Genomic DNA, 59,340 nt, shown 5'->3' with positions numbered 1-59,340 from the left:
ACGGCGCGAAGCCGTGAACGTAAGTGTGGCGTCGACATCGCAGATTGTTCACGCGTTTGGTTCACGCCTTCGCGCCTATAGTTGGTCAAACCAAATTGTCAGTAAATAAGAACAAAGAAAACTATGCTCATCTTTTTCTCTTGGGTGCTAGTACTAGTGTGAGACAAAGATAGTATGATTCTCTCTGTCTATGTTTGAAATTCTAGTCAGTCGTTTGATAAACTATAGTTCTCCGTTTTTGGTCGGTTTATCGGCCCGCATCAAAGGTGGCGCGAAGCACGAACTGTGACAAGATATATAGTTGGTCAAGCAAATCTTGTCAGTAGCAATGTAAAGCAAACTAAAGTAGGGCAACACTCAAAGAGCAGTATTCATGCAGTATTGCGCTAAGAAAAGCAGCAATGTACATCGAAATCATCGAACCTAAAAATGTTTTTTTTAATACAGTTGCTCAAAAAGTGCTACTTTACGTAGCTGTTTAGCGTGCGGAAAGTTGGTTTTCGCGCACTAGTGCTTTTTACTTTTCCATTTTTTTTAAATTTATACTTGTTCCAATCTTTGATGAGACAATACCAGAAAAACCAGATTATGACAAATATACAAAGTATGTACTGGACACGAGTGACAAGACAGAAAAGGATATGAGTAAAGATGAACAAGAAATTGAAAAGGAAACCGAATAGGAAAATGTACTAACAAATTATGAGGAAAAGAAAATAGAACAGATAAAGAATAAAGAAAATGAAGAAGGTAAAAATAAAGATGACAGAAACCAGATGAAGACTGTAACAGAGAAGACAGAAAGCTCAGAAAGAGGGAGAGCAAAGAGAGAAGTTAGAAAACCAGTATGGCAACGGGACTATGCAATGGACCTTGACAAGGATGATTCAGCATTATATGCATTACTAACAGGTTATCAAGATGCTCCTAAAAATTATGATGACATTAAAGGAAGAAAAGATGAAAATGAATGGAATAAGGCAATTAATGACTTTAAATGAGAATGAAACATGGAAATTTGTACCCGTACCAAAGAATGAAAAATTACTGGATAGCAGATGGGTCCTTACAATGAAGAATGTAGGAGAAGGAGAAATATACAAAGCTAGATTAGTCGTGAAAGGTTACCAACAAAAAGAAAAATTAGAAAATATATACTCATCGGTTCTGAAGTTACAAACATTAAGAGTTCTTTTATCAGTTGCAGTTTAGAAGGATTATGAAATACACCAAATGGATGTCAAAGGTGCTTTCTTGTATGGAAGAATTGATGAAGCAGTATACTTAAAACCCCCACAAGGTCTGACTGTTCCCGATGGTCATGTTTTAAAATTACAAAAATACTTATATGGTTTTAAAAAGAGTTCTAAGTATTGGTATGAGAAATTTACAGAAGTTATCACCGAATATGGATTTACCCGTTCGCAAAATGACTACTGTCTTTACAGTAAAGGGGAATTATACTTGATTTTGTGTGTTGATGACATGTTGATTGTAGGACCTAGTGTGACTGAAATAGAGAGTGTTAAGAAATTTCTAAATTCAAAATTTCATATGAAAGACTTAGGTAATAAAAAGCTAATGTATTTAGGCATTAATATTCAAAGGAAACATGACTGTATTTATCTTAACCAGACAAACTATTTGCAGAAGGTAGTTCAATCTTATAATATGGAGAATTGCAGAGGTGTCAATTCACCTATGGACCCTAATTATAAACTAGACTTTGACTTGAGTGAAATTGACTTGACATTAGAACACAAGTGTAGATCACTTATTGGCTCTTTAATGTATGTTATGGTAAGCACCGGACCAGACTTGGCAACAGCTGTGTCATATTTGAGTAGATTTCAAACACAACCAACTTTAAAGTTATGGCAAGCCTTAAAGCGTGTATTGAGATATGTTAAACAAACTCTTAATTATAATCTAATATATTGTAAATGTAAAAATAAAAGCCTAATAGGTTTTGCAGATGCAGATTTTGCACGTGATAGTGACAGAAAATCCACAAGTGGATATAGGTGAAGTCCGCGCGGTTTTGAGGAAACTCGCGTCTAAATTCACTCAGGGACCAGACGGTGTCCCGCAGGTTGTTGTTAAGGATTGCCACGAGATCTTTGCAGCACCTCTTCATTATATTTTTAATCTCTCAATCAAACAGAGACAATACCCTTCTCTTTGGAAAACCTCAAAAGTAATACCCGTTCATAAGAGTGGTTCTAAATCGGAAATAAAAAACTATAGACCAGTGGCAGTCTTGTGTGTATTTGGAAAAGTATTTGAAGCGGTAATATATGCAAGGCTATCCAATCAGCTAAAAGGAGACTTTTGTGATGAACAACACGGTTTTCTACCACAGAAGTCAACCACGACCAACCTAATGAATATCACTACGTTTATAGCGAATAGTCTGGAAGTTCACAGGCAAGTCGACGTAGCATACATTGATTTTCAAAAGGCGTTTGATCGGGTTGATAATGGAATACTATTGCACAAACTGGCCCAATGTGGTCTGTCGTTGAAGCTTCTGGAGTTCATGGCTGACTACATGTCAAAACGAATGCAATTTGTGCAATATCAAGGGTGCAAGTCTAAACATTATCAAGTAACATCCGGCATAGGTCAAGGAAGCAATCTTGGGCCTTTGTTATTTTTAATATTAATAAATGATTTTCCGGCACAAATATCTCATTCCTTTTGTCTAATCTTTGCCGATGATGTAAAGCTGGCTTACCCTGTTGACGACTTGCGGGATGCCGCTAAACTTCAAGTTGATATAAATCAAGTACACCAATGGGGCATAAAAAAAGTCTCTCGCTTAACATTTCAAAGTGTTCAATAATCTCATATACACGGTCAAAATTTCCATACCACCATGATTATCATATAGCGGATGAAAATATAACGAGAGCTACCTTAGTGAAGGACTTAGGCACTTGGTTTGATCCCCAGATGACATTTCATCACCAAGTTCTTCAAACCTGCAAAGAGGCCCAAAAACGTATGGGTTTTGTTAAGCGGCAGACCAAGCACTTTTCAAATAGACCAGCTCTCGATCTGTTATACTATTCATATGTCAGAAACAAACCGGACACCATTGTGTGGAACCCTTACGAGGACAAATATGTTCTAACGGTTGAAAAAGTCCAAAAAGCCTTCGCAAGATACTTGTTTAAGAAAATGTTTTTCTACTATCCGTATCTGTATCCAACCCCTTACGTATTGGGTATGGTGGGATACCAGACACTCGAAGCTCGAAGAAATGTAGCTTTGGTACGGTTCTTTCTTCGTTTATTACGAGGCCAGACATATAACAGCTACCTTTTAACGCAGATCTTTCAACGTTCCACCTGTTTCAAGGCACAATCTCCGCCCTCGTAAACTACCCTTATTCAACCTCCCAAACACCAGTACCAAGTCGAATTCCCACTCACCTCTCTACCGAGCTCTAAAGCTTATTAACGTCATATTGACCCAGGACGATACATTGGACCTTGTTCTCGACTCCTGAACCGAGATTTTTAGCCACAGCCGGGCGCTACCTCGAGGCTATAGTTGCCCCGAGCACCATTAGTACCGATTTGATAATAATAATTTAATTTAAGTTGTTACTTAACTGTTGTTGTTGTTAATTTATTATAGTTATGTATAATTCAATTCGTATATTCCTAAGTGTCATGTTTGGTGTATACTGTAAGTGACATTATAATAATAATAAAATAAAATAAAAATTTATTTCAATTGTTTGGTAATACTGTGACATGGAAGTCAAAGAAGCAGAGTACAGTCGCTTTGAGTACTACGGAGGCCGAACTAGTTGCCTTATGTGAAGCATCTGTAGAAGCTTGCTGGCTAATTAAGTTGATGTCAGATTTTAAAATTCAAATTAATAATGTTGTTATTTTTGAAGATAATCAGAGTACTATAAAAGTTGTTCAAAATCCTGACCAGAAACGCTTGAAACATGTTGATGTAAAGTGTAATTTTATAAAGGAAAAGGTTGAAGAAGGCTTAATTACCATTTAATATGTAACTACTACAGATCAGATAGCTGATATACTAACTAAGCCTTTATCAGGTGAAAAATTTATAAACATGTGCAACTTACTTAATCTATTCAAATGTTAAAATGATGTACAAACATTGAGGGAGAGTGTTGAAGTACAATGTCTGTACATCCCCTTAAGTATCAAACTTTTTAATTGTCTTTGATTCGCTCTAGATACTCTATGGCCGTTGCGATGGTTCATAAGCTGTGTGAAATAGATTTGGTAAAAATATAAGAATGTAAAACTGTATTAATAAAGAAGATAGAAATAAAACTAAGATAATAAGAAGATGGTATTTTATTCGATGAATAATCAACAAATGGAGCCTTCGCCCACGGCCTTGCAGTTAGGGGGGCCTCGCAAAGCTAACCTTTTTATTACCATGGGAAAACACATTGAAAAAGGGCCTCGCAGATGTGGTTGTCGCCCACGGCTAGATTGGGTCACGCTACGTCACTGAGGATTTCCAAAAAACAAAACGGGCTACCGCGAAAACCGAAATTCGCAAATTGCAGGGATCTTTCTCTTTTACTCCAATGGAGGTGTAATTAGAATGACAGGGAAAAATGCCCGCAATTTGCGAACTTGATTTTCGCGGTTATGCCCAGGCACGAAGGTTGCCGGGTGATGACTAAAAAATAGTAATACTATATAGTAATGTTTAAGTGTTTCAAGATTAAAATTGATCATTTGCTGCACACTTCCACGTTAGTTCACTGCATAATAAGCTATCAATATCATAACATTAATGAGCTAAAAACAAAATATATTCTCGACATTACTTCGCCATTTTTAGTTCAACCGGAAATCCAGTGCCCCATTTAAAAATCCACCTGTATAAAATAACGTACTTGTGAATCCAAGCGTAGAATAAAATAAACATGACGCATTTTTCACCTACGCAAATTTACTATTTACCCATTATTCACTGTAATATTCAGGCTAGCAACCTTATGTGTTTCGTTATGCGCAGTCAACGTTCCGTCGTTTATTGCGTTGCGGGTTTGTTGATGTTGCGGGCCATAAATTTAGTTAAGGCCTTGGAGGATTTGTCAAGGTACATAAAAACCATGTAAATAAAAACATGGTTAAAACTATATAATTTATTTAAAAACTAAATTTACTCATCATGTTTAATTGAGTTACATATAAAATTTATTCATTCAGTTTTTATACGTACTCATTCTTATTTGTATTCCATCCATCCTTATTTACTTTATAATCTAAAAGTGAATAGTACATTGTGATACAAGTGTGCTAAGTTGGTCATCACACACGAGGCGATATTGTGCGCGCGAGCTGTAAAGGGGCCCACTGACTATCAGTCCGCCGGACGATATCGGCCTGTCAGTTGTTCGGAACTGTCAAATTTTTGTTCTAACTGACAGGCCGATATCGTCCGGCGGACTGATAGTCAGTGGGCCCCGTTAGCAAGCGCGCAATAATAAAGCCGATGTGTCTAATGACCAATGCACACGCGTTTCATACGACGTTTTTCAAAACACTTGAAAAAAAAGAGACTTTCATATTAATTAAATTTTAATTGTTAAAACAGTTAAGGGGCCCACTGACTATCAGTCCGCCGGACGATATCGGCCTGTCAGTTGTTCGGAACTGTCAAATTTTTGTTCTAACTGACAGGCCTATATCGTCCGGCGGACTGATAGTCAGTGGGCCACTTAAGTAAAAGTCTTAAATCTGTCATACTGCCGGCCGCCCCTCGCCCCGCGCGGCCGCGGGTGGGCCGGCCGGGCCGCGGCAGGCGGTCGGGGGGCGCCGGTGCCCGCCAGTCCGACCAATTAAGAAGGCTCTGTTTCCATGCATATTATTAGCAATCAGTTACCTTCTTAACTCAGTCGGATAATATAATGAAAAAGCACGAGTGTTATAATATACCTACTGAAAAAGCACGCGTGTTTAATATCTAGGATTATGTTATGAGCCAAAAATCGGTGGAATAAAAACGTCGTTTTGAGCAAGTGTGTTGAAAAATGTTTTACAGTATATACGGCCCTTAATTTTTTTTTTACATAGTTACGTAATGTGCTAATTATCGCACTAGCGCGGTAAAGTAGCACCATATGTACTGTAAAATATATGAAAACGTTTAGTTGTCAAAATTGGTCCAAGTTCTTGGAAAGTATAAAAGCAAAAACAAATTACAAATGTTTGCGATATGTTGGCCCAACAGAGGGAGATGGAGCGATAGCTAGTAAAGTTAAACCAATACAAATCTGCAACGATTTTGATAGCAAACTTCTATGAAATTTTGACGAAATAATAATATTTGCACTGCGAATGCTATCAAAATCGTTGCAGACTTTTCTTGGTCTAACTCTATTAGACAAGTTAGACCACGGATCGCAGCCGACCTGTTAGAAGCATTGTGTCCAGAAATACAAATTAAATATACCCGTTCACAAAGAACTCATCTGACATATAGTGATAGTACTAATAAATAACGTACCGTACCGCGAAATTGGTCTAATCCGCATATCTCGTTCTCGTTCTTATTCATAGCTGTATCGATTAGGGTAGGCACGCACGAGCATATTTTGCGTGCCTAGCCTAATGCCAGCACTATGGATGGTATAGAAAGGATGTTAATCTCTTATGGCAGAATTGTTGCAAAAGTGACCGCTTTCAGCTTTAAATAATAGTTCCTAATCTCTCCGGTGGCGCTAGTTAGGCTCTGGGACATGAGTATAACATGAACCATATAAGGCAACAAATAACCCGACCAAATTACGTAGGTTGTTTTTGGTAGTATTTCGGTGTATGGTGGCGCCGCGCCTAATTACTGTTTTTGATGGACACCTTTTATACATAGAGATTTGGCTCCTTTATATAATCTCCATGGCCAGCACCACACTGCGCTGTATTTGCCCTTTTGTTTTGTATGTCAAAGGAAAGAGATGCAACACGGATATTTGCCAAATAAGGCGAAGTGTGGTGCCAGCATAACTTAACTTGGCTTTTTCTCTTCCGAGCAGTTAGCTGTGATGTGTAGATTGCGCATTGGTCATGCTCGTTTTCCTGCACATCTTTTCAGATTAAAGCTAAGATGTTTGTGCACATTGTAATTTTAATGTATGTGATCTCGAACATATATTTTTCCATTGTCCTTTATTTGATTTACAAAGGCTATTGTTGGTTGCCATGTGTCTGGATACAGGTTTGCGAGTTCTGCCAAGCTCCGTTCAAGGCCTTTTGAAATAATATTAACAATTATATCATGTAATCTATGAATTTGTTATTTACACTATTGGCAGTCTGTAAATGATTGAAATAACCATAAAATGTATGTAAAATGTAATAACTTTTACATTCATATCACATTGTATTGTGTATTAGTTAGATTTTAGGTATAAGCTGTATAATTACTTTTGTGTTTTATGTTTGAGCTGATGGCCAAGTTGCCAATGCTCGTAATAAAAAAAAAAGCAGTTAGCTTTGAAATGTCTGATTTGGACCAATCAGGACAGACCACGAAAAGTGCCGTAAGAAAGATGGATTGTGGCTCTGTCAACTAATTAGTTTGTATTGAAATTAAATGTAACAATACGCTTTAAACACAGCCACTAAAAATTAAAAATTATCATGGACTATTTAGTGAATATTAATTGGAACAAAATAATACCATGTCTTGTTTTATTAGTGCTAGAAATAGTGTTAGAATGTAAGTTTAGAATTGACCGAACTGCTATTGGCCTGATTTTTTCGGTGCTTTTGCATTAGAGTTTATAAATATTGTTTGTGTGATACAGTTTCAGATTGTGCGACGCCTGCAGAAGTGAACAAGCACCTGGAGCTGGGCCGGGACTTCCTGGCGCGAGGGCAGCTCTCGGACGCGCTGACGCACTATCATGCAGCAGTCGGTCAGTGATCCTTCCTACATCGTCTGCTGCCTTACATTGGGCCCATATCTGGTGATACTCATCTTATTTTCAGTCAACAGTTATCTTTGTTTAGTTCACTTTGTAAATTGGTGAGGTGGAGGTTGCTTATCATAATTATGGAATACATTGCTGTACTATGTGGCATGATAAATTAACTAATAAACTTAATTATCTTTTTAGAGGGTGACCCACACAACTACCTCACATATTTCAAGCGTGGTACAGTTTACTATGCTCTGGGTAAAGCAAAGTTTGCACTGCAAGACTTCACTAAGGTAAGATTGAGGATTCTCTGGGCACACTAGATTTCATCTTATATTATTTTCTGTTATAGTCCTGTAAGGAGTTTTTTTGAGAGATATGCCCTAAAGTTGGCTACCCCTTATATATCTGTTATATATCAATCACTTAAGATTCACAAATTTTACGGTGGCAATATTAGAAATTGATGGCTGATTTTAGGGCACTTAGACTTTGTGTTTTATATTTCTACTTTCATAATGTTTTTAGGTTTTGGAGTTGAAAGCTGACTTTAGTTCAGCGCAAGTGCAGCGTGCTAATGTCTACCTCAAACTAGCTCAATACAGAGAGGCTAAAGAAGACTTCTTGCAAGTTGTAAGTATTACAGATAAAACTTGCCTTAAATTAAATCTAATAACTCCTTAAGTCCTTATCTAAACTGTAGCCCTTCACTTGCGGATGATAAGTAAGCCATTTTAAATTTTGATTCTATATTAGATTTGTGTTAGGTGAGCTTTTGTGAGATAATTAAAGAGCATATGTCTCATAAGTAGCTGGAAATTATATTTTAGACCGCAGCATATTATACCTACAGTTGATATTCATTCTAGAATTAATGCCGTGTTATAACATTACAAACTTTCACGTTTTGAACACACATTAAAACATATTCAAAATCGGGTATATGGCGAATTCACTTTGCTACCTTTATTTCCGACGGGTTGACACAAGTTTCACTATTTGTTGGTGGTGAGTTAACTTTCAAACAATTGTATTAATAATGGGCGTTAGTTAAGAGTGGTCCATGTAGATTGTAGATGAACAGGTAATACGAGCACATGCCTACTGCTGGGAGCGTTTCTGGTCTGGTTCAAGTAATATAATCAGGATTAAGTCAGCAGAGGCCCTACCGCCGACGTCGATAAATAAATATGAAAACGCTATCCGCCTCTTTATCGCTTGAATATGCAAGAGTGATAAAGAAGCAGATAACCATTTTGGCGGTAGGCCGTCAAGGGGTCTACCGCGAACACCGAAGCTCGCAAATTGCGGGCATCTTTCTCTTTTACTCCAGTTAATTAGTGTGACAATTCATCAGAGTTCGGTGTTCGCGGTACGCCCTTAGAAATCGGCTCTGCTTCATTTTTGAGTAAAAGTAGTGCAATAATTATTAATAAACTCGTCGTGTGGCCGGTTTAAGCAGAGCTCGGTCGCACGTGCCGTGCCTGTACCACTTTATGGCGAAATCTACTAAAATGCAACTGGTAAACCAATTTTGTCAGTTACAGTAGATTTAAAAAAATCGGCCAAGTGCGAGTCGGACTCGCGCACCGAGGGTTCCTTACTTTTTAGTATTTGTTGTTATAGCGGCAACAGAAATACATCATCTGTGAAAATTTCAACTGTCTAGGTATCACGGTTCGTGAGATACAGCCTGGTGACAGACAGACGGACAGCGGAGTCTTAGTAATAGGGTCCCGTTTTTACCCTTTGGGTACGGAACCCTAAAAACTATACTCACAAGAACATTGAAGTGTAGCTACTATTAAAGTGAACTTTAAAATATAATTTTCATCATCAAGAAGAACTGATTTACTGTTACTGTCTCCATACATGCTGGTGATGTAGGTAATTATTAATACTAATTGTGTGTGTTTGTCGACAGACATACGCAGACCCATATAACAGCGAAGCTGTAGCGCAGTACCACAAGATCGACGAGTACATGGAGGACTTCAGGCTGGTGGAGGCGTACTACCGCGGCGGCGACCACCGCGCCGCGGTCGAGCTCGCCACGCGCCTGCTCGAGGTGTCGCCGTGGTCCGCGCAGCTGCGCCAACTGCGCGCCGAGAGCTACATAGCCCTGGTTAGTGCGCTTGGTTGGGTGTACCTACGCTTATTGTATGTCCTTAGTTTAGGTTCGCCAACTACACTTCTACTACCTACATATATTACGTGGAACTAGTGATTATGGTTACCACCCGATCAATCGTTATGAAGATGAAGAGAGAGAAGAGCAGGCTTTATCCAACAGTGGATCTCTGAATTCTGCATGGTAATTACGATTACAAATAGTTTAGTCTTAATTGTCTAATGAATCAAAAATTTGATACGAATAATACGTGTCAGGGCTTTTCTCTACCCGTGTCATAACTTGTGCTCCTCCATGTACTAAGTCTAGCAACATATTAGCCTATTGGCTTACCCACCTACCCATATTATTACTTTCACTACTTTGGTCCAATATTCTCATACAGTACTGCGGTACTAAAGATTCACACCAATGCCATTGTTAAATGGTAATATAGTTACAGCATTTTTACAGACACACATACTTACCTCATATGATTAAAAGCGATAACTGTTAAGTTGATGAGGCTTATTGTAAATATGCCACTTTAGTTAACTATTGAATTTTATCTTCCAGAATGATCTATTCTCCGCTGTGTCTGACATTCGGTCTGTCAATCGGCTCCAACAAGACTCCACGGATGGCTACTACCGGCTTGCGACTTTGTTGTATCAACTGGGTCATGTCAGTGATGCCCTAAAGGTAAATACATAATATGTTATCACTAACAGTGTACGAAAAGCTGAAAGGTTAACCTTTCTTTAATTACGAGTAGGCCTGTGACATATGTTTTAGTCTCCATGCACTCTTTGTTTTTACTTACACGAACATTACATTTGCATATCTCAAATATACTTCTTTACATTGTATTTGTATTTCTTAATGTAGTTTGAATTAATAATGTAGTTGGAAAATAAATAATTTTCCAAAAAGTACTGCTTGAAAATACACATTCATTTAAAAGATCTACCATATCATTCATGGCCAGATTTTATTGTGTACAGTCTAGTCTGTATAGTATGATCATAGACACATTCACTAAAACTGTCGCATGCATGTGAACAACAGAACTGTTGCCATATGCATATACTTATAGGTAGTTTTCGTTAATTTGATGCATTCATTCAGTTTGGCTAATAATAGGGGACTATTGCAAATCACTTTCAAATCATACTAAATAAACGCAGAAAATGATAATGCAACTGACTCAACTTGGCAAGTCAACCTGCAGAGATATATACCTATCACATTTTGTTGTATGTATCGTAACAGGAAGTCCGCGAGTGCCTTAAACTAGATCCCGAACACAAGAAGTGCTTCCCGTTGTACAAGAAGATCAAGAAGGTGGACAAGCTGCTGCTGGACTGCGAGGAGCTGAGCGAGGCCCGCGACTACGTCAAGTGCATGAGCAGCGCCGAGAAAGTGCTTAAGATCGAGGACGAGGTCTCCTTAGTCGTGTTCGAGGCCAAGCGGTGGCTTTGCAGCTGCGCGACCAAGGTTAGCTATCTGCATTATTCTTCTTTACGAAAATGGGATGCTATTGATGACATGATGTGTGGGTTTGTTTACAGCCTTTTAGGTACAGAGCGTTTTAAACGATTGGTAAAAATAAATCACTTTCGACGTTCCTTTTTGATTTTATTAGTTATTTTCTAATAAACAACTTACTTGCATATGCTTCGTATAGACAATTAGACATCCTAATCAAAAATAAAACTATGAAAACGGATTATATCGCGTATATTGAATTTATAATACATCCCGACGTTTCGAACTCTTTACAGCGTTCGTGGTCAACGGGTGACAAACGTCGAAACGTCGGGATGTATTATAAATTCAATATACGCGATATAATCCGTTTTCATAGTTTTATTTCATGAGTAACTATCGCGGTAACCGAAGACAATATTATCCTAATCAAAAGTTAAATTGATATAAAAATTAAATATATTTTAATTAGAAGTGACAAGATACATAGGAATAATAAGTTAAATAGTTAGTCATAATCTGAGGGCCTATCGCAAACATCTTCGAACGATCGACAATTTGCCTCTATTGCTCTTGCATATTCGAGAGTTATAAAATATTGAGGGTAGGCCCTCCGGTTTGTTTAGGTCGGCGCTGACGTGCCTGGCCAGAGCTCGTATATCTGAAACGTTGCAGGAGGAGCAGTACACGGAGGCGCTGGGGCACTGCGCCGCGGCGCTGGCCATCAAGCCCGACGCGCGCGTGCTGTGCGACCGCGCCGACGCCATGCTCGGCCTCGACATGTTCGACGACGGTGAGCTCACACCTTACACTACACTACACTACACTACACTAAAAAACCGGCCAAGTGCGATTCGGACTCGGGCACTGAGGGTTCCGTACATTACACAATTTAAACAATATATTTTTATGTGAAACGTGAGTAAAAGGTAAATTGCGGTTTACGATTTATAATAATAATAATAATAGGAGGACTATTGTAGCCAATAAGCCTGACATTGTGATAATAGATCGATCGCAGCGCCGGGCCGTGCTCGTCGACATCACCATCCCCCATGATGAGAATCTCGTGAAAGCCGAGAAGGACAAGTCCAGTAAGTACCTAGACTTGGCTCACGAGATAACCGCCATGTGGGATGTTGATTCGACGATCATTGTCCCGATAGTCGTTTCAGCGAACGGTCTTATAGCGAAGAGTCTCAACCAACATCTTGAGACTCGCTAGGTGGTTGGATCAAGGGTCAGATGCAGAAGGCGGTGATCTTGGACACGGCGCGGATAGTCCGCTGGTTCCTCTCTCTACAGCCCTAACCACCGGCAGCTTGGGCCCTTTGGGCTGTTTTATAATGTGTTGTACGCGCGTGGATATGGCTAGGTTCAGCTCGTAGCCTCTTGGAGCGGGTTCAGCAGCAATAATGTAGACGACGCCTTTCGTTTTAAATGCTTTAATTACAAACTAGTACAATTTGTACAGAAATCAGAAAAAGTATAAGTATATATAAAAAGGCACGTATGCGTGCATCTGGTAATGCGGTGAATAGCGAATGCCTTGAGTGGGTGGGGATCGGCTCCTCCGTAGCAACGTCCTGGACCAATCACAGGGGCTGTAGATGTCGTGATATCGGCGCTGATTGGCTGCCGATGATGCGATCTCGTACGGTAGGCTGCGTAAGTTGCATTGGGTACGGTCTCCCACATAAGTTGCATTAACATGTGTTTATATTTTTTTTTGTAATGTTTTGTAAGTGTTTTTATATTTTACTTTTATACTCATATTGTAAAAAACCTAACTTAAGAAGAAAGATAAATAAAGAGATAATAATAATAATAAAAGACGTTTATTCAAGAAGTTGGTATTTATGACGTATTCAAAAAAAACTTACTAGATCTGGTTCAAACCAATTTTCGGTGGAAGTTTGCATGGTAATGTACATCATATATTTTTTTTAGTTTTATCGTTCTCTTAATTTAGAAGTTAGAGGGGGGGGGGGGCACACATTTTACCACTTTGGAAGTGTCTCTCGCGCAAACTATTCAGTTTAGAAAAAAATGATATAAGCAGCTGCCCTCCTAAGAAAGAGTGCAGTAACTCGTGTTTTTGACAAAATAGAGTTACATACATATTCGGAATCAGCAAGACGAGCTCTACAACTTCGTCTTTGACGTGCAATATAAAATATGTCAGGAACTTGACTTTCCATTAACGATAACTGCAGTAACTTAGAATTATATATATAGTTTACCAAGCATAAGTGCAATAAGTTTAGATACTGCACAAGTTTTTGGAATATATTTGTTAAACTGTTAGTATTTTTTTTGTTAAAAGTGCAGTAGCTATAGTTACTGCCTTTAACAGTGGAAGAATCTATTTTTGACTTTATTGAGCACGCTATCCATAAGGGCAGTAACTATACTTACTGCACTTTTAATTGTGAGAACCGTTATTAAATATTATTGCTTATTGGTCATTACTGCAGTAAACGGTATTACTGCGGTTATGCTTAGAAAATAGTTTTTAAGTTTCTTAATATTTTTAATTATATGTGCAGTATGTCGAAGTTACTGCACTTTTATCTAGGAGAAAGGATATGTTTTGCGGATCAGTTTGGTGGCAGGGGGTGGTGCGGCGGCTACGGTAATAGAGGCGGGGACTGCGGGGAGTCAGTTCGACGTAGATTATTACAAACATAGTTTGAAAGACATGATTTTCCCAACATCGGAGTGAGTTAAAGTAAATAATTAGTTACTATGTTTATACTTAAGCAAACCTAATACTTTATTAACTTATTATGTAGCGATAACTGCAGTAAGTACTTTTTGTAATCATAAGTGCAGCAAAAGTGTTACTTACTGCAGTTATGGTTAGAAATAGTTTTGTCAAATCCTACGGTATAAGTAATAATTAACGCGTTTTCGTAATTTTTGTCCGATTTGAATGCGTTTTTATATTTTCAGTAAGAAATACAAATTCTGTAAACAGTAACAATTATTTTGACATATGATTAATGTCTGTTACTATAATAGTCTATGAGATACAGCTAAAAAAAGAAAATAATTTTCAAACCGCTTTTTCTCGAAAACTGGTTTGAACGAGTTACTGCACTTATCATTAGGAGGGCAGAATATCATTTTTTAAGACCTATACACACATATATACCCCACACGTATGGGTTTGATGAAAAAATTTTATTTTTATTTTCAGTTCTAAGTTTTATTTTAACCCCCAAATTTTATTGTTTTTTTTTTTCTATTTTTGACTGAAAATCTTAATGCGGTTCACAGAATATTTTTTTTCTACTCTTCGAGTATAATCTGTGTATTACAACTTCAATGCTGCACTACAACCTTACTCTTTTCAACGTTGGATAGTCTATGGCACTTCCGACTCAAGCATAAGAATTTTATCGATACGGTTTAGTCAAGTATAAAAATTTTGAAAATAGAACTTCATACATTTCGATAAAATATTTCTTGTTTAAGGAGACTCGATTCAATGCAAATTAGCCTACTTAAACACGCTGCGTCGCATCTGCTTTGTGATTGGTTGGCCAACAAAAACATTTTATTTTATGTTGGAGTAGAAACAATTGCTTCATAAGTCAGAAACGCGCATGTGACACCCTTCATATAGCAACATTCATACCCTACGAAAACCGCTTAGCGTTGCTTGTTAGTCTCCGTAGGCTACGGTGGCCAAAATCGAGAAAAAAACTGAATAAAATAAAATTGAATTTAGCAAGGAGCAGGTACCAGGCCCTCATGAGTTACGAGGAGGTGTCGTTGACCAACCCGCCGGGGGCGCTAGGCCCGGCGGCCGGGGCGCGTTCGAGTATGAAGGTATCGCGGGCTGCGGCAGCTCGCGTATAGCTGTATACTTTTGGTTTGTTTACCTATATGATTCTACTAGTTGAAAGTATAATTTTTTTGTCTCGTAGAAAAAGTATTGTATACAATAGTGATATAATCAAGCTTTTCAATCTCGTACCTTAACTTAAGCAACTCAGCAAGCTTCGTTGCTTAAACACGGTACTCGACTGAAAAGCTCTCTATTATATGACGATTGTATAAAATACTATTTTTTTATTGGTGCAAAAAATTACATAGCATTACAGCGAACTAATACACTGTGAAATTTAAAACAGACAGTATCATACAGACTAGGTACATTATACGGTCTTAAGTAGAGGACAAAGAGTAGGTACAAATGCAAAAATGAAAAACGAATACAAAACAGAAGATTCACGTTTATCCATCCTCTCACAGAACTTCATGCACTCTTTACACAAATCCATCCAACTACTTGCAAATACATCACATTCCGGTGCTGATGCGAGGAGCACGTTAATATATTGAAGAGCGCGGACTAGTGGTAATTTGCCGTGGGACATAGTGCGTGTTTTAGGCACAGCTATAATAAGTGACGACTTTGTGGTCGGAAATTAAATTGGGCGTTAGCCATAGAAGGGACGAACACGCGTACAACTTGTGCAACCAGTTCAAGGCAGTCCGAGTTTCCTCGCAGAATATTACAGGCAGAGGTCAAGAGCCCGTAATTGCGTCTTACTTCTAAGGAATTAAACCCTAAAACGCCAAGGAGGAACTGATCTACTTACCAAGTTACAACAGTATAGTTCTTATAGTTCCGAAAAAAGTGGCTGTGACATACGGACAGACAGACAGACAGACAGACATGACGAATCCATAAGGGTTCCGTTTTTTGCTATTTGGCTACGGAACCCTAAAAACGACTTACATATTTGTTCTTTCACCTAAGTATATACATCGATCGATGTAAAAAGTAACTCGGTCTTTATGTATACGAATGCAAGCCTCATTGCTTTACCCGAACAAGAACTTATAAAAACCTCCGTGTTAATTATCTGACACGATTTTTCTACATTTACCGTGAGCTTCCCGTCACCGAGCTTCCACTGTAGTTTGGTCCAATTGATTCAAACAAATATTTATTTATTTGCAGCCATACATATGTACAAAGAAGCGCTAGAATTAGATGAAGGGTTCCAGAGAGCAAAGGATGGCCTCAGCCGCGCGCAGAAGCTGCAGAAACAGTCGGAACAAAGAGATTATTATAAAATTCTAGGCGTTAAGAGGTAAGTTCTGAACCACTGCTTGTTTAATTTAAATTTTTTGTATCTGAAAACTAATCTTGTGGTCTGTTGTGTATTGAGAAAATATTTATAATATTTATAAGGTGTTGTGTACTACAGGACAGCAAATAAGCAGGAAATTACTAAGGCGTATCGCAAGGCGGCGCAGAAGTGGCACCCCGACAACTACCAGGGCGACGAGAAGAAGGTTGCCGAAAAGAAATTCATCGACATCGCCGCAGCTAAGGAGGTACTATCTCTGATAATATAGTGTAGTCTAGCTAATGCATAAAGGATTTCTTTATCGCACTTGCTCATAGCCCTAACCGGAAAATTGGTATTTGCTAATTTAATAATGAATTCTAGTGACATGTGTTAAAATTGTCGTTAAGAGCCCATCAACGTGCTCGCTAGCGCCACTGCTGAACAATTGTGATTATTTAAATTTAACGATAGATATTCAAAAAAAGGGGGCCGCTACATACTGTATTTTGTATTTAAGTACCTTTTCAACACATCAAACTAGTTTTTATGTTGGTGGATTTGTCGATCTATGAACTCAAAATAAAAACGGCCGTTTTAACTTTGGACGCATAGATTGACGAATCCAGCAACGTAAAAACTATTACAATGTATTCAAAAGGTACTTAAATACATTGTACGTAGCGGGCCCCTTTTTGAAATATCTATCGTTAAATTTAAATAATCACAATTATTCAGCAGTGGCGCTAGTTTAGTGAGCACGTTGATGGGCTCTTAAACTGTAACCGGGATGGTTACATTGTGATGGCACGATTATATCAGCCCGGGTGGAAAGGGATAAGCGGCGTACTGAAACGTGCAGGCATATTGAGCTAACTTAAGGCAATTAAAACCATCGGTCTAATTTTTGGGTAATAAAAAGGGCGTGAAAGATGTTTTAAGCCTCTAAAACTCTAAATCAACCTGTATATGAAGTATCATAATGACTCAACAAGATGGTAATGTTTTAAATGTGATAGTTATGTTCGGTTAGTCGTAACGTGTCGTGTCGGTGGTGGCAGGTGCTCACGGACCCCGAGAAGCGCGCGCAGTTCGACGCGGGCGTGGACCCGCTGGACCCGGAGTCGCAGCGCGGCGGCGGCGGCGGCGGCGGCGGCCCCTTCAACAACCCCTTCCACCACTTCCAGCAGGGCGGCTCCCCCTTCCAGTTTAAGTTCCACTTCAACTAAACATATTAGTAGGAGATACGTTATATATGGTCGACCTTCACCGATACGTCTGACGGATGAAACTTATATTTTATAAAATACTAATGTTCCTGAACATAAATAAATAGGGTTGCCTAAAGAAATATGGTCAAAGCTATTTTTAATACATTTTTGAAAATATTTTTTCTTCAAATTTCACCGATTTGTCTGACGAACGAAATAAGTTCCAATGGAAAGTATACAACCATAGTATAACCAGCGCAAAAGTATGTTATCTTCATACAACCAAAGATAGATATAACTCCGTAATAGATGTATACAGTCTAAGGAAAAAACGTGCCTCGAAAATCAAGAAAATTTGATTCTCGTTCAGAGGGCGCTACTAGCTTTGGCCTACTGTCGTATAGATGGCGTTGACGGTTTCGTTTGTTATTTAACAATTTTAACGCATATCAGTGAATGAACACGACATGTGATCGACAGCCCGCCTGCTTCCGGCCGGGCGTCCCTACACTACATCTACATCAACGCATATCAGTGAAAGAACATGGGTCAAAATCATAAAAATAATTAATGCAAAGAAATAAATCATTTATCCATATTTAAATACATTTTATCGTATTTTTATAAATATTTATTTTCAGTTTTAAAGTGTGTCGACAGATGGCAGTGAATTTACTGGGGTTACAAAATTTACTATGACAGTACCGCTCTAGTATAAGTTACTCTATGATACAACGCACCGCGCGCAACTTGTATGTGTGCGCCATAGTATCTATGCGTCGCCGCACGCACACTCAAACAAAATCTCGACCCGTTTCTCAGTGCGCCAGTAGAGAAACACGGCAACCTCATAATAGTGACCGGAAAAAGATAGGCAACCTAATTTTATTCATTTTGTACAAGTCAGACAAATCGGTGAAATTATAAAAAAATATTAAAAATATCCTTGACCATATTTCTTTAAGCAACCCTATTTATTTATGTTCAGGAACATATTTTCTTTCATAAAATATAAGTTTCATCCGTCAGAGGTATCGATGAAGGTCGACCATATATAACGTATCTTAGACTATATCGCTCGGCGCGCCCTTGCGTGACACCGAACAGAGAAGATACCACCTACAACCTACACTACATACGCCAATACGACTGACTTTTACGGCTTCACTCATTATTAACAGTGGCGTACCTAAATTAAAAATATCAATTTTTAATTTGTCTAAAATGTAAATAAATTGATCTTTTTAAATGTTATTTAGTTGGTTTTACGCAATGTTAACGCGATAACATGAATTACCTAACCCCGAGGCTCCCGGTCGCACCCTAGCATTATATATTATGTTTGTATATAATCAGTGTCAATGTCAACAGCATACATGTAGTAGGTAGGCATTCTCCTCAAAATCTTCCTATAATTGTAACAGTCTGGATCCGGGGGTGCTTGCTGGATTACATGCCGTAAATAAGTGTTATTTATCGGCAAAACTAGTCTTATTTCTGTAGAATTATGTACAAATTAAAAAGCACTAAGTATATTTATTTCAAGTACATACATGAATTACTTATTAAATTACGAGAACAATGTTTCGCCAATAAGATTGCTCGTGATTGCATTTGAATAACCACTTGCCTTAACGGAAAACTATTCACTTATTTTAAGCACTATGGTGATTCATTGCTCGCCAAAACCCTTATTCATCATTTTTGTCGGCATTTATAAAAATTGTACATTAGTTAATTGCGTATATTCTTTGCAGATTTTTGTTAGTTCTCAGAAAGCTTTCTATCCTAGTAGAAGTGTCGTAGACATTTTTATTTTGCCTGCCATTACGTTACCGTCATACAACAATAAAAAAATAGGAAAATAATCTTTGGATGATCTTCGCAGACGTATCTGCATGTTAAAAAATTAATCTTTGGATGTACAAACTTCTTTGAAAATGTTTTCGTATGATCATCAAGAGCTTGCTATTTATCAAAGAGTTTTTAATAGTAGAAGAGACGTAAAGTCCAAGAAAAAATCGTGACGCCCATAGTTAGACAGGTGACTTAGATAGCGCTGTACTGCGTCATGTTATGTGGTCACAGGATTGTCAAACGTCAAGTTTGGTCATAATCGAAACAATGATTAGACAACACATCTTATACAATCAATAAATTTGCTATTTATATATAATTTTGTTGATTGTGAAGCGGAGTTAGTACTTCTCTATAATAATATATTATTAGCGCGGTTTTACTTCAATATAGGAAAGTCCTACTACTCCTACTTTAAAGGCGCCATACATCGTTACAAGTTTGAATTTGATTGATTCGTTTTATTTATTTATTTTATTTTAAAAAGTACAAAATCGCATTTAGACCTAGCATTACCAATCACGCGTTATTTACAAATATATGGTAACAAATATGATGACTACAGCAATAATAAAAGTAACTAATAGCACAATCGGATTAGGTCTAACCTCGAAATCTCTTCCAAAGTTATGCAATTTGGTAGGTGTTGTAACGAAACGCAAGGCTTCACCGGAGACTGCGGCGAGACGGGGGCGACCTCTGTTGATGATATTCTCTCTAGCTAACGTTGTGACATTGCAACTTTGAACTTGAAACAAGCAACATAATTTTCTAATTTTTATATATGTACTTGTGTGGCAGAATACAGTACATTTCTATTTTTAAACAATTTTTTATTCTGCCTGGTCCTTCTACAATCCTCAACATGGTCTTCGATGCCAGATAATTATTTGAATCAGCGAGCTACGAGATATTAAGGTCCAAGGACCGCCATTACGGCTGAGACAAAGAAGAAACGCATCGTGTGGAATATTTCCTGCGCATCCAACATACCGGCTTTCCAGTGAGGAGTGCAGCTTGAAACATCCCGAGGCGGCTATATCTTCATCCATCAGCTACGAAGTGCTCAACTGTTCTACCGTTATTCCGGAAAACTACAATCCGACGACGTCGATAAGGAGTGAACAGGTTAAGAAGAGCTAAAAGTGAGTCCGTTCCTTTAATATATGTCAATCATTTTACGTAAGAAGCATTAATAACAATTTTCTATAATATTCCTCTATTTGACACAATTTACAAAGAAACTTATGCTTAAAAACCCTATATTAGGCCTTTAAACAATAACCGTAACCTATTTAAAAAACCACGATACAAATAAATCATACTTTAAAACTCAAATAAATCTCAATTACATAATTGCATAATAAGTGCATCGGTCGAGCGCCGATAAACGTTTTTTTGCCATAGGTATCTAACGGTGCGCCCGGCCGACATAGGTACTTATCGCCATAACTTAGCCGGCCTGCTTATAGTAAACAACATCGGAGTAATTAGCATTAAATTCGTAAGAAAGTGTTTGTTTATGTTCCCGGTTCATTGTGCTGGTGTTTTTGGTGAAACAGAGTGTTGATAGTGCTAAGAAGGTAAATACTAAGTGCAATTTAAGATGGATGAAGCCTTGTTTAAAGAGTTAACTAAGAAGAGGGGTCATATTAAGTCGCGATTAACTAAATTTTCAGGTTATATACGCGAGTTAGCCGAAAAAGTATGGTGTGCGGCTCAGGTGACGGAACTGCAACTTCGGATTGCTAAATTAGAATGTGTTTACAACACGTATGACGAGATTCAAACCAAGTTGGAGTATATGGCGGAGGATGACGAGGCCCAATTGAACGAGAGGTCTGATTTCGAGGATCTGTACTACTCGTCAGTCGCGGCGGCTAAGGAATTAGTAACCATGCATACCAAGGTCGCGCCTAGCGATGGGGTTTCCGACAATAATACACGGCGTCATCCACATGTAAAATGTAAGTTACCTACCATTACTTTACCCAAATTTGGAGGCTCGTATGATACATGGCTTGAGTTTCGCGACACATTTGATAGTTTGATTAATAATGACGACTCCATCGATGATGTAAACAAGTTTCATTATTTGCGGGCTTCATTAGAAGGCAGTGCCGCGGTAATTGTACAATCATTAGCATTATCTAGTAGTAACTATAAAATAGCTTGGCAATTATTATGCGACAGATACAACAATAAGCGGTTATTGGTGAATAATCATATCAAGGCCATATTTAATATAACCCCAATTACCAAGGAGTCATCGACAGCTATTCGGCATCTTATTGACGCGATATGCAAAAATATACGTGCGTTAGCGACCCTTGATGAACCAACCACCCATTGGGACACATTATTAGTGTATATAATATGTCAAAAACTTGACAATGTTACGAGACGAGAGTGGGAGGAGTTTGTGCCTAGTTGCGAAACAATTACTTTCGATGCTATCATACATTTCCTCAGCGATCGTGCGGATCTATTGGAAACCATGGCGATGGATGGCCCCGAACGTCGCGCGTCCTGGCCGCTCGCCGCCGGCGCCGGCGCTGCCTCCGCGGCGCACGCGCGCTCCGCCGTGCAACGGGTAAAGGAAAAATGTTTCGTAGGACTAGATGAACGTGAAACCGATACTGTGAGTAGCCCACTTTTTACATATGAATGTCCGTTATGTAAGCGTGGTCATTGGTTATTTGAATGCCCCGACTTTCTCGCGTTATCTAATCAAGAACGTGCAGATAAGGTTCAAGGGATGAAAGTATGTTTGAATTGCTTAAAACCCGGGCACATAGCGAAGTATTGTAGACGTGGTCCGTGCAAGTCGTGTTCATTACGTCATAGCTCACTTATACACGTGGATAGGTTACCGTCGAAGGCTCCAGTAGCAATGCCGGCGATAGAAGTGACTCCTAGCAGTCCGAGCGAGCACGACGAGCCTGCACCTGACCCCGGCTGCAGTGCTAACGGCAGTTTCTTGTTGCCGGCCCATCCTGCTTTAGAAGGTCAAGTCATACTATCTACTGCGCTAGTAGAAGTATATGATCGCGACGGTAAACCACACATGGCGCGCGCATTTTTGGACAATGGGTCTTCACCTAATTTTATTAGAGCTGACTTTTGCAAAAAACTGAACTTACCTATTAGGGAGGTAAATGTGTCTTTAACTGGTATTCAAAATATTAAGTCGACCCTACATAAATTATGTGACGCAAGGTTTTCATCTTTGTTTGACAAAAGTTTTAGCATGAAAAGGTCATTTTACGTAGTTCCACAAGCTACATGCGACTTACCTTTGGAAAAGGTAAATGTATCATTGCTAGACATACCTAAACATTTAGTCTTGGCTGATCCTCAGTTCCACTCGCCGGCAGCTATAGATCTTCTTCTTGGCGCCGAGGTCTTTTGGGAATTAGTAGGTAACGATAAATTTAAATTGGGACGAAACAAGCCCATAGTTTATGAGACCAAACTAGGTTGGGTAGTGTCGGGTCATAATGCTGGTAATCTTAACTCTAAAAGCATTTGTTGCAATTTTGTTCAGATGAATAATCAAGATGACGAATTGACGCGTTTTTGGAAGTTAGACGAAGCAACAATAAAACCCGCGACGGCTTATTATACCAACGATGAACGGGCTTGCGAGGAACACTTTGTTAAAAATACCTCTCGGTTACCGGACGGTAGGTTTATGGTTAGGTATCCTTTAAAGCAGCCTGCATCTTCGTTGGGCGATTCTTACGAGCGGGCAAAACAATGTTTCCTGTCGTTAGAGCGCAGACTAGAACGGCAGCCGCAATTAAAGCCGATGTACAAAGATTTTATGAACGAATACGAGACTTTGGGAGACATGTCCAAGGTTACTTCCAATGAGATAGTAGGAAACTTTTTGCCTTTTCACGGCGTGTTACGGCTATCTAGCCTCACGACAAAGCTCCGGGTCGTATTCAACGCTAGTGCGCGCACGTCTACCGGAGTAACGCTGAACGACATTCAGTATGTAGGACCTACTATTCAGGACGATCTCATAGCTATCTTGTTACGGTTTAGGCAATACCGCTTTGTGTACACGGCTGACGTGGAAAAAATGTATAGGAGGATAGTCGTGCACCCTGACGATAGGTATTTGCAACAAATCATTTGGCGCAAGGATCCATCTGAACCTCTGTGCGTATACAAATTAAATACGGTCACCTACGGTACGGCCAGTGCTCCGTTCTTAGCTGTTAGGTGCCTTAAACAGTTATCACTGGACTGCTCGGACCCTCGGCTCACTGAAATCATTGCCCATGACTTTTACATGGATGACTTTTTGTCCGGGTCTGATACTGAGCAAGAGGCCACCAGCATTATAACTCAGGTTAGTGCAGTACTTAAAAGTGCCGGTATGAATTTACGCAAGTGGCGTTCAAATGAACCTAGGCTCATAACTGAACATAATGACGACTCTAGAAATCTAAATCTAGGCAACTTGGACGAAAGTAAGACGCTAGGGCTAGGTTGGAAAAGTGGAGCCGATGTCTTGTATTTTACTATCGACTTTGGAAAACACCCTGAAAAAATAACCAAGCGGTTTATCCTCTCCACAATAGCAAAAATATTTGACCCTCTAGGTCTTTTATCGCCGGTTGTCATTCAGGGTAAAATCCTGCTACAGCTTTTATGGCTTTCTCGAGTTTCTTGGGATGATGAAGTGCCTCAAGAGATTTCTCAAAAATGGCATAGTATAACAATGTCTTTACCGGAATTAAACCACTTATGCATTCCTCGTAGTGTCGTAGGAATCCACGCGTCGCGAGTGGAATTCCACATTTTTACGGATGCATCTCAATCTGCGTACGGAGCTTGTTTGTACGTACGTACTATCACTAACACAGGAGTAGTTACTCGGTTACTCATGTCAAAGAGTAGGGTAGCTCCACTTCGGCCGGTAACTATTCCGCGGATGGAATTATGCGGAGCTTTGATCGGAGCACAGCTTTACCAAAAAGCGCTAATATCACTTCGCATGAAAGCAGACAGTTGTACATTTTGGACCGATTCCATGATCGTGTTAGGATGGCTTAGAATGCTACCAACCCAACTCAAAGTATTCGTACGAAATCGCGTAGCTGATATACTCGAAATCACTGGCGGTTGGCCTTGGCGACACGTACCTACTAAGGACAATCCAGCGGATCTGGTCTCACGCGGCCTTGATGCGGGTTCAATTGCTGCGGCTGATATTTGGTGGAACGGTCCAGCATTCCTACGTAATGACGAAGAGGACTGGCCCAAAAATCACCACGCGAGCAAGGATAGCGATGAAGTTAAGGCTGAGGTAATCACTGCAAATGTAGCGAGCGAAGCTGTACTAGATATATCCCGCTACCGACCGCTATCAGAATTGAATCTTACGAAGTTTTCCAATTTTACCAAACTCAAACGAGTCACCGCTTACGTTCTACGGTTTATCAATAACGCACGACCGGGTAGTGTGAGAAATTCAGGATTCCTTAACACTAAAGAACTTCATGCGGCTATGAATATTTTAGTAAAATTAGCGCAGATAGAATCATTTTGCTCATATGATGATGTTAAAAATAAAACTGTACTCAAAGCCAAAGATCCGCTTACAAAGCTGAATCCTTTTGTGGATTCTGAAGGACTTATGCGTGTAGGCGGAAGACTTAGAAACGGGCCTTTTAGCTTTGATAAAAAGCACCCAGCTATCTTGCCGAAAGGGCATTTTATAACGGTGACATATTTCAATGCCGTTCACATCATTTTGTTACACGCGGGACCTCAAGCCATGCTAGCATACGTAAAGTCTACCTATTGGCCAATCGGTGGTCGTACACAAGCTAGGTCAACATATTACAAATGCATCCTGTGCACTCGTATGCGCGGTGCAACTATTGCGCCACTTATGGGCAACTTACCCTCACCGCGAGTAACGCCAGGCTTTCCTTTCGAGGTTGTTGGCGTAGATTATGCCGGTCCTATACTGGCTGCGTCTCGAAAGGGTCGTGGTAGTCAAACCATAAAGGTATACATCGTGATCTTTGTGTGTTTTAAAACTAAATGTGTACACCTTGAGCTATGTAGTGACTTGTCTGCGGAAGGTTACATGGCGGCGTTGAAGCGATTCGTTAGTCGCCGCGGTTTACCTTCTGACATATACTCCGACAATGGAACCCAGTTTGTCGGGGCGTACAATGATTTAAAGAGATTCCTTACCAGCCATGCGAAGACGTTATCTGAGTCTGCAGCCAATGCCGGCATTAGGTTTCACTTTATTCCACCATATTCACCACACTTTGGCGGTTTGTGGGAAGCCGGGGTAAAATCCACTAAACACCATTTAGTTAGAGTCTTAGGTAACTGTCATTTAACCTTTGAAGAGATTTATTGCGCACTGTGTCAAATAGAGGCAATTTTAAATTCAAGGCCTCTTACTCCTTTAACCAGCGATCCTTCTGATCTGCTACCACTTACTCCAGGCCATTTTTTAATTGGACGACCACTCACAGCTCTTCCGACTCCCTGTCTGACAGAGATTCCTCCATTGAGACTGACACGGTACCAGAGGATCGAACAATTGAGGCAACACTACTGGGTTCGCTGGTATAAAGAATATGTTTCTGAACTTCAGGAGCGAATCAAATGGAGGCAAGCCAAGGGTCAACTGGCTACCGATACCATGGTCGTCGTCAAAGAAGACAACCTGCCTCCAATGAAATGGAAGCTCGGCAGAATAGTTAGCGTCATCCCTGGATCTGATGGCATCAATCGCGTGGCCGACATCAGGACGTCGTCTGGGATCATCCGTCGTGCGTTCAGCAAAATATGTCCACTGCCAGTCGAAAATTAACTCTTCAGTTGAAAGACCAAGCTTTCAACGTGGGCGGGCATGTTGTAACGAAACGCAAGGCTTCACCGGAGACTGCGGCGAGACGGGGGCGACCTCTGTTGATGATATTCTCTCTAGCTAACGTTGTGACATTGCAACTTTGAACTTGAAACAAGCAACATAATTTTCTAATTTTTATATATGTACTTGTGTGGCAGAATACAGTACATTTCTATTTTTAAACAATTTTTTATTCTGCCTGGTCCTTCTACAATCCTCAACAGTAGGTATGTTAATTAAAGGTCTCTTTTTCATGTCCACACTATTTAACATTTGGGGACCTCGAGGAATCGCAGCCATCTTGGAAAATGTGTACCATTCTGGAGAAATTTGCGTTTTATTCTAAATCTACGTATAAGGCAACATTAAAGCTTATTAAATTCTACACAAAAAAGTCCTAGATATTTTTGCGGAAAAAATACATCTTGTTATAGAAAATAATAACTGAATCCAGATTTAGCGCTTATACCCTTTCGGGGGATATTCTCTTAAAAGGAAACTTGTAGGAATATGAATTCCACTTTTGTCTATACATTTGTACACGTTATACCCCAATATCAACATTTTACTCGACTGCGACTTAAACAGAAAGTAGGGTTATGGGTTTAAATACTGATAATCAGTACACCCTGTAGCTCAGGATACTGGACGGATTTATTTAAATGACGTATCGGTAGATTCCTCTTGCCCTTCACAACCTGTTTACACTTGTTTTATTAAAGAAAAATCAATACAGCCGCCTTGAGAGGACGCCGAATATTAAATCATATTTTTACTTCTAGCGCCTAAACTATTGAGTGGATTTCACGAGTGCTATGCAATACAAATTTACTAAAATAAACGGAGGAAAAATGTTTAGGACTAAAAAATGTGATAGCGAAAACAGATTTTAGGTTTTAATCGATAGTGACAGTAATGAAATTTGGCACTTACAATTTCAGTGATCCCTATTTGCGTATCATAAAATTGGAGCTTCTTTTTTTGATTTTCCTTTTTTTCTCGAAACATCTGGGTTTAATGTGAATACTGTGTATGGCGAAACGAAAGCTTATTAAATTTCACACTAAAAAGGTATACAACACCATGTACCAAAAACGACGCCTTTTTCTAGAAATAGGGCTCGGGAGCTTACAAGTTTCCACACAATTTTTTTTTCGTGGTTGGGTAGATAATGTTTTTGTGTTCCAAAAATTGGTTAACAAATTATACAAGTATTTTTTTGTCTCAAAATAAAATTTTAGTAGGAGATAGATGATTAAGTATAACCTTTAGACTTCTGAGCCATATTTCTAGAAGAAAGCTCCGTTTTACGGACATGGTGTTTTATACCTTTTTTGTGTGGAACTTAATAAGCTTTTGTTTCGCCGTACACAGTATTCACATTAAACCTAGATATTTCGAGAAGAACAGAAAAACCAAAAAAGACTTATACTTTTCAAGATGGCGTTTGGCCCCGTGGTCCCTGAAGCTCCAATTTTATGACACGCAAACTTCTGAGCCATATTTCTAGAAGAAAGCTCCGTTTTACGGACATGGTGTTTTATACCTTTTTTGTGTGGAACTTAATAAGCTTTTGTTTCGCCTTACACAGTATTCACATTAAACCTAGATATTTCGAGAAGAACAGAAAAACCAAAAAAAACTTATACTTTTCAAGATGGCGTTTGGCCCCGTGGTCCCTGAAGCTCCAATTGTATGACACGCAAACAGGGATCCCTGAAATTGTAGATGTCAAATTTCATTACTGTCACTATTGTTTAAACCCCATTTAAGACCTAAAATCTGTTTTTGCAGTCACATTTTTTAGTCCTAAACATTTTTCCTCCGTTTATTTTAGTAAATTTGTATTGCATAGCACTCGTGTACCAATTATGAATCTACTGATGTCTATTTTATTGAAATCCACTCAATAGTTTAGGCGCTAGAATTAAAAATATGATTTAATATTCGGTGTCCTCTCAAGGCGGCTGTATTGATTTTTCTTTAATAAAACAAAAGTAAACAGGTTGTGAAGGGCAAGAGGAATCTACCGATACGTCATTTTAAAAAATCCGTCCAGTATCCTGAGCTACAGGGTGTACTGATTATCAGTATTTAAACCCATAACCCTACTTTCTGTTTAAGTCGCAGTCGAGTAAAATGTTGATATTGGGGTATAACGTGTACAAATGTATAGTCAAAGTGGATTTCATATTCCTCCAAGTTTCATATTAAGAGAATATCCCCGGAAAGGGTATAAGCGCTAAATCTGGATTCAGCAATTATTTTCTATAACAAGATTTATTTTTTCCGCAAAGATATCTAGGACTTTTTTGTGTAGCATTTAATAAGCCTTACACCATATTTTCATAGAGAACGTAGATTTGGAGTGAAACGCAATTTTCTCCAGGATGGTACACATTTTCCAAGATGGCTGCGATTCCTCGAGGTCCCCAAATGTCAAATAGTGTGGACATGAAAAAGAGACCTTTAATTAACATACATACCAAATTTCATAACTTTGGAAGAGATTTCGAGGTGAGACCTAATCCGATTGTGCTATAAATGTTAAGCACGAATATAATTACAACGCCTCCGTACTGTCATAGTCGGCTAGCGTCTGATATAGAAGTATAATATTTTATAAATAAAACCGTAAGGTACCCTCGGGACATCATTTCACATTTTGGTTACGTGACTATTATAACCAATTTTGAGTTCGTTCTGAGTGACGTAAGCTACGCGATGCGTTGCGGCTCGCCTTGTTTGTATTACTAAATGATCTTACCCACACAACCACATAGAACTTGCGACTGATACTTACTCGTAGCTTTCTGTGATATCTTCTGAACACCACGCTTTAGTCGCTCAATTAGAGCAAATGCTCATTAAGTCGTTTATCAAAGATTGTTCAAGAGGTGAAGTTCTTAATAGATCGGCGCGCGTACTAGAATTTTTTTGTTAGGAAGCACGTTTAACTTAGCAGTGTAGGAAAGGATACCGATCTCAAATCTCAACATACGCTAAGTGAGGTCCTAACAATCTGTAACCGAATGAGGGCCGGTTGCGCCACCTAATTGGGCGAATCAACTTTTTGACAGACCATTTTGAGTGTCTCTTGCGTTACTCAAAATGTCTCTGGAGTTACCGAGAAATTGGGCTTCTAGTATACATTGTTCCTGTTTATGAGGTTTAACAAACAGTTGAGGCCTTGAATGTTTTAACATTAACCATAAACAGAAAATCCATTTTTAAAAGGTGAAATTTTACAACGAAGTTGTGGACAGCTATGTCATTCAAAAAGTTGTATGTTTGGGAATATACATTATTCACAGCTCTGCTGAGTTACGTTTACCAGTTCGTCGATTGTGTTAGGTGCAACCGGACTAACTAATAATTTATTTTATATATGTTACTTTGTTGTGATTCTTGTAACTTTGTAAATATTATAGAATAATAAGTCATTATGATAAACAATTTGTTTTATTTACAAATTACTTTATTCAGATAATTCAGTCTTATTTATTATGTTTAAAATTAGCATAAATAAACCTCCGCGGGTGAACGCTTTGATTAAATAAATTAGGACTGTGTCGAAGGCTTGTTGGGGGTTTCAGTCGTGGTTAACGTGGTTTCCTTGGTAAGTTTGCTTTTCGAGACAGCTTCAATTTCGTTACTGAGTTTAGCCTTGTCCTCTCCTTTCTCGCAGACGTATCTATGTTTGAGTCCACAGTCCTGGCCCCTGTAGACGTAGGCGCGCGCCGCGGGGTCGTGGATGAGCGCGAGGCAGCGGCCGTCGCCGACGACGGTCACGTTGCCGCCCGCGCCCCCCGACACGGGCCGCGCAGAGTTTGACCAGATCCAGAGCAGGCCGGGATTGAGCCCGCCGGTCCACCAGTCCAGTGCTGTTATTGTTAGTAACTCACATATTAATATACAGGGTGGAAAACATTTATGGGCCCTGGAGGGAAAGTGACTTAAAACCTTAAGTTAGTTCATTTTACTTAAATTCCTTTAATTCTTATATTTTTAAAAACAAACAAAACTGCATTCAGTTTTTTTTTTCAATTTCGCTTGTTTAAAAATATTCTTGAGTACTAAATATGTATTCGATTTTATGGATATTTTGTACGACAGACGAGTGTAAGACCTTGTTTCATGAAGAAATGCTATGCTATTTTTATATATATAGGTAATATGCTATTTTTTTTTCTTTTGGAGTGATGATTTCCGAAAATATTATAATTATGAAAAAATGGTTATTGACGACTCCTGTTCATTTTGAAAAACCTATACAACGACACCCCACACCATAGGGTTGGAGCGAAATAGTAGATTGTGTCACAAGGGAGCAAAATGACATATTTACGGCGAGGGCGTACAATTGAATCCTAAACGAAGCGAAGGATTCTATGTTAGAATCCCGAGAGTAGCGAGGTGTGTTACGCCCAAGATGGAAATAATTTTGCTACCATGTGACACATATTGTTTTTAACATCACCAATGAGGTAATTATAATGTTTTAAAATATTATTTAAGCAAAAAAAAAATACGCAAAAAAAATGTCAAAATAGTGTCCTAGAACAGAAAAGTGTTACTTTGATCCCTCCTAGAGGGAAGAAAAGTGCCACTTTGATCCCTCCTAGCAGGGAAGAAAAGTGCCACTTTGATCCCTCCTAGCAGAGAAGAAAAAGCCCTTTTTCGAATTGGTGATGTGAAATAGTACATTTCGATGCTAGCGCGGAAAGTATGTCATTACTTCACGAGTACCGAGATATCTTGCCACGAGCCGTAGGCGAGTGGCAAGACTCGGGACGAGTGAAGAATGACATTTCCGCACATGTATCGAACGACGTTTTTTAATACAGTTGCGAAAAAATAAGAAAAGCAACAAGTAAGGAACGGAATTCGAAACTTTTATATTATTAACTCTGTGACATCATTGACATTGACATTAGGAAGAAGTGTTTTTCTAGCTTTTATTCGAAATAGATTTTGTTATTATTATTGAACCCACTTCAATTAAAGTTTTTTTTTTCAAATGCATGTTCTATAAGACAGAAACAATTTGTAAATATTAAAACTTTGTACTATTATTACCTAAATATCGTTATTTATGATTATTTGTGTATCGTATATAGGTATTTATAAAAACAATATCGAATGTTGCCTTTGGAAACTTGAAACATTCTTGCAGTAAGAAAATACGCCTCTTCTTTGACAGGCGTTCCGTTCCATTCAGACAACTTATTAAAACCGGTTTTTCAACATTAAAAAATAAACGTGTTATAATACTTATAATGATGAAGAGGTAAGTAATAAAATATGAAATATGCATATTTTTCGTATTCTTACATTAACAGTAGGTTTTTATGTTGATTACGACGTTTAAAGGAAACTAATATTAACACTCATCAATAAGTAGCCATGAATTGAAACAAGAAAATTTTTAAAAAAATTGGAAAAGTAAAAAGCACTAGTTCGCGAAAACCAACTTTCCGCACTCTAAACAGCCACGAAAAGTAGCACTTTTTGAGCAACTGTATTAAAAAAAAATTTCATCACCACTGTACAAGTGTAGGTACATTTATTTAGGTTTTTATTTTACCACTGACGCATTTATTGATTTATATATCCATATATAATAGCAGCGTTAGAACGCTAGAGCACTAACTACCAAGGAGCAAAGCCTCGGACAGGCAGACGGTCACGGCGAAACTATAAGTTGACTACGGAACCCTAAAAAGTGTGTGTCCTCAAGATGTCATACAATAATGTATTTTTCTCAAAAATGGACGGCAAAGTCGACGTTGCCGGTTAAAAAGTAGGTCGCGAAGTGCGTAGTTTATGATCAGTCAAAAAATTAAAAAGTTAAAAGCATTGCAGTCTCGATTTCGGGACTGCAATGTTGCATACAAATTCCATTACTTGTCGAGTTCCAAACTTTTTAAAAGTTGAAGTGGCCATATCAAATGAAGGCATAGGTCCATTAAACAGCCAAACAGATGATCAGTACCATATTATATTCTTTGATCAGTACTTATTATTATAATGTTGGTACCGCGACTATTTAGGTGTCTCAAATAGGTTGGCGTATTTTCAGCAGAAAAATACACTTCTATTTTTAATTTAAAAAATAAAAAGGCGGCAAAGCAAATCTTTTTACTTTTTTCTGTGAAAATATATATAGTTGGTCAAGCAAATCTTGTCAGTAAATAAGAACAAAAAAACTACACTCATCCCCTTCTTCTGTGCTCCAGCACCAGTGCAAGACAAAGACAGTATAACTCTCCGTCTACGCCCGAAATGAGACAGCCCCTTGACAAACTATACGTAAGAACGTTGCTTCTGTAAAATATTTCACTATATTTGTTTTTATTGCGCCATTTTTGAGAAAAGTCTTATATATGACTCGGCTGGAAGGCTACTTGCTGGCTTCGGATTCAATTAAACGGACTCCCAAGGTCGTCCGTTCAAAACGAATCCTCAACCAGCAAGTAGCTACTTCCGAGCCTCGACAATAATTGCAGTAAAACAAATACTTCTGCACAACACGTATAATTTGTTAAGCTCTTCCGAACACCACTAAAAAATCTAAATGGAATTTAAAAAATTATTATAACCAAAACAAATTATTTTTCTGACGGTCCGCTTTCCGCACTGGCGTGAACTGGTGTACGTGCGAAAGATGACGGCGTATAAATTTAGCTGTAGAAGGAAAGAAATGGATTAATGAGATGGACATTATGGACGATAATGACTGTTTCAACGGGTGATAGGTGCCTAAATTTAATGCCGAATATTAGTTTCGCCTGACAATTAGGGGCAATTAGAATTTTGAAAATGCCGTAAAGAAATGCGGAATACGGATAACAGCGGCTTTACAGAATTAAAAGAAATATGGCACAAAAAATAACAATGAACAATTATAGGGATATTAAACGGGAACCGATCCCATAACGTTAAAAAAATATTCAAGCTCCGTAGACGACGACAATTTGCTAGTTCCTTTCCAAAGAAAACGTTCGGCAAACCAACGCTGTACCTCGCTGGCTCGTGTCCTCCGTGGGTCTGATACCTGACCGCCGGTCGACGACCATCCACTGCCGACTGCCCGTCGGCGGCTGTGCCTTGTCGTTGATAGGGCCACCACGTACCACCGGAGCACTGCTCGACGGAGGCCTTAAAAAGGTCCTGGTGCAGGCAACTACGGCCAACAAGGCCGCGGAACGACGGAAAGAAAAGCGCACTCCAAGTTATTATTGGCAACTTCCGAAGAAAACGTTCCTCTCGATTAAAGGTTTACTTGACGGAAACAAGGAAAAAATTGAAAAAATATTCGCGGACCACAACAGATCTTTCCACGTCAATCTCCAAATCCATCTGAAGTCCTCCGAAGAAAACAAATTTCTTCTTTCCGAATCAGAATTCAAATTCAAAATTCAACGCAATTGTAACCTACCAACATCGAAAATATCTCAGTCCAAAAAAAAGGTTCCATGTGTTTTTTTAGAGCGCCATCTAAGAGAATTCCGCGCTTACGATAACCCACTAGCCCTCGCATAACAAACAACAAAAAAAAACCCGAAGAAATATGCAACCTACGTTGATATGGAAGAAGTTCCAAAAACCACCGATAGATGGCAAATGTACTATTTTGTTTGTCCGTTTATCTACACACATATCATAAACCCTCTATGATGCCTTCAAAATCCGTAAATAATGGCCAACATTAAGATAAACTGTTTTGTTACAGCAATTTTTTTATCTGTGAAAATGTTATTATTGCTAAATAATATCATCGATTTCGATAATATTATTTTATTCAAATTTCGAACATCTCTGAAAAACAAAGAAATTTGATTTGACCTCTATTCTAATATCAGTCGAGATGACGTTTTATTCGAAATGAAATGTCAATTGCATACAAATTTGACAAATCTCGCTTGTTAGTTGGTATCGAACGATATGGCAATCGACCCCCACTCTTAGTTTGCCTCAGAATTAAAAAAAACTACGGATGCGTGACATGCGTGAAAAAAGTTTTCTTTGCCGCCATTTGACGTGCAGTTTATTTTTTAATTAGTTTGTAAGTAAAAAATTATTTGTTTTGTTGTTTTAAAAGTAACTCTAGGAAAAGTTTTGTGTAAAATGTGTGATAAAGATATTTCGGAGACGCCATCTCATATCCGCGAATTCCGCCAGAGAGCAACTTTGCCCCAATGTCGGCTGTAATATGAGGTTAGTGAATATATCATAGAAAGTTTATAATATGTGTGTAGATAAAGCAGTGTATGTAACTGTACATAATTAGGCATTAAAACACTCGTGTGATTCTATTATGAAACTCACTACGTTTGTTTCATAAACCCACACTCGGGTTTTAATGCCTTTCATTATGTAGCAGTCACATAAACTACTATTTGTTACGGTCATAAAAGGTTGTATTAACTAAATGGAACAAAAAAAAATTGTAAGGATGGAAAGCGCATCTGATTCTGAGATTTCTGAGTAGAAATAATTTGGGGGGAACAATTAACTTTTCACATCACCTATCCGAAAAAGGGCTTTTTGTACTCGTCGAGTATAATCTGCTTCACATGCAACACTACAGCCTTACTCTTTTCAACGTTGGATATATAGTCTATGGCACTTCCGACTCAAGCATAAGAATTTTATCGATACGGTTTAGTCAATTATAAAATTTTTGAAAATAGAACTTCATACATTTCGATAAAATATTTCTTGTTTAAGGAGACTCGATTCAATGCAAATTAGCCTACTTAAACACGCTGCTGCGTCGCATCTGCTTTGTGATTGGTTGGCCAACAAAAACATTTTATTTTACGTTTTAGTATAAACAATTGCTTCATAAGTCAGAAACGCGCATGTGTCCTTTATATAGCAACATCCATACCCTACGAAAACCGCTTAGCGTTGCTCGTTAGTCTCCATAGGCTACAGTGGCCAAAATCGAGAAAAAAACTGTCTTAAAATTAAATTTAGCGCCGAGCAGGTACCAGGGCCTCATGAGTTACGAGTAGGGAATGCAATCCCGCATGAGGAATTCAATCCCGGTATTTAGCGGGATTGTCAGTTTGTCCCGCGGGATCCTGGTATTTGCGGGATTCTGCAAGTTACTATACAATTTTACGAATTGGTACTAAATTTGAAGGTTTTATACAAAAAGTAAACAATATTTAGAAATAGTACATGTACATGGGCGGTAAACAAAAATGTACGAACGAGTGTGAAGGCTAAAAACACGATTTCGTCATTCCTGTACTTTGGCACGCCAAATGTTCCTCACAAGTCTCATTACACTTGTGAGAAATAAAAGAGGGAAAAAATAAAACTGCTTTATTTCAGTACACGTACATTACAGCCCTAGGTCCAAATTTAGGATTTACGGACCGCATCACCTAGAAAGTGTGACGTAAAAAACACTACAACCCCAGGTCGAAATTTACGATTTACGAGCAAGTGAGATGATAAATTCTTTATTAAACTTCTTTAAAAATAATTATTAGACATTACTGGTATAAAATACGCCCCACAGTTTTATTATTGTTTGACACAACTTGCATTTAGCACTCTGCGAATCTTCCGCCTTCAAAAAATACTTTCGCACACAGAGTAATTTTCCTAGTAGGTACTGTTGCTGTACTGCCAGTACTTGAAAACTCTTTATACACCGTCTCCAATATACTTAACAGTATGTACATACAAGCAAAAATATTTGTTTATATAAATAAATGTTTATTTTTGAAAACAAATATTACTCAAATCACAAGATAGCAAAAAATAGACAAATTCGGGCGAAATTCTCATCCGTGTCCCTTCCCCCTTCCTCCACAGATGCATCTAGGCTCCGTGAAGAACTTTCGCCAGTAGGAGACGTGTTACTTGTACTTATTAACACTTAAGAACCACGTCGCTCCTCAATCCCGCAAATCCCGCGGGATCCCGCTTAATTTACGCGCGGGATTAATCCCGCAAATTGCATGCAGGATCCCGGTATTTCGGGAACCTGGTATCCCGGTATTGCATTCCCTAGTTACGAGGAGGTGTCGTTGACCAACCCGCCGGAGGCGCCGGGCCCGGCGGCCGGGGCGCGTACGAGTATGAAGGTATCGCGGGCTGCGGCAGCTTGCGTATCTTAGCTGTATACTTTTGGTTTGGTTTGGTGGTATGATTCTAGTAGTTGAAAGTATAATTTTTTGTCTCGTAGAAAAAGTATTGTATCCAATAGTGATATAATCAAGCTTTTCAATCTTGTACCTTACTTAAGCATTAACTCAGCAAGCTTCGTTGCTTAAATACGGTACTCGACTGAAAAGCTCTCTATTATATCACGATTGTATAATAGTTATTTGTTATACAAGGGTGCAAAGTTGTATTTTACCCGCGAGTGTGGAATTGAAACACGAGCAAGCGAAAGGATTCTATAGTTGAACCACGAGCAAAGCGAGTGGTTCTAAAATAGAATCCTGAGCGTAGCGAGTGTTTTAACACACGAGAAGTAAAATACATTTGCACCCGTGTGTAACACTAAACTTTTCCCCTCACTATAGCGAGGAAAGTGCAACATTCACCGGCGTTAGATCATCTTCATCACTGGCATCACTCATTTTTTTAACGATAATACGATATTATAACAGAAAACTCTGGAAGTTGTGTATTTTTACGTGTCGGAGTCGGTGAGAAATTTTTTGTTGACATTGTTGACATTGACATTTCTAATGATGAATTTTGAAATTGCATCGACTCAACTTGTGCGTTCAGAATTACATTCAACATCATTTAAAAAAAACTAATGTTTCTTATGGAAATATTGTGGTTTATGACTTAAAATCATTAAATAAAGCTAAAATTGGTATTTTTTATTAAATTCTCAAACCATTTAATTAATGATAATTAATATCGAACGAACCATTATTATGAGCGTATTACGTTTTGTTATCTGTCAAGCTACTTAAACACGCTCCATTCAAGGTCAAATTACTTTCCCCGCTAGTGGATAAAATGCGTTTTTCCCCGCTTGTTTTAAAGGATAAAAGACGGCTTTCCGAGCTAGTGAGGGGAAAAATACTATTTTCTTCCCTGCTAGGAGGGATCACAGTGGTACTTTTCTTCCCTGCTAGGAGGGATCAAAGTAACACTTTTCTGTTCTAGGACACAATTTTTACATTTTTTTGCGCATTATTTTTTAGCTTAAATAATATTTTTAAACGTTATAATTTCCTCGAAGTGCGATGCGAAAAGCAATATGTATCACATGGTAGCAATAGTACATTTCGATGCTAGTGCGGAAAGTATGTCATTACTTCACGAGTACCGAGATATCTTACCACGAGCCGTAGGCGAGTGGCAAGACTCGGGACGAGTGAAGAATGACATTTCCGCACGTGTATCGAACGACGTTTTTTAATACAGTTGCGAAAAAATAAGAAAAGCAAGAAATGGGAATTTGAAACTTTTATATTATTCATTCTGTGACATCATTGACATTGACATTATGAAGAGGTGTTTTTCTAGCTTTTATTCGACTAGAATAGATTTTGTTATTATTATTGAACCCATCATATCATTTGACGAAGTCAGTGAAGCGAAAAAGGATTATAGAAGAATGAAAGTGTTAGTAAAGGAATTAGTAGACAGAAAGAAAGACGAACAGAAAGATAAAATGGAAGAAAGGCTCTCTCAAGATTTCCAAACAAATATAAAGTTTTTCTGGAAGTGCGTTCGTTTAGCCAGGGGTAGCACCCAGAATTCTGAGCTAAAGTCAATAAAAGACAAGAATGGAAGATTAGTGAATGAGGAAGAATGCATCTTAGAAAGAAGGAAAGAGTATTTTGAAAGTTTGTTTGATAAAGAGGAGGCAAGCACGTCAATTTCGGAGTTGAATGAAAGCATTGAAAATGTGTCGGAGAACGAAGATAGTATTAGCATGGATGAAATTGTGAAAGCGTTGAAAGGAATGAAATCAGGGAAGGCTGCATGCAGGGTATGATAGAATTTCTGTCGAGATGCTGAAAGCTGGACAAGGCATTGTAGCAAGTCAGTTGTACCGCCTTTTCAATATGTGCTTCAGAACCGGTCAAGTGCCCAGGGACTGGTGCAAGGCCGTCATTGTACCTCTTTACAAAGGAAAGGGATCACAACTGGATTGCAAAAACTACAGAGGCATTAGCTTACTCAGCGTCGTCGGCAAATTGTATGTAAAGATATTGATTGAAAGAGTAGTGAAAGAAACCGATGAGAAAGTATGGGATGCACAAGCGGGATTCCGAAAGGGTATGGGATGTATGGATCAAGTCTTTTCCTTGCGATGCATAGCCGAAAAGTATTTGGCCAAAGGTCAGAAGGTCTATTGCGCTTTCGTGGATTTGGAAAAGGCTTATGACAGAGTGGTAAGGAATGAACTTTGGTCGGTACTGTCGGTGTATGGACTGAGCGGCCGTCTCATTCAGGCACTGAAATCGCTCTATGAGGATTCCCGTGCTTGTGTGAGAGTAAACGGGTCGTACACTGAGTGGTTTAGCATCGAAAAGGGTGTTAGGCAGGGATGTGTAGCGTTACCGTGGCTGTTTAATCTGTTCATGGACAGTAGTTTGCATGATTTGAGAAATGATGAATGTGGGCTGAGAATGAGTGGGTTACCCGTCAAATGTCTTCTTTACGCTGATGACCTGGTATTGCTAGCGTCATCGGGTGAAGAGTTGCAGGAGATGGTAACTAGAATGCATGGATCTTTTGAAAGGAAAGGAATGAAAATAAATGTAAGTAAGACGAAAGTTATGGTATTTGAAAAGGAGGAATATATGACAAACTGTGAAATTTTGATTGGTCAAGTAAGAGTAGAACAAGTGAAAGAGTTTGTGTATCTGGGAACATTATTCACTAGGGACGGTAAGCATGATAAAGATATTGAAAGGAGAGTGAGTGCTGGAAATCGCGTGAATGGGGCACACAGAAGGTGTCGCAAAAGGCACGTTTGGCTGTGCATAGAGGGGTGCTGGTGCCTAAACTTATGTATGGTAGCGAAAGTTGGGTATGGCAGAAGAGGCATCAGAGCCAAGTGAATACAGTGGAAATGAGAGCGTTGAGAAGTGTGTGTGGTGTGAGATTACAAGATAGAATTAGGAACAGTGTGATAAGGGAAAAGTGTGGACTGAGCGAAGAACAGTTCGTAAAACAGTACTGAGCGGTCGGCAGAAGGTCGTCAATCTACTGTCGCGGGGCGAGGTAATTCGAATCGGGGCGGGGCGGTGCGTGGCCGTTCTGTATGAATAATACTATTACTTATTCTGTGACATTATTAGCGATAGATTTCCGAACGTTTAGGATTTCGTGTTAGAATTTTACGTCTTGCACGCATGTAAATACCGACATCTGAAGAGTATCGTGTCTGTGGGCTCTGATTTTTTTAAATAAAACTACGTCGCGTGGACGGAATCATGTCATTAACATGTAACTTAAACAATCGGCCACATTCGGTATTTGGATGCTCGTAACTTGCCAACGTATGTGGTTTTAATGTCTTCGGTCGACGCGTTATATACATAGCGGAGAAGCGTGAAAGAGAACGTGAACGAGAAAGAGTTACAAGTTATTGAAATCCAGCTAAATAAAGGTAACTTATTTTTTATTTATTACTATTAGGTTTAGGCTAAATTCTGAAGCGGTTGTTCAAGTTGCTTATGAAAACACCCAAATCACTATGCATGTGCCTTTAAAAATTGAGAAGTTCCCTCAATTCCTCAGGGATCGCATCATCAGATCAGAACCAGATTAATGTGGGACCAACTTGGAAGTAGCTCCTTTCGAACAAAAAAAGAATTACTCAAATCGGACCACGGGTCTCGGAGTAATCGGTGCATACATTAAAAAAAATAGCCACAACCGAATACAGAACCTCCTCCTTCTATGAAAATGAAATTGAAGTCGGTTAAAAATAGCACTGAATACGCTTAACGGCCATTCTCACAGATTCTGGTGTTTTTGGGTTCTTTCAACTCAGAATTACTAGCATATTCAATCCTGTTGAGATAAAACAAATGTCCCAAAAATTTGTATGAAAATTGTACATTCCACTACGTCACGAACATGCAAGTGAAAAAAATTTCTCACTAAATCGTGACGTAATGGAATGGACATTTTGGGACATCTTTTTTAATGGCAAGATCGAGATTCTTAAGTAGAATGAGCCCAAGAACGTCCAGATTTTAAAGGATTAGGTTTTTAGAACATTTAAGCAACCCGGGGGTCATCCAAGGCTGAAGGACATATTTAGACCGGCTTAATCTTAAGACTTTTGAGTTATTAGATACCGCAGTAGAAACTTTAGTGGAAAACAATTCTACAGCTTCAGGAAGGCTAGAGCTTTGCAGGACAGGGCCCCAGTCGACGGCTATCAGTTCTGATCTCACTGATTCGAAATCGATAGCAACCTTAGAGCGGGCAAGCTTGATTAGCTTATGTATTTTAGGCGATATACCTACCATCGTGATATCATGATCAGGAGCGGTTTGGACACGTGGAAAGAATGAGTGAAAGAAGGCTAACAAAGAGAGTGTATATGGGAGAGGTAGAAACGGGAGTTGGAAGGGGCAGACCTCGGCGGACTTTCTCTGATCAGATCGGGGAAATCCTGAAGAAAGGCCAGGTCAAGAGCACCCTAAACCGGCGAGCGTGTATGAGGAATGTTATGAAATTGAAGGAAGCGAAAGAGGTACGTCAGGATCGTAGCAAGTGGAAATCCGTGGTCTCTGCCTACCCCTCCGGGAAATAGGCGTGATTATATGTATGTATGTATGTATGTATTGAACCCACTTCAATGAATTTTTTTTTTCAAATGCATGTTCTATAAGACAGAAACAATTGTAAATATTAAAACATTGTACTATTATTACCTAAATATCGTTATTTACGATTATTTGTGTATCGTATATTTATAAAAACAGTATCGAATGTTGCCTTTGGAAACTTAAAACATTCTTGCAGTAAGAAAATACGCCTCTTCTTTGACAGGCGTTCCGTTCCATTAAGACAAATTATTAAGAACGGTTTTTCAACATTAAAAAATAAACGTGTTATAATACTTATAATGATGAAGAGGTAAGTAATAAAATATGAAATATGCATTTTTTTTGTATTCTTACATTAACAGTAGGTTTTTATGTTAATTACGACGTTTAAAGGAAACTAATATTAACACTCATCAATAAGTAGTCATGAATTGGAACAAGTAAAAATTTAAAAAAATTGGAAAAGTAAAAAGCACTAGTTCGCGAAAAGCAACTTTCCGCACGCTAAACAGCCACGAAAAGTAGCACTTTTTGAGCAACTGTATTAAAAAATTATTTCCATCTTGGGCGTAACATACTTGAATCCCTCACTACGCATAGGATTCTACTTTGGAATCCCTCGCTACTCTCGGGATTCTATTATAGAATCCTTCGCTTCGTTTAGGATTCAATTGTACGCCCTCGCCGTAAATATGTCATTTTGCTCCCTTATGACACAATCTACTATTAAATAGAAATGCCCAATTTATTAATTTTTAACAAGCAGAAACGTCTGCGATCGATGCTATTAAGCTTAGAATAAATTTAAAAGTGGAAAAATTACTGCCTTGGGTGAGACTTGAACTCACGGCCTCTGGATCTGGATCCAGAGGCCGTGAGTTCAAGTCTCACTCAGACAGACAGTAATTTTTCCACTTTTAAATTTATTCTATGCCCAATTAATGTTTGTAGCCAAGAAGTGTTCGGCTAGACGTTCAATATTTGAAATTTGTTATATGGCCTAGAGAAAATCAGGTAAGGTTCGCAGGCTCATTATTTACTTAGCTACTAGCTAAGAAGTCTTGTTATTCCTTCTGTCAACCATAATTTATAGTTGGTCAAACCAAATTGTCAGTAAATAAGAACAAAAAAAACTATACTCATCCTTTTCTTTTGGGTGCTAGTACTATAGTAAGACAAAGATAGTACTTATTATTTTCTTTGTCTATGTTTGAAATGAGACAGTCCTTTGACAAACTATAATTTTAGGGTTATGGGCCCTTATGTTACCACTTGACAGTATTTTAGTAAAGTTGTACCTTTTATTCTGTTATCGCTGAGCAAGTGCGCGAACAGCTGCCGGCGCTCGGGCTCGGCCTCCAGCTCCAGCAGATTGGAGCGCAGCTTGCGGCACGCCAAGTTGGCCGTTTTCCAGTCCGCCGCCGCCGCCGACAAGTGGTAGCATGTTTCGCCCACTCGCGTGAAATTTGCCACACAGGGCTCTGCAGAATAACAACATTTTCTATCTACTTGTTATCCACTACGGCTGCCATTATCCCCCATATAATCCATACTAATATTATAAATGCAATAGTGTGTCTGTCTGTCTGTATGTCTGTCTGTTACCTATTAACGCTTAAACTGCTGAATTGATGATGTTGAAATTTGGTATAATGCGGACATGTTATGCAAAAAGCGCTAGCTCTGCCAGAAGGGAAAAAGCAGAGATAGTTTGAGTCCCGGGGACGGACATACTTATGGTAGTTTTTATCCCAGAAGTCATCCTTTGAGGGGGTGAAAAGGGGGGGGTGGGGGGTGGAAGTTTGCATGGGGAATCGATGATAAAAAGCAGATTGAATAAGCTACCCAAATTACTAACTCCACGCAGACGTAGTCGCGGGCAAAAGCTAGTAATAAATAAATAGGAACTTCAATAAAAGCAAGCGTTTAAGGCAGGACTGCAGGGGCAACGCTGCAAAAAGTTAGCGTAAAATCAATAAAACTATCGAAATTTACCTGGGTAATGATTAGAACCGGCTACCAATACATGCATCGACTCCTCTAATTTTCTCAACCTCTTTTCCATTAGATCCGCTCTGTACACCAATTTTTCAATGGCCGAGAGCAAGTACAAGTCGGTCTCTGTGACCTGCTTTCGTGGAGGATCGTCTAACCTATCTATGGAATTTGGTCGATGTGGTTGTTGTGGATAAGCTGGAATTGGTTTGTTTTGCTGTGGAGGTGCCTGTAGGAATAGAAAAAAATTCAATAACGGAAGCCGTATAAATTTACATCTCTAGTACCTACTAAGTTACTAATATGATACGTACATACTCGTAGCTGGGTTTGAACTTATCCTTATATGGGTTAGGGGGCCTATTGACTATCTTCCCGGGGCCGGGCGGCGGCGGCGGCGTGGCCGCCCACTCCTCGTAGGGCCGCGAGCCCACAGGACGCGGCGCGGGCGGCGGCACTAGCGGCGTATCGATGCGGTCCGTTATGTAGTAGCCCGACGATGGAGGAAGCGCCATTATTCTACCTGTGTGATTTAGTTCGCACCGTGGTGAATGTTAAGATGGTTGAAGCGTACAATGAACCTTGCAAAATCTAGTCCCACTGCTAAACGACCCTTAATGGGGGCGTCCATTAATCACGTCATACGTTATTGGCTAGTTTCAAAAACTTATAATTTTGTCATAGTAAATTTTGTAACCCCAGTAAATTCACTGCCATCTGTCGACACACTTTAAAACTAAAAATGAAGATTTATAAAAATACGATAGAATGTATTTACCTAAATATAGATAAATGATTTTTTTTATTTGCATTAATTATTTTTATGATTTTGACCCATGTTCTTTCACTGATATGCGTTAAAATTGTTAAATAACAAACGAAACCGTCAACGCCATCTATACGACTGTAGGCCAAAACTAGTAGCGCCCTCTGAACGAGAATCAAATTTTCTTGATTTTCGAGGCACGTTTTTCCTTAGACTGTATCCATCTATTACGGAGTTATATCTATCTTTGCTCATTATACATTAAACACCCGGCCAAGTGCGAGTCGTAAATGCGTCCCATGAGCTCCGAACCATGGCACAATTTTTTAAATTTATGTTTTTCTTATAAGCGACTTAGGTACGCTTGTCCAAGATCCAGAGGTGGGCTTATTTTAGGGGGTACTTATGTGGGGCACCCCACTAAACCCACGCGTTTGGAGAGGTGCCCTGGAATCGCGACCTTAAATTATTCTTCGAGGTGTGGAGGATTCAACAAGTAGGTAATGAGACAGAGCTCGCTGACCGACAGATCACGATCAAATCATGTTTTTTTTACATGGAAGCCTTAATTTTTACTTTTTTTTCCAAAAACCATATAACCGTTATTGAGTTAAAGCCCGCTTACAGTCATAGGGCGACAGTATGGAATTAGACATAGGGTAAGCCTCTTCTCTCTACTCTAGTCTAGGCGCATACTGTCGTCATATAGCTCGCACTGCCACGGCTTACCGAAGATTGCCTCGGCATCTTTAGATACACCTCCGGCTTGCGAAGCAACCTGAAAATTGCCGTAGCTTCCCAAAAACAGCCTAGGCGTCTTTATACATACGCCTTATAACACTATCGGATTAGGACTAACCTCGAAATCTCTTCCAAAGTTATGAAATTTGGTATGTATGTTAAGTAAAGGTCTCGTTAAAAACTGTAATAGATGTCATAATATTAAAGAAAAAGTGACGAAGCCCTCCAGTAGTGAAGGCCGGATCACTTTTTCTTTAATATATGACATCTATTACAGTTTTTAATTTATATATAGTAGTGTGACTACTTAAAAAACACAAATCAAAATATTTAATAAAATAATTTGATTTGTTCCCAAACTTGTTGTTTAAAGGTCTCGTTTTCATTCGTTTTTTTTTCAGGCCCACCTCCCTCCTCTATATGATTATTGATTTTTATTTTTCAATATTTGTTTCTTTTTATTTTTCTCTTTTCGTTCTTTCTATTCTTTACATACTTTTCTTTCACTACTTAACCTACTTACAGTTACCCTATTAATTAACTAAAATTTACCCTATTAATACACTAACATATAACTATTATTATCATATCCAATTTATTACAGTTTATTACAGTTACTACATATCAATTACAAATACGCATTCAATACAATTGATGTCAAATTTATTATACATAGCTAATATTATTACAGTCTATACAAAATATATGCATTTAATACAATTAATGTCAAATTTATTATACATAGCTAATATTATTACAGTCTATACAAAATATATGCATTTAATACAATTAATGTCAAATTTATTATACATAGCTAATATTATCACAGTATATACAGTTACAATAATTCATCTATTTCTTTTACATCGTAACATTCATAAGATTTATACAGTTATCAAATAAGTTATTGTGGTCGCACTTAAACTATCGTGAGACATATTTCAAAATATTTATCAGTACGGTTTTTACTCACTGTTATTAAAATTTTTAGTCGCTTTTGGCGACATGTTTCGGATTCTTTGGGAATCCATCCTCAGGCACGAGTGTCCGCGGCGGTTGTACGTCGTGCACTGCCCGCAGTGCCCGCGCCGCCCGCCTCGTCGCTCGTTGCGCACGCGCTGATGGGGCGGGGGCGGGGGGCGCGGGGCAGTCCGCAGATGGAGTCGTCAAGTGAAGGTCTGGCTGGTAGGGCGGCTGTATCGAACGAAGTCAAGCACACTGCACTCACTATGTCCCCGCGATCGTCACAACACACTTGCCGCTTGACCCTACGTATTATAGGCTTCCATGCAGGTGGCAACATTCAAGTTATAGTTATTGTGTTTACTTGTCAATTTTATTCTACATTTGTCAAATTTAATCTATATTTCTTTAACATTGTCATATTCTATTAATATAGTTATCAAGAATTGTCCATTTGTTAAAATTCTACATAGCCAATATTATTACAATTAATACAATTCATGTTATTACCATTATTTGTCTATTTCTTTAAATTGTCACATTCATACATCTCTGTGAAAGGTTAGGCCCCTAAGGCATGCCGGAGCTGCCGAGCTGTGCCGTGCTTTCCAAAAAAAAGCTGGGTTCGAAGAATCATAGTTTTATTTTAAGTATGTTGACTGGGAGCTCGAGGTATAGTAATATATATTCGATAAAAGACCGACTGTGTCATGATTTCTTCGTGTAGTGTAACACTACACGAAGAAATCGAAAAATGGAACACTACTAGTGTTCTATATTCACGCAAAATTCGCTTATTTGGAAATATTCCCAAAAGCCTTTGTGAAATATTTCTGCTACAAAATATTTAGATGTAACACTACACGAAGAAATCGAAAAATGGAACACTACTAGTGTTCTATATTCACGCAAAATTCGCTTATTTGGAAATATTCCCAAAAGCCTTTGTGTAATATTTCTGCTTCAAAATATTTAGATAAGTACGGTTTTTACTCACTATTATTTTTAGTCGCTTTTGGCGACGTGTTTATCTAAATATTTTGAAATATGTCTCGCGATAGTTTGTTCGATTATATTTCTGCTTTACGTCAATACATGAAATTAATGTAATCTGCACTTGTACACACTTCATCGTGTAAGACATTGGTATGTTTGACCGGTATGTGTGCTATTTAGACTTAGGTACACCTAACCGTCCTAAGCTCTTTTTGGGATAGTTATAGTAGCACCCATGTAAAATTGTACAAAGCGTTTTGAGCATTAAAACGATTTTCATACAACACATTGTTAACGCTAAATTTTTATTTTATGATGCAGGCGTTTGACCACGATCCTACCTGATGGTAAGTGATGATGCGGTCTATGGTGGAGCACGCTTACCTATGAGATACCTATTAACTCTTGTTTTGAAGAGCCCCAGATTGTACTCATGCGGAAACACAGACTCGGGCAGGGCGTTCCACTCCTTGGCAGTTCGCATAAGAAATGTGGAAGCAAAACGCTTCTTGCGTATTTTTGGAGTTCCTACCATGAAGCGATGCCGGAGTGCCCTTTGTCTTGTAGTCCGATGGTAAAAATGAGACGGAGGAATAAGGTTGTGCAGTTCCTCGGCACACTCTCCGAAATGTATTCTATAAAAGATCGACAGGCTGGCAACCTTGCGACAATGCTCCAGACTTTGGAGTCGCTAAATCGCTAAATGTACTACTACTATTTATATTACACTTTTAGGCTTGGCCCAATTTAAAAAAAAATTACACGTCATATGGTGATCATTCGTGATTTTTGTCAGACCCCCTCCCCCCTTACTTCGTAGGACGTGATTAATGGACGCCCCCTTTCGTACCTAATACGTCCTCGTAATTCGTAGGTATAGGTACCTTGGTCAGGTACACCTACTTATACCGAAGAATCATTCTGTAATGCCTAATTTTGCAAGTCATTCTTCGTATAGGTCATTTTGTAGACGAGATGTTTTGAAGTGTAAAGGTTCATTCAGCGTGTGTGATATTCATGACCGTGTAATACTGTATGGTTATACCCTACTTAATTTGATTTGCGTCATTTGTTTGTGAATCTCTACAATAAAAAGACACTCCGTTCGAGTCAAAATATTATTATTTCATCAGAAACGTGTGGCTTCCATCCAAACACGTCATTAAAACATGTCAAACGCACCTTGCCTGCCTGTGCCTGGGCGTTCTCCGTCGGAGGTGGCGGAGGTGGCCCACTCCTCGAGCAGATCGCTCCACGGGCCGGGGCCTACGACAACGACATCGCACGTGTCGTCGGGAGCAGTCGAGTTCGACGCGTGCAGTGCGTGCACGCCGTTTACGATAGCTACGGTCACTGCCAAAAACACCAACCTCATTATGTCTGAAAAAAAAAAACAACCTAATAAGTAAAACAGGACCTAGGACGTAGTAACTATTTATTAATCTGACCTAGGTACCTAATGTAAACTTTTAGAACTTTGTCGTTGCCAGATTATAAAATTTGCCAATTCATAGTGTCCGGCCCACGACTGGCCATTTCAGGAACCACCTTTTTGGGTTCCGTAGTCAACTAGGAACTCTTACATTTTTTTATATAATGGCCAATCCTTATTGACTTATACAGGCTGTCCTTAGCCATTTGACAAAGCCGAAATATACATATTATTATGCATTAGGATATTTAGAACCAGTATACAAAGTATCATAACAATCGCGCGGTGTAGCGGTTAGGTACGAAGAAATTAACAAATCACGATTTTTTTCCTTTAGAGCAGCCTGTATGTGTTAGTAACTTCTGAGGTAATAAATAGTATGAAACTTTCTTCGACCGTTTTCGGTAGTGATATGTACCGTATCTGCAGTACAATTCCATAAGTCTCATAAAATAGGTATTGAAGTATAACTGTGTCACTTTGTAAAATAAAATAAAAAAAATACTTAACGAAATTATTTTCAAAATTGCTTTCTTGGGGTTAGATATGAGGATATCACGTATCATTTGTTGTGGTATATTGTACAAAAAAAACCCGGCCATATCGTATCTGGAGGAGCCCAAACTTGGTACCTACGTTTTGAAAATTATTTTTGGTTAATAAAAAAAATGGCTGAAATGTAATGATGTGGTATATTTTTAGAATCGCCTCAAAAAACCCTTTCGTATGATAGCACATACGATAGGTGTTTGAAAAGAAAAAAAAAATTCAACCAAAAAAAATGTTTCCTAAGGGAATTTTTTTTAGGAAATCCGGGTCAAAAATTTTGTTTTGACCTCTTAGTATGCGTGTGCCAAACGGCTAACCTGTACATCGATTTGCGGTTTTTCTTTAAAATTGGGGTCGAGCGGCTTCCACTAGAAGATACATTATGTGCAGTATGCCCGTCCAAGGAAAATAGGAGGACCAAAAAAAGGATACAATAGATGTGCAAAGTTACTGTGCAAATTATGCAACGTACATTGTATGTCCATGTTCCGGGGCTGTTTTGCGGAAATGTATGTACTTAGAAGATAATCAAAACGTTAATTTTTTTAACACAAACAGTCACATATACAAATGGATTTGAAGTACAAATGTGTTGGAACTAATATAATTAGAACAATGAGGTTGGCATGTGCCTAATATATCTACATGGAGTTCGTATATATCTTCTTCTTCTTTTAAAATTATGGCTTCAGCCCAGTGGGACTATTTCGCCAGTATCAAGGTATTGAGAGGTTTACAAACGACAAAAATTGTACGGTTGTACAAGACAGTGTACGGTGATTTGTTAGCTCTTGTAAATCGATAGCTAGACTTTACAAGAAGCACGTGGACTACCGGCCGTTGACTCCAAGATGGTGGTTAAACGCGCTTCAAAATTAATTCTCCATTCACTGCACACTACCACATTAGTTTACTGTATAATAAGCTATCGATATTACACTTTAAACAATATTAATAAGCAAAAAACAAAGTAATTAATCACGATGCTAACTATCAAGATGGCGCTCGAACCGGAAGTCCGTTCGTATATATGTCCCAGTATAAACTCTGGTTATTAAGTCTTCTAGACAGATGTCACTTCTCTTGTAATCGTTTGCCTGTGCGGATGCACAATATATTTTGGATTCTTTAATATGGTATTTCATTGAGTAGTCCACGGAATATCCAACAAAATGTACTTAACATACTTAAGAAACAGACCTGGAGGTTCATTATTAAGTACATAATGTTAACATACACACTAAACAACAGAGATAAAAAGAAGATCAAAGAAAAACATGAGCCATACCTACCTAGGTAGGTAGGACAACCGGAAAGTTACATTTATACATTTACTTATTTATATTCAATACTTGTTAAAAAAATATTTTTTTTATGTAAGCTAAGGCAAAGGCTTAATTTTTACCTAAGATTGCCCAAATTTTTTTTATGTACTATTAGGTAAGTATAAAGCTATAACAAAGGTTATCTTTGTAGGGTTCCGTAGTCAACTATGAACCCTTATAGTTTCGCCATGTCCGTCTGTCTGTCTGTCCGAGGCTTTGCTCCGTGATCGTTAGTGCTAGAACGTTAAAATTTTGCATGGATATGTACCTAAATCAATAAATGCGATAAAGTGAATACTGGACAACATTTTGGGACTACTCCGACCACACGCATCGGTACCAGCGAGTAGTGTCATTGGAAGTCACGTTGGAAGGATTTGTGTATAGCAAATTGCATCATAGGTTGTAGTGTAGTGCGTCACGTCGAGGTCACGGCAGGCGGTCACGTCCGTCCGCATGGCGTAATGTTATGTAACGCACCGACGCGGGCGCGCGGTGAAAGTGGCAGGGCATTCGCCTGCGCCGCGCCAGTGTAAACAAGGACTGAGTTTCACGATATCCGCTTCGTGCTAATCGTGTAATTTAAATTTCCATGAATACGGATTAACTTGACAAGGAAGGAGAAACAATAGCAGTAGGGGCCTATATATGATATGAACCCATCATGGCCATGTACCTACTCGTATTTACATTATGAATACTACTTATTAAAAACGGAATATTTGCGACTTCCCGACAAATACCTGTACATGGTACCACCCCCCCCCCCCTCCAAATATAAATATAAAGTAGGGGAACTTGTACCTCAATCAGTGTTTAGGGTTCCGAAAAAAAAGAACCCTTACGGGATAGTATCACTTCCCTGCCTTGTCCGTCTGCCTATCAAAAGGTTTTTTACGAACGTCTTAAAGCACTTAAATCACAAATTAATGTGAAATTCTCAGATCTGCATGTTGTAAAAACATCAACCTCTAATCAAACTCCATCAAAAGTTACAGTACATCCGTTTATGTCGCATTATAAAACCAACATCTTAAAACCCTACAGGGTAAGGTACAGTCAGCAATACTATTAGCTTAGCACCATTGCATACAAACTTCTACGCAGGGAGTTCTGTGACCTTTTCTCTGCAGCTGACTGTACTCTTCTTTGATATAGAACCATGAAGTTTGACAACAACACAGGTCATTATGTCACAAGTAGGAAAAAGCTGGTAAGCTGGTAATGTGTATTTAGTACTATGTAAGATCACAAAGACATGTTATTTTTGCGGTTTTAGGCCTCAGAAACCTTTAAGGTGGTATCTACATCTTTACGAAAGAAGCAGTGTCTTATGCACAAATAATAAATAAATGAAGGACAAATAAATAACCGTACCTACATAAGTACGTATTTAAAAGGTGGCCAAGGTCTTGCATCTTGGCAACCTCCCTGAAGAATTAACTTTTTCCCCTCACTAGCTCGGAAAGCCGTCTTTTATCCTTTAAAACAAGCGGGGAAAAACGCATTTTATCCACTAGCGGGGAAAGTAATTTGACCTTGAATGGAGCGTGTTTAAGTAGCTTGACAGATAACAAAACGTAAAACGCTCATAATAATGGTTCGTTCGATATTAATTATCATTAAATAAATGGTTTGAGAATCTAATAAAAAACACCAGATTTAGCTTTATTTAATGATTTTAAGTCATAAACCTTAAAATTCCATAATAAACGTTTGTTTTTTAATAATTATGTTAAATATAATTCTGAACGCACAAGTTAAGTCGATGCAATTTCATAACGCATCATTGACATTTCATACGTCAGAAATGTCAAGATTGTCAACAAAAATTTTACTTAAAAACTTCTCACGTAAAAGCACAGAATTTCCAGAGTTTTTTGTTATAATATCGTAAAAAAATGAGTGATTCCAGTTGATGATGATCTAACGCCTGTGGATGTTGCACTTTCCTCGCTATAGTGAGGGGAAAAGTTTTGTGTTACACACGGGTGCAAATGTATTTTACTTCTCGTGTGTTAAAACACTCGCTACGTTCAGGATTCTATTTTAGAACCACTCGCTTCGCTCGTGGTTCAACTATAGAATCCTTTCGCTTGCTCGTGTTTCAATTCCACACTCGCGGGTAAAATACAACTTTGCACCCTTGTATAACAAATAACTATTTTATAACGAACACATTTTAGGAACACCAGTTTGCTTTTTCTGTTGGAACAAAAAAAGCTAAAAGACAATACAATAAATAAATATTAGGGGGACATCTTAGGGTCTCGGGCCACCCCAAACTAGCGTCTTTCGAGCTTCATCGTCTTGCCAGTGTCCACGCAGCGACTACGCGACGTCAGTAACGTTTTTCGAAAGCCAACGTCTTTCCAGCGTCTACTAATCTGTGCAGGCGCTGGCAGGATGCCGGCAAGACGCCGATGTTCGAAAGACGTTAGAGATGTCGCGTCGTCGCTGCGTGGAAGGTGGTGAGACGCAGGCGCTCGATAAACGCTGCTGTCGTCGCGCCGGCGTTGCGTCGACGCAACCGTTACGCGAGCGCTGGCAAGACGACGACGCTCGAAACCCCTTGCCCTTGTGGCCCTTACACAGATCGACACTTACTTATTCTGTGCCTATACTCTGTATCTTTAGGTATTTAAATAAAAGTAAACAAACAATTTGTACATTTTCGGGTAGTTACGAGTATAACATTTATTGGTTAACCAACCAAATACAAAACCCCTTGGATCTGTCACTGAACGGCCTGGCTTTCAACTACCCTCAACTTAAGGAGCCATTTGAGGATAGATTTTGTTTACTTTTATTTAAATACCTAAAGATACAGAATATAGCTAGGGCATCTTTGCGTCATTTTTAAATAAAACAAATGTTCGTGCCTATTTAACGAGGCTAAAGAAAACAAAATACATTCGCTAAGATCTACTTAGACAACTACTTAGTGCATGTATACTGTACCGTCACGTTTAAAAATATCGACACGGACAGTGACAAAAATATGTATACCTACACGACCTCATTGCCCAAAAAAAAACAAGCCTAACTTTTCGTTATATACCGGCCGGTATGGCCACTGTATGGCAGTCACTCACATTAGCACGAATTGCGAATGATTAATTGATTGTGATGGTTTTTTATGGGTGTATGACATTCGAAGTTTTCCAAAGTTGTTTCGGTTTCTACACCACAGTAGTACACATAAATAACCGCGAATCAAGAACCTTCGCATAGATAGACGGATTAGCCCCCTAAACTAAACATTCGCGCGAGTCGTGTAACCAATCTAATGCGAATGAAAACTCAAGTCTGGAATCCAACATTCGAGTTTGATTTTCTTTCGTTTTGTATATGTATGTTGAACGAAAGTGGCGCAACCACATCAAGAAATAAATTTCTCAATTTCATTCAATTGTGATCGGTCTGATTAAAAGCTGTTATTTCTAAAGTATTTGGTAAGGTAAGTATATGATTACTTGGCTGTATACTTACCTATTATTTATAAGGACACTAGACATATTGTTTCCTTGTGTGTGTTGACTTTGTTGTTTCCTTATGTTGACTGGTATAATTGACTTTTAAATGATGATTTTGAATCATAAATATTTAATAACTAACATTCATTTTTAATTGATTTGGTTTGATATTTTACAGTTAGTATTTTCCCTGCGTTGGTGTGTGTGAAAAAAATTTGTGTTTCACTCGGTGACAAAATGTGTTTAACCCACGTGCCTTAAAACCCTCGCAAGCCTCAAGTTTGCCACTTTTCGTACCACTCGCTACGCTCGTAGTTGAATTTTGGTGTCTTTCGTTTGCTCAAGTATCAATAATAGCACGAGAGCTTAAACAACAACTTTGCCCTCCTGTAAAGCAAATAACTATTGTTCTATTCATTATTTACCGGCGAGCTAACCTAACCGATTGCTGGTATAATTATAATTATATGAACTTGATGAGCGGATGTCGCTGGTCATCGTTACCTACTTAACATTGTATAGTTATTCCATTGCAATTTTAAATAAAAAAGCACTGACGACAATCAGATCTATAACAAAATCTATAATAACACCTTACAATTAGAAAGTACTTTATCACTTGCGCTTACCTATAACTTATTCCAATAATCGGATCTCTCTTCTGTCCAAAGACAAGCGTGCGATCGGTGTTGGATCACAAACCACTTTTACCGTGAATCGGAGAAAAGTTAATACGTAGGTATCGTGCGCTGCGCACCACTCTCTCGTTATATTTGAAGTTGAACACTTATCATGTGCGTGGGGCTCCGGTATTGTTCGTAAGAGGGGGTATTGAACATCATAACATCTTGACAATGAAATTATTATGAAAGTTAAATGTCATGTCCATATGTGCAGCCGAAACCGCGATGAGTAAGTAAGTAAACAACTCCGGGTACTCTTTCCTCACAAATGCTTTAGATTTATGACGTCAGTGCAGTTTGATTACTAAAAAGTTGACCGTGTTTTGAGTTTCTTTGTTTGTTATTTTTAACCTGGCTTCAAAAAAGAGAACGTTCGTAATTCGCCGGAATATTATTTTTTTGCTCTTCCACATTCTTTTTATATATTATTTGGTATTATTTAATTTGCAGCTTGAGAAATAAGTGACCGCCAGCATAGTTTGTTGCCAGGGAGGGTCAGGTCAATTATCCTAACCTAACTCGTGCACATGCTCTCGAAAAGCCGATGATTGGTGAAGAGGAACAGTCGATGAAGACCATAAACTAATCAACGTATATTTTTTTTAATAAACTGTACAAAAAAATGACTATTTAATTACCGAACCTACTCACAAAATTAACGAGAATCGGTTGAGAAATGCGATGCGACCTGTACCCAGGTGGAAGAAGTAGGGCAGTTTCAGGTGATAATGTGGACACTGGACAAAAGCACCAATTTATTATCAGGTACTTATTAGGTCCATAGTTTTTGATAGGAACCAACTCCTCCGTCGGCCATCTTTAATTTTATGGCGGCCATTTTGAATTATACTTATAACCCTTAAGGGAGGTAATTAAATGATCAGCCATTTTTAAAACTGATCTGCAAAAAAAAATAGCCATTAAATCATTTGGGCAGCATACAAATATGTTGCCGGCAATAAATAAAAGTCGAGCTGCAACTCTTGTTCAGCAAATAATTCACAAACGGTCAACATTATAAACCAATATTAATCTGCTTAATAAATAGTTGAGCTGCAAAATTATTATTTGGTCAGCAAGATTAAAAAATTGGTTGGCAGTTTAATTGACACGAAGATGGGTTGCGTTTGATTTGAAAAATCGGCAGGGTTGCAGGCGGAGCGGAATCGTGTGCGTGCGTTTCATTCGATGATTATTAGCTGTCACATTGCGGTGTTCTAACGTAATTGTTGGTGATATTTATCCGTTTTGGTACTTTGAGAGTATTATAGGTGCAAAATGGAAGATATTAGCTACTAGAAAAGTGGGTTAGGTTAGGTTAGAACTGCGAGCTACGGAGGAGCCGTAGATACGGCCCAACACACGCGCGAAGTGCCCTGCGTGGGCGGAGCCTCGCGCTATCCTGTCCGCAGCTGTGGGAGGAGACCTCTTACTGCCGGCGCTAATACGCCGCATGGTCAGCAGTGAGGTGGTATGGGCGGCAGTAGCCACCTTTAGCGTCACCGTCCTGACACAAAAGGAGGCTGCAGAAAGAGTGCGCGAGGACGATGCAAATTCGCTCCCTCAGCGCCGTAGGAGGCCAGGCCGGCGGCGAAGGGCCTACGCAGCCCGAATGATGCCGCCTTAACGGGGACCTGCGGGTGATGGGCCGGGAGTTCCATCCAAAAAAAAAATCCGCTTACCCACTGACTGCTTAACAAAATTTGATTAATGGTGGATCGCTTACTGCCGATCAAATAATTATTTTCGCCAACCAAATCAATTTAGAGTAGCTCATTATGACATTAATTGCGAACTGATTTTTAAATACTTGCTAACCTTAAGTTGCTGATCAAATACACATTTTGGCTGACCAAATATATATTTTTGTTCATCAAAATAGGAATATTTTGCAGATCGATTAAATAACACCCTATCATTATTATCTCGAGTTCTAAATAACGTAGAATCACAAACTTAGTGTCTAAATATACATATTTGGGGTCAAGGAATTCAACAATTTTTTAGAGTCGAGTTCCCAAAGGATATCAAACAGAACCCAGTCCTAAGTTTTGCTGTCCATCCGTCTGTGCGTATATCAGCAATAGCTAGACTGTTCAAATTTTCACAGAAGTTGTTTTTCTATTGCTGCTATAACATACATTCATAAAAATAACGTAATTTTATGGCGTTTTTGTGCCCGCCCATAACAATCGGCATATCTCTAGAACTGTAATATGTAGACACTTGAAATTTCCGCAGATTATGTATTACCTAGTCTTCAGCATTTTTGCCCAAGATGAAATGGAGACCTTCGCTTCACTCGGTTATCAAATGGTCAAAACAAAAAAATCTTCAATTAAAATTTGTCCGTGTCGTTGTTTTTAAACGTGACTGTACTAGGTATGTCATAACTTAAAGTTTTTATTGTTACTTGGAGATTGGATAAAAGTGCAATTTAGAGAATGTATAAGTACTATATGGACCTAAGTATAAGTTTTATACAGGGTGATTTATGGGTCGTGATCCAAAACCACTTTTTCTGACACATTATCATATGGTAGTATTTGATTAAAAGACTTACTTTTTCTTATTTTTCAATTTAAATTAATCTTATACTAAGTAATCATGGTCACCCTATGACTTTTGTCATACGTTGTATGGAAAGCGACAAGACGTCACATTGAGTAGGGTGACCAAAATGAATGCAAAAATGTTTTTTTTTCTACTTGTCATCTGAAACATAATTTGCTATATTTTAACCTTTTGAACGCCAAGCATTGACGTAACTCGACGTGACACCGCAATGAAGCAAAATAAAACCTTAGAGAACAATAGTGATTACAAAACAGGATATCGATATTTTCACTGATTTCGTTTTTGACATACTTAGATTAGAAGAACCACTACACAGGTGTTTTACAATATAATATTAGATAATTCTGGCTTTTAGCTCTACTAAAAACCTTTAAATAACGTATTTAAATATCAAAATGTACTTGTAACTTCCACTCAAATCTCTCAATAATGCCACATCACTACTTGGTGGTGACGTCAGGCATCGGACGTGAAGTGCCGTCATGGGCGCACGGAACACTGATAAGCGCGCGTTACTCAGAGATGTGCAAACCCGTTGTCGATTATTATTACCTACTAATTAGCAAACTGCAGTATCGTTACAATAAAATAAATGCATAAGGGGTTACATTATCACAAAAGGTCAGTACCGTCTTTCAAACCAAGTTGTTTAAATTAAGCACGAAAACAAGTACCGTAACAGCACAAATAGCAGAGTTATTTTAGCAAAAACAACTATTACAAAATGTATGGGATTAAGCCATATCTATTATTGATGGCGCTAGCGTGTTTGTCGGAACTGCGCGAAACGATTTCTATTAGGAGATTGTTACTTTCATATAATAATATTATTCCTCCATGACTCGGTCACATCACTAGGCGACGTCAAGTGCCGTTTTTGGCGTGGCTAGCTATGCTATTTACTGGGTAAGTCGTATTATAACATAATGTTGTTTTTTTTAACCTTCTATTCATAGTTGAATTGTAATAAAGTTATACAATAAAGTAGAAGGGCAAAATAAAATAATGCAAATACAAACAAAGAAATATAGTTATTTTTTAAAGAGTCTTTGATAAATTAAGTTTGGACGGCAAATGACGTCGGCGGCGTGAGTGGCACAAAATGTCGACGACGTGATTTACCGTCTTTGGCGGTCAAAAGGTTAATAATTTAATATATAATAAAACATAATTTCATATAGGCTCATCTTTGAATTCTGTAGATATGATGTCTTGTTCTCTTGCTCCACGACCCCGAAATCACCCAGAATAACTAATACTAGAGACCCGTTGCGGCGTCAACACGCCGCTAGAGTATGGTTCTAAAAGTTAGGTTGCCTGTCCACTGGAGCGGAGCGGTAATCGAGGAAAAAATCCAGCAATAGAATTTCATTAAAATTTCAGAGCGGAGATTTTTCCAACGACCTCGTATGAATGATGAGTGATTTATTTGCATATGAATATTGGGTTACATAAGTAGGTGTATAGGTACATTCCTATCGATCTTCGTGGTGCAACACGCTTGCTGGTGTCCCACAGGGCGGCGTGTTGTCTCCTCTTCTTTTTTCTATCTTCATAAACTCTCACTTCCAATATTTTGTCCTCCTACCACCTTTACGCTGACGACCTTCAAATCTACTCTCAGGGCTCTGTTACCGATCTATCACAGACTATCTGCGCCATGAACACTGACTTGGAGAGTATTTTAAATTGGAGTAAACGTTACGGTCTCAAGGTTAACCCTACTAAAACTCAGGTTATAGTCATAGGTAGCTCAAAGCTCACTGCCCGGATTGATTTAGGTTCTCTACCTGCCATTGTGTTTGACGGTATTCAGATTCCCTACTCTCTCCAGGTAAAGAATCTCGGTGTCATGATGGACCAGAGTCTCTCTTGGGTACCTCAGGTGAATGAGGTTAGCAGGAAAATGTTTGCTGCAACTGCATCACTCCGCAGACTCCGTAATTTCTTGCCTTACGCCACTAAGATTGCGCTAGCTCAATCCCTCTTATTGCCCATATTAGATTATGCCGACATTTGCTATCTGGACCTTACGGAGGACCAGCTCAATAAGCTCGAGCGCCTCCAGAATCTCGGTATAAGGTTTATATTTGGTCTGCGCAAATTTGACCATGTGTCACAGTTCCGTTCTCAGCTCAAGTGGCTTCCTATTCGTCTTCGCCGTGACTCTCATGTTCTCGCCCTTCTCTATGGCATTCTCTTTAACCCCGCTACACCACCTAATCTCAAAGAGCGTTTCAAGTATCTCTCTTCTATCAGATGTTCTCAGACTCATATTCTTGCTCCTCCCTCATCTACTTCTAAATTTTATAATAGCTCTTTTACCTTCCGGGCTGTTCGGCTGTGGAATGCTTTACCAGTAGAATTAAGATTAGCTAAATCTCTCCCCATATTCAAAAATCAGCTAAAACTATACTTTCTATCTCTGCCTTAAGTTGCCATTTTATATATTGTATATATGCTT

General features: G+C 38.7%; 2 protein-coding genes across 2 annotated transcripts; one reads left to right on the top strand and one right to left on the bottom strand.

The window, feature by feature from the left end:
- The first annotated feature begins 7,529 nt into the window (after positions 1-7,529).
- Positions 7,530-18,420, top strand: LOC134754312 (dnaJ homolog subfamily C member 3). The gene is made up of 11 exons (XM_063690559.1): positions 7,530-7,731; positions 7,820-7,930; positions 8,132-8,226; positions 8,462-8,566; positions 9,858-10,058; positions 10,620-10,745; positions 11,316-11,540; positions 12,207-12,324; positions 16,510-16,642; positions 16,760-16,889; positions 17,683-18,420. The coding sequence occupies exons 1-11, from the start codon at positions 7,653-7,655 to the stop codon at positions 17,848-17,850; spliced, it is 1,491 nt and encodes a 496-aa protein (XP_063546629.1). The 5' UTR covers positions 7,530-7,652; the 3' UTR covers positions 17,851-18,420.
- Positions 18,421-30,098: 11,678 nt separating this feature from the next.
- On the bottom strand, positions 30,099-48,209 carry LOC134754440 (uncharacterized). Its single transcript, XM_063690769.1, has 5 exons — positions 48,017-48,209; positions 43,683-43,891; positions 43,369-43,597; positions 42,672-42,854; positions 30,099-30,468 (listed from the first exon to the last, which is right to left on the bottom strand). Exons 1-5 carry the CDS (start codon positions 48,207-48,209, stop codon positions 30,146-30,148), a joined length of 1,137 nt encoding a protein of 378 aa, XP_063546839.1. The 3' UTR covers positions 30,099-30,145.
- Positions 48,210-59,340: the final 11,131 nt, after the last annotated feature.

Source organism: Cydia strobilella, chromosome Z, assembly GCF_947568885.1.
Source record: "Cydia strobilella chromosome Z, ilCydStro3.1, whole genome shotgun sequence".
Taxonomy (NCBI): Eukaryota; Metazoa; Arthropoda; class Insecta; order Lepidoptera; family Tortricidae; genus Cydia; species Cydia strobilella.
Note: the sequence above shows the minus strand (reverse complement) of the source record. Positions and strands in the feature narration are given on the sequence as shown.

What these genes read in the sequence shown, in the direction of transcription:
- LOC134754312 (XM_063690559.1), top strand. Translation starts at nt 7,653, where the DNA reads ATGGACTATTTAGTGAATATTAATTGGAACAAAATAATACCATGTCTT. An exon ending in GCACTATCATGCAGCAGTCG is followed by an intron (nt 7,931 to 8,131) that starts GTCAGTGATCCT and finishes TTATCTTTTTAG; the next exon opens with AGGGTGACCCACACAACTAC. An exon ending in AAGAAGACTTCTTGCAAGTT is followed by an intron (nt 8,567 to 9,857) that starts GTAAGTATTACA and finishes GTTTGTCGACAG; the next exon opens with ACATACGCAGACCCATATAA.
- LOC134754440 (XM_063690769.1), bottom strand. Translation starts at nt 48,209, where the DNA reads ATGAGGTTGGTGTTTTTGGCAGTGACCGTAGCTATCGTAAACGGCGTG. An exon ending in CCCAGGCACAGGCAGGCAAG is followed by an intron (nt 43,892 to 48,016) that starts GTGCGTTTGACA and finishes TAAATCACACAG; the next exon opens with GTAGAATAATGGCGCTTCCT. An exon ending in CGGTTCTAATCATTACCCAG is followed by an intron (nt 42,855 to 43,368) that starts GTAAATTTCGAT and finishes GTTATTCTGCAG; the next exon opens with AGCCCTGTGTGGCAAATTTC.